This window comes from Adiantum capillus-veneris, chromosome 26 (genome assembly GCF_014529385.1).
Source record: "Adiantum capillus-veneris isolate H3 chromosome 26, ASM1452938v2, whole genome shotgun sequence".
Classification (NCBI taxonomy): domain Eukaryota; kingdom Viridiplantae; phylum Streptophyta; class Polypodiopsida; order Polypodiales; family Pteridaceae; genus Adiantum; species Adiantum capillus-veneris.
In genome coordinates, this window is record NC_140956.1 from 12,408,497 (window position 1) to 12,480,585 (window position 72,089).

At 41.5% G+C, this 72,089-nt stretch overlaps 1 pseudogene; it reads right to left on the reverse strand.

The window, feature by feature from the left end:
- Positions 1 to 10,765: 10,765 nt before the first annotated feature.
- On the reverse strand, positions 10,766 to 28,803 carry LOC147423009 (uncharacterized; annotated as a pseudogene).
- Between the last annotated feature and the right edge of the window lie 43,286 nt (positions 28,804 to 72,089).

Genomic DNA, 72,089 nt, shown 5'->3' on the forward strand with positions numbered 1-72,089 from the left:
GAGAGAGAGAGAGAGAGAGAGAGAGAGAGAGAATGTTGGGCTAAGGAACTTTCCTTAAGTTACTACCTTGTATATGCTGTGCCCATGCTCGTGTGCATCTTATGCATAGCGTGCAGCTTATCCTATAAGCATGCAACAATCTGGCTGTATAATGCTCTCATCGAGAGAGGCAACAGAAAACACAAGTCACATCTTGCTCCACCTACTATGTAGAGGATCGTGATTGTACGAAAATGACTTAAATATGGCACTTTGCCGGTGAATAAAATTCTTAGATTTAGGTTCCTTTTAGTGTTGTTGTGCGTTGACAGCAACCAAAAAATCATGTTAAACAATCCAAAACTTATCTTGTCTGTGACAAAGTGTCTGGTGTTATAGCGGAAGCATATTGCATGAGGCGATAGAATTGAATCTACCTAGCTAGCATGACGTGCATGCAAAATTTTAAGCCCTTGGCAAAAGTGACGGCCTCGAACGTGAGAGCCAAAACCATAAGTGCCTTGCACAATGTACTGGTAGGGATTCTGTGAGTGATATTCCCTATTTTACCAGTTCCCCAAACTTGTGTGCCACTGCCCTTGATGCCAAGTCATTGGGCAGTACCTTGGCACAAGGGAGAAGCCTTGCTTCATGTAAGATTGTCAAAGCACTTTGCTTTGCACAAAAGCAGTAGTTTCCAATGTAAATGTATAAACATGGAAAAATAACAATATTGGACATGGTCTAACCTGGTCATCCTGCTGTAACCAATCTTCTAGAGATGTCGAAGGAAAAGCTTGCTCAAATACAGATTATAACCATCTTTGTTGCGCGATAGAAAGTTGGCGTATGTATCATATACACACCCTCAAATATCCTGCAGGCATATGGAGAAATTCCCCAAGGGCGTGTGCTCATAGCATACCCCAAGCGGGAAAATTCCCAATGCAAGATTCCTAAATCGAAGCCTTGCTTCACATAAATATGTTTGTGCTGAGAGCCAACGGATGTGGCTGCAGATATCATGAAAAAAAGAATCAACCGTGTCGAGTAGTTTCAATTGAAATTAACCAGTATTGTGTGGTAAGCGTCCTCTGTCAGCTTGTAGAAACAATGACAAGGAGTTGGCCATGCCGAGCAACTTGCTGCCTTCAACAAGTCCTGTAATAGGCCATGCCTGTCTCCTTGAGATGCTAAAAAAATGGCCCTTCGCCTTGCCTTTGAAGCAAAATGTAACCTTTGAAGAGCGTGCTCTAGCAAGGTACTCAAGAGAAGCCATGCTGCGGGTCAAGACTGTGTGTACTCAAGTCGTGTTTGATTCAGGTTTGCAAGTAATCACTGGCCCTTGCCATCAATGTATGGAACAAAATTCTAGTGCTTATGATAATTGTCACAAGCCGTGCTTGTGCTTGGAGTGCTTAAAATGCACTCACCTATGTTGCATGATAGAAATATTGCCTGATTGCATGAATGGCAAACAACTGGCCTACAAGTCAAGCTTGAGCAACTTGCTTGACAGATCCTTGAAATTGCAGTTAATGATCGGCCCTGCCAAATACCCTGCTGAATACCTGTGCTGCCTTTGCCAGGCATGAGAAGAAGTCGTGCTTTGAAACGAGGTCCTTTCGCACTCGATCCTGGCGTGATGGTGAGTGGTGGTTGTGTAACATGTGTTCAAAAACCAAAATACCATGCTTTTGGGAATGCTCACAAGCTTTGGTAGCACGGAAAAATACATACTGGAGAAAGTGCTTCTGTCGCTCGGTATTATCGTCGGACAAATCGAAGGAAGAAGAAAATTGAGAAAACCTCGATGTCAGATGTTTCCCTTTGCTCGCATGCCTTGCATGTATTCAAAAAGAACTTTGCAATACTTTGCCTCCATGGTTCTTGAATCGGCTTCTCTCCAGAAGGCTGTGTCCGTGGTTTCCTGATCGATGATGACTATCCTGGACTGCACTTTCATGCATGAAAACATAAAAAAGATTTGATAACAGGAATAAATAGCTCAAGAGAATTCTGCAACTCATGGCCGTTGAGCAGGCATTGCTTGGGTTGCATGCTGCTCATCTGCCCTGGCGGGAGTCCCACTGTGGGAACAAAGCCTTCAAGGTAATAAAGCCCAAACCATTTGGCGCTTAGTGTGAAAAAAAGAAAAGGCTGCCCAAGCCTGGCGTGTGAAAAAAATAACGGGCTTGTCGATGGAGGCTCTGCGTCGGCGAGCAAAAGAGAACGACACACTCCGCATGAGGTGTTGAACACAGCGTGCTCCAAAGACGTGATGTTCGTGCCTGGCCAACGCGAGTACAACAAGCCTAACACCACAACTTGTCATGCATGTCGTCCTGCAACCGATTCCACGGACCCCCGTCTGCCTCTCGTACATAGCAGGGGATGTTTCCTGCGGCATAAGCCAATCGGCCACAACCAAGCCATTGCTCCCATATCCGTGTACTCGAAACCCTCTCCATGGCTTGTTTCTTGACGAGTTTAAGGGAGAAAACCCAGCCGAGCAGCCCATGCCTCTTCCATGCTTCATGAGAGAGAGAGAGAGAGAGAGAGAGAGAGAGAGAGAGAGAGAGAGAGAGAGAGAGAGAGAGAGAGAGAGAGAGAGAGATTCCAAGAGAGAAAGCTCATGCAGCCGAAGATGCCAAGAGAGAAAGCTCATGCAAGTTCATCCTCCCCCCTCCTCCATAGCTCCCTGCTTCTCCCTCCTCTCCGCCTTGCTCTGATACCAATGTTAGACAAGGGGAACTAGAACCTAGGAGTGCACCTCCCAACCACCCAATATATAGCATGGCTTCTAGCCCTTTTCTCTAGTTGGACTTCCTTTCCACATTGCCTAGCCCGGCCTTGCCCTTGTCTAGTCCGGCCTTGCCGTTGTCCTGACACCATGCAAGTTGTTTCTCTCTACATGTTGCTTACGTACAGAATTATGCCAGCTTTTGCCAAGCTATACTCGATGCATAGGGTATTTTAAGTTCTATATTTAGACTTTAGTAGCACAAGTAGTAGAATGCATTTATTTAAATATAAAGTAAGTATTGGTTTCCACTATGTGTCTGAGCTTAATATCGTGCCGTTTTCTATTTTTAAAAAGTCCAGTGAAGTTAAGGGGAAAGGGAGAAATTTCGCCCCAAAATAGTGCTTTACCTCCTAATTTACCAAAATTTCCTTTTGGTAAATTCAAGAAAAGGAACTTTGAATGTTTGTAAAAATGATACGAGGTTGCTAACCACAGAGGCCTTGCTAATTTATCTGATAAGCGGAGTTGAACTCTAGTCTTGTAGTTTATAGCGAGACCTTATATCCTCTGAAAAAAACTTTCTTTGTTATAAAAGGAAGTGTGTGTGTGTGTTTTTTTTTTTTTTTAAATTAGGTTTTTATCTTAGTTTCAATTTGAGTAAATCTCCTAAGAGAGGTAGTATCCTGTTAGGAAATATAGATGAATGAGTAGTTTACTTAATGGGGAGAGAGACAAATTATCACACACAAGAGATTAGAGAGAGAGAGAGAGAGAGAGAGAGAGAGAGAGAGAGAGAGAGAGAGAGAGAGAGAGAGAGAGAGAGAGAGAGCACACGATATACGTGGTTCACTCAATGTGGGCTACATCCACGGGAAATAATCCACTCAATGGCTTTAATACTTCAAACAAGAAGTAGGTTACAATGGGATTATACCCCTAATAGAGCTCCCACATTGCTTCACTCTCACCACCTCACACCCACCTTGTTGCATCAACTTCACACTCCAAAATGTGTGTAGAAATGGCCTCCTTTTATAGGCCAAAAGGGTTGCCCTCTCTCATGAGAGGCAGCCGTGTGTAGCCACCCAAGTCCAAATGGACCCTCTAATCCACCCATGTGTGGCCACCCTTGTGAAGACAAGTCCACCTTTGAAATCTCCACCAGCCATTAAATAGGACCACTAGCCACCGACCATTGACTATCGGCCACCGACTAGCCTGTCAAACAATCGACCGTTTTCCAACCACTTTTTGTCCGCTATCCAGCCATAATATTCCGGCAAAAAGGAATATTTTGGCGAGTGTTTTTTTTTCACGCACAATGGCTTCTCCTCATAATGGGGGCCTTACAAATGTGCGTTTTAAATACAAAAAATTACAAGGGGTAAATCAGGCTCCATACTTAACAATCTATCACTTGGAGACTGATCTCCAAACCAAACGTGTGACTGCTTTCCATCCTGGCTTCTTATCCTTGAATTCCAATTAAAGATGAGCAAAAGCTCAACTTCTCTTGCTTACCACCTTCTCTTGCTTACCACCTTTGTAAACATGTTTGCATGATTTTCACTTGTATGCACCTTTCCTAGCTTTAGATGTCCCTTTTCCAAAAGAGTGCATATGAAGTGATATCTCAATGTGCTTTGTCCTTGAATGAAAGGCTGAGTTCTTTGAAATATGGATAGTGCTTTGGCTATCATTGTACAAGACATGATTGTTTTGTTTGAATCCAAACTTATCTGTGAAGCCACAAAATTTCTTTGCTTCCTCTGTCATTGCTACATACTCTGCTTCCGTGGTAAAAAGTGAGACCACTTTTTACAGCTTTGAAGCCCAGCTTACTACTGTGCCTCCAACCGTGAAGACACAATAAGTAGTGCTCCTTCGAGTATCTTTGTTACCTGCCATATTTGCATTAGCATACCCTTGAAAAAAAAAATCAGTTCCTCCAAAATACAAAACATTTGTCGTTGTTCCTTCCAGATACCTAAGTATCCACTTCACAACTTTCCAGTTTTTCTTTACCTGGGTTGTCCATAAACCTACTTACAACTCCCACTGCATGTGCAATGTTTGGCCTTGTCCATACCATAGTATACATAAGAGAACCTATCGCTGCAACATATGGAATTTTAGATATGTATGCTATCTCCTCTTGTGTCTTTGGAAACATATCTTTGGTTAGTTTAAAGTGACCAGCTAAAGGTGTAGAAATTGTTTTTGCATTTTGCATTGCAAACCCTTCTAGTATCTTCTTGATTCAATCCTCTTGAGATGGCTTTGTTGTCTTCTTCATCCGGTCCCTTGATATCTTCATACCAAGTATCCTCTTTGCAACACCTAAATCTTTCATTGAACAAAGGTCTTTGATGTCCTGCATGTTAGCACTTGCAATCAATATGTCATCAACATACAACAATAGGATGATGAACTTCCCATCTCCTAAATTCATTGTGTAGATGCAGTGATCTGAGTTGTATCTTGTGAATCATGATCCAACATCCATCGATTGAACTTCAAGTACAATTGTCTTGATGCTTGCTTTAAACCATACAAGCTTTTCTTTAATCTGCAAACCATTTTCTCCTTACCCCTTTGGTTGAAGCATGTAAATTTTCTCAAGTCATCGTGAGAGAATTCCGTATTTACATCCATTTGCTCAAGATTTAAATCATGAGTAGCCACAATGCGTAAGACAAGCCTAATTGAGTTTATTTTTACAACAAGAGAAAATATTTCATTGAAGTCAATACCTTTCTTTTGAGAAAACCCTTCTACCACAAGCCTAGACCTGTACCTTTTCTTCCATATACTTTTTGGACTTTGCATCTAGCTTTGATCTTAGGCTTCTATCTATGTGTATGAAAGCCTCACACCCAAACACTTTTTAGACTTCATGCACATAGATAGAAGCCTAAGATCAAAGCTAGATGCAAAGTCCAAAAAGTGTATGAAAGCTTCTATCTATATGCATGAAAGCATCACACCCAAACACTTTGAGGAATAAATAATTCACCGGTTTATCTATCCATGCCTCCTCTGGAACTCCCTCATCCAATGTCGTTGAGGGTGACAGGTTGATCAAATACACACACGTACTTATTGCTTCTGCCCAAAGCTCAAGCGATAAGCTGCATGTAGCCGTATGATTTGTGCTCACTCCATGATTGTTCTGTTCATCCTTTCCAAAATCCCATTTTGTTGAGGTATCTTTGGGGTTGTCTTTTTCCTCCGAATGCCATTGCTATCACAAAAGCTTTCAAAAGCTTGGCTGCAATATTCACCTCATTGTCGAATATGAGACATTTAATCTTGCATTAGGAAGAGAATGGGGTCTAGGAGGGTCTCTTTATTTGGCAGTTTAAGGAAGTCAAATCTTTAGTATTAAGAAATTAATCAAAGGACAACTTTTGAATTCAAACAGGCAAAACGGTTAGTTTATTTGAATTCAAAGTTTCCCCCCAAAATAGAATTTAAAACCTAGCAGGTAAAACCATATTATGTAGCATATCTATGGAAAGAGCTCAATGTGTAGATTGCACATCTATGATCTCCACTAAAACCGGAGATCATACGTGGGAGTTATGGAAGAGCGAAAATTGCAAAATTATCCTCCTCCTTTTTTGGGAAAAAAAGTGTATCCTTTGGCCACTCTTACGCATCTCTTACACACCCACCACTCTTGCACACATGGCGTACACCTATTTGTCAAAATGTTAATCACCTCCATAAACTCATGGAAAATAAAGAGGCCCTCCTACACCCCATCCTCGTCCTAATGCTACATGTTTCATTCTCCACAAAGGCTTTCCACCTTTGAAATATGGAAAACACATCGGATTTATTATGCATTACATAATACTAGTCGCATTATCTATGAATGTTACGTAGTACAATGAGCCACCAAGTGATGGTGTACTTGCAGGACCTCAAACATCAGAATGAACCAACTCAAGTTTTTTATTTTTTCTTTCATTTCTTGATTTTTGAAATTTTACCCTCTTTTGTTTACCATAAACACAATCTTCACAGAAATCTAACTCCACTTATTTCAAACCTGGTAGAAGATTATTTTTTTGAAGGATTTGAATTCCTTTGGCACTCATATGCCCAAGCCGGTAGTGCCACACCGCACTATCGACTTCTATAGTTGTCACACAAGCTGAAAATTGTGAACTAACAGTATACAAGTAAAATGTACCAACCTTTTCTCCTTTGGCAACCACCAAAGATCCCTTTGAGATCTTCCACCGTTTGTTTCCGAATGCAATGTTGTGACCTTAATCATCCAATTGTCTTATAGAGATCAAATTCTTGCTAAGAGTAGGAACATGCCTAGCTTCCATTCATTTTCGTTAGCAGTTTTGACACAAACTGTACCTTTTCCAACAATTTCACAAGCTTCATCATCTCCCAAGTATACATACCCAAAATTACCTTTAGTGTAATCTTGGAAATGTTGCTTGTGTGGTGTTGCATGGAATGAAGCCCCGGAATCTACTATCCAAGAATTAGACACATTGTCTAACTAATGAGAGAATTAGAGCATCTTGCTCTACTTTACATGCCACATTGGCATCCGATGTTGGCTTGTTGTCTTGGGACTTCGACTCCTTCTTCTTCTTGGACCATCAATCCTTCTTGACGTGGCCCTTCTTACCACAGTTCCAACATTCAAGAACGGACTTTGTGTGTGACTCCGCCTTGAGCGATCACGATCCTTTTGGTTTTTGAACCTCTCCTTAGGCCTTCCTCTTGTTTCCACTGACAGTGCAGCACTTGATGATTCTCATGTGCTTCTTCTTTGCATTTCCTTGCTTAGGAGAACACTCACAACATCATCAAACTTATGAGTATTTGTGCCAGAGATAGAGTTACTTACAACCATCACAAGACTGTCCCAACTATCTGGTAGAGACGATAGTATAAGGAGAGCTTGCACTTCGTGATCGAATTTTTTTTTCACTGATCGAAGTTGACTTATGTTGGTGTTAAAGTTATTTAGGTGTTCTGCAACTGAACCATTCTCTATCATTTTTAGATTGAACAAGCGCTTCATGAGAAATACCTTATTGGATGTCGATGGTTTCTCGTAGAGGCCGTCAAGTGACTTCATCAAGTCCTCCATGGTCTTCATCTCAAAAACATTGAAGGCAACCATTGACGCCAAGCTTAACCGGATTGTTCCCAGTGCCTTTCGGTCAAGGACAATCCATGCTTCATCTGCCATTGTTGAGGGCTTCTTTGCAAGACCGCCTAGTGGCAAATAAAGGTCCTTCTGGTAGAGATAGTCTTCAATCTGCATCTTCCAATGTTGGTAGTTCTTGCCATTGAACTTGTCAATCTTGAGCTTCCCTTCCTCCGCCATTACTCCCACTCAATTCAAGGAATCCTTTCCTTGAGATACTTTAGCCACGAGCTAACCTTGCTTTGATACCAGTTGTTAGGAAATACGACATCGCTAAGTAAATGAATGAGTATTTTACTTAATGGAGAGAGACAAATTATCACACACAAGATATATATAGAGAGAGAGAGGGAGAAAGAGAGCACGATATATGTGGTTCACCCAATGTGGGCTACATCCACGGGAAAGCAGCCACTCAATGGCTTTAGTACTTCAAACAAAAAGTAGGTTACAAAGGGATTATACCCTTAATAGAGGTCCCGCCTTGCTTCACTCTCACCACCTCACACCCACCTTGTTGCATCAACTTCACACTCCAAAATGTGTGTAGAAATGGACTCCTTTTATAGGCCAAAAGGACTGCCTCTCATGAGAGAGGCAGCCGTGTGTAGCCGCCCTTGTGTAAACAAGTGCAAATGGACCCTCTAATCTTCTTGTATGTGGCTGCCCTTGAGAAGACAAGTCCGTCTTTGAAATCGGCCACCGGCCATCGGCCAAACGACCGGCCGTTTTCCGACCACTTTTTGGCCGCGGCCATAATATTCCGACAAAAAGGAATATTTTGGTGAGTGTTTTTCTTCATGCACGATGGCTTCTCCTCATAATGGGGGCCTTACAAATGTGCGTTTTTAATACAAAAAATTACAAGGGGTAAATCAAGCTCCATACTTAACATATCCTTCCTATTTGTTTATAAGTTCCATAAAAAAGCAATTTTGTCTCATTGTGTTGTGTGCATGTATGTCCATGTTCAAAGTTCATAGCTAAATATGGTCGTACTAATTATTTGTCATTGACTAATGTGTGTGTGTGTGTGTGTGAGAGAGAGAGAGAGAGAGAGAGAGAGAAAGAGAGAGAGAGAGATATTTATTCATTATTTAAACATATCAAAATTCATTATAATTTTTTTTTACATTGTTAGAGGGTGTGTATGCGCGCGCGCGCCAGAGAGAGAGAGAGAGAGAGAGAGAGAGAGAGAGAGAGAGAGAGAGAGTCCAAAGGATAACAAGCGCAAAGCCTTTTGCTCTTAACCTTCTTAGGCTAAAATTTGAAAAAAAACAAGTGATAAAATCACAAGGCTTGCCGTACTCACAAAAGTAAGATAAATTATGATCACAAAAAGAACTACATAGCCTATCATGCTAGACTCTAGCCAGTAGATGGATCCCATGTACCACCAAGCATGGGATCCATCTGTTGGCTACGAAGTGATCCACCCTATACACAGACCAATTGAAACCCACTACAAAGGGAGCCACCCTATCTTGTGAACCCTAGCAAACATGGAAGTCACCCAAATGAAGAGATTGGGGAGACAACGGATGCCACCACATCGGGTGGTCTGCCACCCCACCCGAGTATGTCCAAACTCATCAAGAAGAGAAGCACAAAGATGCAAAAGGCGAGCCACCTAAGAAGAGGATCAACAAAAACAGAATTAAATGGGGATGCCACCATGAGAGGGAAATCATCGCCTTACCCATTATGCCCACCAAGTTGAAACCTTCAACTGATGAGATTAGCCCTCGAAGCAGTGAACCAAACCACAAACATACTACCACAACTCTGAACCTAAAAACATAGAAGAACCAGGATGAGAACTCTGCGGCATTGATGAAGCTGCCATTGCACCACACATCCACCATGATGACCTACATACCCAAATCCCTACGGGCCCTACATCATGAGCATGCAGAGACTCATGGCAAGGGATCAGGGGATGATCTCACTGATCCCCAAGACCCCACGATAATTGCCCGCTATAGTAGAGAGGTCCCATCACCATCCTGCGAGTCCCCCCTGTTTGCTTGAACCCACTACCTCTTAGTCCAAGGTTCCATTTGCATCGACTAGCCCCCTCCACCCACATGTGCCACATGGAGTATCCATACTTGTGTTTACAGCCCCTATTCTAAGTAAACATGTGTTGCCCATGTGATTCAAGTTTTAATTCGTGCCAAGTTTAGTTTTATTAGAGCATCTACGACCACAATTGTCTTGTGTTCTACAAGTAGACTGCGACATCGTGGATCCCCCGCATCCCCCCTTCGTTAAATGTGCTATCCTATTTAATTCTCACATGTCAATGCCTGCCATTCATTAGAAGTCCGTGCACCCCTTTCTCCCTAAGCTCAAAAAGCATGCACTAGTTTGCATATCCCAGTCAAGCATCCCGCAATGGGGCAGCAAAGGTTACTCACGTGGCACCTGACCAAGTTCATTATATGGTCATAAATTGGTCATTGGTTCTAATGTTAGAACCAAAATATCCCCAAGTATTGAAAACATAAAAAATTCATGGATTCGTGTCCTACAAACTGGAGTCTCTTAGATCCTTCCTTGCAAAATATATCTCAAGATCAATGGCCTTTTAGCTTTCTTGTGTCAGTGAGAACAACCCACCACTATGGTTGCATCCTTAAAATAGAAGACAAATAGAGCTATGGAACTACAACCCCAAGCTTCGCTACAACACACGTTAAGAACACATAGAATTACACCGCTTTTGTAAAAGCTATTGTGTACACTTCTCTTTAATTCTGGGATGCCCCATCAACGTATATTCTCTTACCATTTCATTTTCAGTAGGATTATACCCACATAGCCTTCGGACAGCCTTTAACTATAAAGACTCAGCTTCTCTCCTGAAGTGTTTTCCAAAATGCTCGAGGCACAAGCCAGGGATGGCGTCTGAAATATGTATTTCTAAGAGGCCACCATGTACCTACTGCCATATTATTCTCGGTTAGCATTTACCCATGACTATGATCACCATCATAAGTTACAATGAGCATATTGGGGTCCTCCACATCCCGCTCCACATGTTTCTTAGATGGACAGCCTCGCACACTGCTGCATCTATATTAGCCCCCGAGCAGGAAAAAAAAAGACCCAATATGAGTGCACAGAAAGAAAAGGTTCAGTGTATGGGCCGGCAAAGACTTGCTAACAAACCTAGGATGAGGCGAGCCCTCAAGAGAAATCATATGGCGGCATGTCTGCCATTTTTGCACTAATAGCTGACACTCTAATTATTCTCTTGCTCCTGGACTTCCTCAGGACATAACCAAAACAAGTAATTTAGGAACCATGCAAATGACATACAATCGTTGCAATTACAAAAAACGCACACGCCTATATAAACTGTACGCAAAAACAAACATCCACATATGATCTACAAGAATGCTACACATCCTACCTTCAGATCAATAATTTGTGCAAGCATCATGCTAGCTTAGACAAAAACTTCGACCTTAAAACCAACAAGAGAGAAACTACTTGCCTTCACTTTGAGCAATGACATTTTCTAGATCTATGACATCTTCCGTCAGGTTCATCAGACTTTCCACTTGAGCAATTTTTCTTGCTGAGAGAGAGAGAGAGAGAGGGGGGGGGGGGGGGGGGGGGGGGGGGGGGGGGGGGGGGCGGGGGTTCGTCCACTTTCAAATACTTGCTAGAAGACAGAGTTCTTGTCCTTAAAGACACTGCCCTCGATACTAAGAGGTGACATGAATGACCTTGTGTAGGAGTGCAACTCATAGAGTGCTCTGACAAAGAATAGGTGGTACTACTCTTACCGTAAGACGGCTCCATGTGAAGACTATGTGATAGTTTCTCATTGGTTCACCACTGCTGATCCTTGAGGAGATAATTGTTGGGGATAGGCAAATAACAAAATATGGAGTTTTCCCTCTTTGAAATGAAGTGCCATCAATGTGTTGATGTTGTGATGCTTTCTTGCTAGCTATGGTTAAGATGTTTCCGTTAGAGCAGCTTTGCCTACAATGCAAGGTGTGTAAAGAGATGTGCTAAGAAACGGTGTAGTGCAAGAAGGGGTAACATTGGAGTTGAATGAAACATTGTGGGGTATGATAGACCATTGCTTCAAATTTCTATCTTGATGAGGAGCTTTGGGTTGTTGATTGCAGCTTGGATGGAGAGAGCTGCTTCAAGAAGAGCTTTATGTGCTTGTAAATCTTGGTAAAAATGTGCATTTGGAAGAGCCTCCTCAAACCCCTTCTCTACCTCCTCTCTCTTTCTCTCTCTCTCTCTCTCTAGACTCTCACGCACGCACGCGCGCACACACACACACACACACACACACTGCGTCTTGTCAATACTCTTCCTCTCGCCCTTGGAAATCCTAGCATATTTGTCTCATCAGGCGTTTCCCTATTAGAACGATCTGCTACTTTCCCTCATGTACTGGCAATTTTAGCACATTCTCGTCCCTTGAAGTTGGAGGGTCAGGAAATGCAAGCAAAAGGTTGAGCCATGTTTTCTTTGCTCCAAAACCAAACCGAGGGAAGCTTAACAAACCCCAGACGGAGACACACACACACACACACACACACACACACAGGGTTGAAAGCTTGGAAGCGCATCTCCATTGTGGTAAGACTGTAATAAGGTTTGTAGGGAGAAGGGGGGCAAGGTAGACAAAGCAAGAAAGGATGGCAAAATTCGCAGGAGCCGTAGGACCTGACGATATGCTGAGGCCCAAAACGGAGGAGGCCGACGACAAAGTCTTTGTTTGGAGCAGCTCGAGGAGCTTAATGGTTAGAACTTACCTTAATTTCATAGTCAATTAGTGACAAGCCGTGTCAGTAGCTTTTCACAAATTCTATCTCGACTCTCAAAATGGGGAAAGCCATCATGATACAACAACTCACTCCTGAGTAATCTTCAAAATGAGTGCCCACTATCTTATCTCAACCAATCAACATTTTCGGCCTATCAAAAAATGCTTGAAAATATAACTAAACTTTTTTCCTATTTTTTTTCAGCAAAAAGAGAGAGCATCTCTATAGCCTTTGCCCTTTGGGCAAGCCAAAACGGGGGGGGGGGGGTGGGGGGGGGAGTGAGGTTGGACCATACCACTAGCGCTAGAAGCCTTAAGCCTTTTGCCCTTATCCTTCTTAGGCTAAAATTTGAAATGAAAAAAAAAAGGTGGAGGTTGGACCATAGCACTAGGGCTTGTATGGTCCAGCCTCTATCTTTCTTTTTTTCTTTTGAATTTTGGCCTAAGAAGGTTAAGAGCAAAAGGCTTTGCTCTTTCTATCCTTTTGACTAAATCTCTCTCTCTCTCTCTCTCTCTCTCTCTCTCTCTCTCTCTCTCGCTCGCACACACACGCACAAACCCTCTTGAATCACAGGTCATGAGCTCAACTCACATCTGTGGATAAATCTTTGAGGTCTCTTGGGATAGTTTCCTGCGATGTTAAAATTTTCTTCTTCTTCTTCTTCTTCTTCTTCTTCTTCTTCTTCTCTCTTCTCTTCTTCTCTCTCTCTCTCTCTCTCTCTCTCTCTCTCGTTGGGATGTAGGCCATGTGACCGTAGGAAAACACCCTTACTCTTACTTTTTCCTAATCAATATAGAAAGATAAAGTGAGAGAGTTGACTTCTTTTACTTTCCTCTCCACTAACCCAAACTCTCTATGCTTCATCCCCTTCCCCCAATTCTCTTCTCCCCTCTCTTGCATCTACACACCCTCCATGTCTCAAATTTGCATTAGGAGAAAGTTGGACTCACTTTTGGGCCCTGTAAGAAGTTCCACATTGGTTTAGAGAGAGAAAATGAAAATGTTAAATTATGCATTTTATGTGATACTTTTTTGCGCCAACAAAAAGCCAAAATGACATTCTTTGGTAGGTAGCCGTCGTCTTTATCATTTTTATCCTTTGTTCTCTTGTCAGGAATCCAACTAACCGTATGACTAATGATTTGAAATGCCAACTTACAAGCGTTCCCTCCAGAAACATAAGCCACACGAACTCTATCAACTCTAAACATGAGAATATGGTCTTTCCTCCCAAAACCTGAAATATTTCATGAGTTTCGAGTGTCTATCTTTTTCTCTATCAACTCTAGGAATGGAGAATGCTTCTTTTTCTGATGAAAACACCAATTTGAACTTGCAATCCTCAACCCCTTCATCTTTAACACTTACCCAAAGAAAGAACACAGATCATCTTCATGTTGATGTATTGCAAGAGTACGCATCGTTGTAGAAACGTAGGCGGGGTCTTTCTTATCTCAATGGGAGTAAGAACTTAGAAGTACAAACAAGGAACATCATTTGGATTTGTGGACCGATGGGTCTATTTATCCAAAGGATCCTATGACAAATGCGCCACCTCCCTTTGCTAATATCACTAACCTCTTACATTTCACAGGCGATGGCAATGATGGGCTATTGAGATATACTGAACATTTGGAAATGAGAGGATTGAACGCGGAAAAGGCAAAGAAATTTCCTGGCGATGGAGAACATGCAGATGAAGAAACTTAATGAAGCATGCTCTCAAAAGATTTCATCAAACAAAGAGACGATCCAAGGCCTTGAGAAGAAGATCACAAGTTTGCAAGAGAAAGACACCGTGCTTGGTAGTCAGAAAAGAAAACGAGATCTGTACAACATTAAGAACATGAAGATTGGTAGTGGTGGCCTGAAAAAACGAATACAAGCTTTAAGGTAACTCGAAGTTTGTTTCTGCTTTTGTATCTTCAATGTGCTTCACTAAGAAATGGATACACTTTCCTATACATGATCATAACGCATGGTGCTTTTTTGGTAGGTTTTTACTGCACCCAAACTCGAACGGTGCAGGCTTCAATGCCGGAGTGCATTACAGCCTTCTAGTTCCAAAAGAAGTAGTTGAAGAGAAGATAACTCAGAAAAAATTTTGTAAGTTGAAAGGGAAGCTCCTTACCTCCTTCATGAATGAGAATCAGTTGGAACCAATGGAAGTGCACGCAATACTTGATGAGATTGGCAACTCGTAGATAGGATACATGGCACTCTTCAAAGCATTAGCTAAAAAGTCTCAAAATAAACTACAGAGAGGATCATTGCTCCCGAAGCCATCACATGTAAAGGCTGCTCTCCCGACACGTAAATGATGAGGTGTTTGAGAAACTTGGGTCACCATTCCATATTGAAGCAACGTTCTTAGGCAAGGGCGGTAGAGAGGTATAACTTAACGAGCACTACGACCTCTTCGTTGATCTTGAAGCATTGCAAAGGCATGCAGTTCACTTCTTTGACATTAGTCGAGAGGAGTGCAGTGGGGTTCTCAAGTTTGTTTGAAGCTCGACGAGTGCGAGGTCTTGAAGAACAAGAAGCTGGAGAGAGTCACCATTACCCTCATGAACAGAGCTATGGATCCATCAATAACAAAAGAGGATCCACGATACTTCAGTGTGCAATCCAAAAACAACATTCTAACTCTAGGATCGTTTCAGGTATACTTCGTTCACTCTATAATAACAAAATATTGATTATTTGGTTGTTGATTTTGTGTTTTCGTTTTTCACTGCAGGTTGATAAGGAATATTTTGAAATCCTCGATTAGGTTTTTAGTAAAACCCAAATTCTTCTATCATCAATGAACAAAGAAACGGAGTCGTTATTTCAGTGAAAGGATTTGGTGACTATCCAGTGGAATGGCACATGGCAGGTGACTTAAAGACTCTTAAGTGTATGTACAACATAACACACGGAGGCTGTGGCAAATCCATGCTTATATTGCATGGCTGATGCACAAGCTCTTGAGAGTGTGAAATGGAATAGAGCTCCCAAAAAACATCTTCAAGAGAAAACTTTTAGGCCAGTGCTTGATATTCCTATGAGTAGAGTTCACGTCTGTACACTTCATGCACTCTGTCAAATAATTGAAAAGGTGGTCCATTTGTACATATGTTTTGCATGGACATTGAAGCCAGAGAGTGAGTCGAAAAGAGTGATCAAAGAATTAGAGGGAGTGCTCTCAGACATTGGTTTGCATGGAGGCAATGTCAAAATTGAAGAGGGCCCTAATATGTCTCAAAGTCGTTACAAGGTACCTAGGAAAGCATCGATAGGTAGCGTGAAGTCCAGAAGGTTTCTTGGGTTTAGCCTCAAAGATTCAGATAGAGAAGAAAGGAGAAACCTATTCAACAAATGGAAACACTTACATAAAGTGGTTAAAGACAATGCTGGTGGTGGGGCAATCCAAAATTACAAGGCGAACGTGTGGAAATCACTAGATAAAATTTTCCACTACGTTGAGCAGCATTCTTGGGGCCAAAGTAAGCTCACATCATTTCAAGAAGCCTTGCTGGATTGGAAGAAGGCTTACCTTACAGGGTGAGGTGGGCAACATATCACACATTACATAGTGGTTTAGCATTCTACATATACAAAACAAAATTTTAAATTGTACTCTACTGACCATTTTGTTTTATTTCAATGCAACACATACTGTTCGACCATGGTCCATAGTTTGCCAAGACATACGGCTCACTATCAATATGGTCCACACAAGGCATGGAAAAAACCCACTACATAGCAAGAACATGTTATTTCAAGCACACTAAACATGGGGGAGGAAAGGATAATTCCAATAGCCTATTAGAGTTACACCAATGGACTTATAGACGACTAATTCATAGAGCAAGGCAGACGGAGCTTCTTAAGAGTTCAAAAATTACACGGTCTTTACAACACATCCGCAAAGAGAAGAAACAAATTGCTTGGGAAAATTCAAATGCGGGGGAGCGCCATGTGAGGTGGCGACAAATATGAGTCAGGAGCGGGAGAAGATGGACCTGAGCCCGTCGTTTTTATCCTCTTTGATGCACCTGCTTCTTCCTCACTTTGTACCTCTTCGATGTACAAGCTCTGTAGACGAGCTCGTTCCTCTGTTGATGGCAGCATCCCCACGAGCATCAAGCGTCTTCTTTCCCTCAAAGACAGCTGCTTGTTGTATGGATTTAAGATCTCTAGGTCTTCAACCCCTGCAGCTAGAGCCTGAGTTGTGTAGGACATGAAATAGGGGGCTCTGAGTGCTTGGCATCCATACCCAATGCCAAAGACGCGTAGAGCAAACTATTTCTCAATCATAATTAGTCTTTCTACGTTTAGTGGGAGGGGGTGTCAACCACACAATCTTGTAATAACTTTCATTGCAAACAGTGGGGACTTTGCATTGTCCTCGAAGTATTCCTTGTGGTATATTATGATCTACAAAAAAATAGTAAAGCATTTATGGGTCGTAAGTGAGATGAGTACAATTACCAAGTACTTGAATTGTTTCTACAAACCTTATTGTGGTTGAAACGCCCGATGTAGTGAGACAACGCCGCATCCTTGCCTTGTACTCCAGTGACAAGCCCTTGCCATGACCCTCCCGCTCTTCTAAGGAAACTATCGTCATACACTAGCACCTGTCAACAAAAATATTGATCATGATATTTTATCACTATGCCATCTCCAATACCATGTAAATGCCTTTAAAAATTACCATCTGATTCTCGTCCATTTCCAGCGTCGACCTTCCCCATAAGTGAATAGACTGACTATTCATTACTCGAGCTCTGGGTGCACGGGCCTACCCATGTTTTCCAAGCCGAGTTGTTTTGTTGTCAATTGAAACTGCTCATATGTTGGCAAATTGGCCTCTCGGGACTTTGCTTCATTGAATGTATCTTTGATCAGTTGCCATCCTGAAGTAAACTGAGTCGTGACAGCTGTGTCAGCAATAAGATGTTGGTCCACTCCATCATCATCCACAAATCCCATGTCTGCCTCACAAAAATTTGCAATTGCAGCTAGGCAGTAGTCCTCCCGTATATTCAGCTCATGCATGATATCTGTGAGCAGAACGTAGTGGGTGTCGCCCGCCATAGCAAAGCTGGGAGCACAATTCAGAGGCAAAGTCACTTCCTTATTTGGGCTTTCTTGCTTGCACCCTATTGGTGCATCCGCAAGAGAAGCAAGAGTTAAGCTCGCATCAAATGTTTCCTTTAATACCTCTACTGGCTCTTCTTCTGGGTCAGACTGCACCTCCACATCCTCTACCTCTTCCTCCAGCACCAATGGACAACTACCGAAAGTTGTTGAGTGGGAAGTCTCTGACTCACCATCTGTCTGCAAGTATAAGTAACAGATAAACCCGTGGTAGAAATCCACTAAGCGACACTTTTTGAAGTGCTTCATACACCTGTCTTGTACAAGCAGTGCATTGGAGGGACACTTTTCTAGACTGCGATTCAATCTCCTTGAAGCACTCTTGTCAGGGTCAAGGTCGGCTGAGTGCACATATCTCATGCCATCAACTGTCATGGAATTGTCACAAATGACTATCTCATACTATTGCAAATGGGTTTGTAGGTACTCAAATGAGAAATCTATAATCCTCTATATAGAAAACTCTACATTAAACATTCCTGATAGTTTTGGTGCACGGTGATGAGCACGGGCATTGTATAAGAACGTGAATAGTTTTTCTTCACATGTATCCTCACCCACAACGTCTGTCTCCAGGACTATGATCCCCATGGCTAAAAGAAAAAGCAAGCCAAAACTACTAATCAAAATTGGTCTGTATTTGGTGTCATAACCAAGCGAATAATGAGCCTCGAGTATCCCTCAAGGTCTCTATTCGCTTGGTTCTGTCCCATGCGCTAATGTCATAATAGGTGACATCACTTGAGTCAGAACCAGGAGAATAGGTGCCCCAAGAATCTCCGAAGGGCCCTATTCACTTGGTTCTGACCCAAGTTGAATTTTTGTTGTACCCACAACGTCTGTCTCCAGGACTATGATCCCCATGACTGAAAGAAAAAGCAAGCCAAAACTACTATTCAAAATTGGTCTGTATTTGGTGTCATAACCAAGGGAATATTGAGCCTCGAGTATCCCTCAAGGTCTATTCGCTTGGTTCTGTCTTGTGCGCTAATGTCATAGTAGGTGACGTCACTTCAGTCAGAACCAGGCGAATATGGGCCCCAAGAATCTCCGAAGGGCCCTATTCGCTTGGTTCTGACCCAAGTTGAATTTCCATTGTACCCAAGTCCATTCGGAACATGTGGATTAGAACAGAGCATTTAATGTTATCAGTAATAGATATATAGGCCTACTCACTCACTATGCCCAAACATAGCATTGAATAACAACTCAGGCACGGTCACATAAGGTATAATTATTCAAATCATGCGGTGCGAGACTTCTAATATTACCCTAAAGACCACTCTTTGGCCCTTGGAGTGTTGTTCCCATTGTTCTCTAACCTCGTAACACAGTGGATTTGGTGCGTACATAGTTAACAACACACGAGAGAGAGAGAGAGAGAGAGAGAGAGAGAGAGAGAGAGAGAGAGAGAGGGAGGGAGAAAGAACCTGTCTCTGCAATATCCAATGGCACCGAGTTGGATGGTGATGTCACAGGTCGCTGAGAGAAAGAACCAGAAGGTGGCCAGGAGGAAGAGGAACAAAAGGCGAAGGGGCGATGGCGACGCGGCAGCAAAGGACTCAAACCAGTGGAGGTCGCTCAACGCAGGATCATGAGAGGTGGCCAAGGGGAAGAGGTCAAAAAAGGCAAAGGCAACGGTGATCTGTTTGTTCTACTTGGAGATGATGACTGCAAGGGCGATCGACGTCTGACCCTAAAAGGTCACTTGAAAAAGGCACGTGGATTGTGCTCACAAGGACAACCAGTAATAAATGGGCTCAGATTCCCATGCAGTACGATCTACCAACCACAATCTCGGGTGTAATCATGCGCATAAGTGAAGTTGTCGCCCTTGCCGAGGTAAGTATTCTAAGTTTAAAGGCAGTACCCGTGCCAAACATTTTAACTATACCCTCGCCCTAGATGAGCGCTCTTCTGCCTCTTTTCGCATCCTCTACTATCCATCATTTTAACTCTACCCCCGTCGACGCTACGCGGTAAGCAAATCATCTCTTTTGTGCTCCCAACCTCCTCTTACTCCTGCTCTACAGTGCTTTAGTGACGCAGAACTCAACACACAGTGAAGAGGTATGCTACTACACTTTTGTGCACTTGTAGTTTGTGTGGTCAGTACCAAGCAAATAAGGGAAGGTAAACCCTGTTTGTTGCACCTGTTTGCTTGGTACTGACCATCGTCTTTATTAATGATGTTTGCTATTACACTTCTCTAAGGTCAGTACCAAGAGAATAAGGGAAGGAAAACTTTGTTTGATGCACCTGTTCGCTTGGTACTGACCTAAAAAAATATAAATGATGTTTGCTACTACACTTTCTGAGGTCAGTACTAAGCAAATAAGGGAAGGTAAACACTGTTTGTTGCACTTATTTTTTTGTTAATACCAAATACGCGTTTTGAATTTATAAGGGAGAAGCAAAATTACAACTTAACACCCATGGAGGGGGATGAGAGTTAGAAAATACTAGGGACAGGCCCAAATGCCAAGTTTCAGACTTTACAAAAAGTGGTCTACTAATTTCCGGGGGATACAACTGGCAATAAACAATTAGAAGTTAATCCTTTTTTTTCATAGCCAATCTATCTCTTCTTGAAGATTGTTGGCAAAGTTCAAGGCTTCCTCATATTTATTAGCTAGCTCAAGCACTTCATCCTTCATCTCCTGTACCCAATTATTTATAACATCTAGAGAGCCATTGTCATCGAGCAATCCCTGCAGGTCTTCAACCCTTCTTGCATCCAAAGAGTCTTTGAGGATTGAGACTTTGTGCCTATAGATCCTCATTTGTTCCAGCTTGAGGTTAGCATCCTGCACAGAGCATCCAACAAATAAGATCTTCAAACTAGGAGCTTGAAAATTGGGAACAAAAAGGAAAGAATTCCTGAGCTTCCAAATAATCCCTAAGAATTTTTCCCTAAACCTATTCCAAAAGTCAGAGAGGAGGCCAGGTGAGTCCCCTAAAAGTAGCTGTTTCCACCCTAATTGGTGGCCAAAGGTTTTGACTAAGGGAGAAAGGATGGGGGTGTTGGTTGGGCAGTTGAGGAAAAGGTGTGGGATATCTTCCACTGCTCTTTTGCACCTGAGGCAGGCAAAATTACCAGCGGCTTACCTCGAGGATTGACTCCCGTGTTGACATCATCCACTCCCCAGGCTGTCGGTGGAGAATGCTGAGGGTACCATCGGGGGAGGACCAAGGGGGGACCTCATGAGGAGGGCCCGGATGCGCGCCTGCTGGCGCTGCGGGATTGTCCCTTGCAAAGGCATCACCACTTTTCCAAGCTTCCTGTAGTTGCTCTACGAAACCTTGAGGGAGGTTCTGAAAAAGCTGTTGGTTAAATAGACTAGACGGACATGCCTGAAAACAGGGCCTAGGTTCTGGCTGATGAGTGGTCTGTGAGGCGGTGGGTTAGAGTACCACCATGCGTTTTCATGAGAGGTAGACGTGGGAGGGAGAAGCAGGGTACTACCGCCCCCAGATTAGGGGAGGTGATGGGAGGGCACGACATGACAGTTAGGTCAGTATGGACTCATCTTGAGTTCACTGGAGCTCTCGTTCGTCTACTTCACATTGGTATTTTGTTGCACATGTTCGCTTGGTACTGATCTCAGAAAATATAAATGATGTTTGCTATTACACTTTTTTGAGGTCAATACCAAGCGAATAAGGGAAGGTAAACTCTGTTTGATGCACCTGTTCGCTTGGTACCAACCTCAGAAAATGTAAATGATGTTTGCTATTACACTTTTCTGAGGTCAATACCAAGCGAATAAGGGAAGGGCAAACTATATATATATATATATATATATATATATATATATATATATATATATATATAGAGAGAGAGAGAGAGAGAGAGAGAGAGAGAGAGAGAGATTATCATCCTTGGAGGTCAGATATTACATATGGGACTAAAAAGGAAAACATACAAATAAATCCTCTTGATAAGAGGTTAGTGAAGCATGAAAATGCACCTGTTCGCTTGGTATTGACCTCAGAAAATATAAATGATATTTGCTATTACACTTTCCTGAGGTCAGTACCCAGCAAATAAGGGAAGGCAAACTCTGTTCGATGCACCTGTTCGCTTGGTACTGACCTCAGAAAATATAAATGATGTTTGCTATTACACTTTTCTGAGGTTAGTACCAAGCGAATACGAGAAGGCAAACTCTGTTCGATGCATCGTTCGCTTGGTACTGACCTCAAAAAATATAAATTATGTTTGCTATTACACTTTTCTGAGGTCAGTACCAAGCGAATAAGGGAAGGTAAACTCTGTTTGTTGCACCTGTTCGCTTGGTACTGACCTTTTTTGAAGTTAGTACCAAGTGAGTAGAGGCAATACAATCGTAATTGGTGCATTTCTTTGCTTCGTGTTGGCCCTAGAAATCTTAAGTCCCTTGTGCAACAAATGACATGTCGTTTTTTGTTATGCTATTTGTAGAGATACCTCGTGCAAAGGCCACGCCTAGAAGGGCAACATGTGACTCTTTGAATGCTCAAGCAAGAAGATGCCGATATGAGACGCACAGAGGTGTATTGCAAGAGCTACGAAGGATCGAACGACACGTGCAATCAGCCATTCCACGTCTTCCTTTCCAGTGAGTAGTGCGAGAGATTTACGAGCAGTGGAGAGTCGGCATGCGATGGGCTAGCAGTGCACTTCTGTGCCTGTAAGAAATTGCAGAAGACTACCTCGTTGAATTCTTCAGTGATGGATATATACTGGCTGCCCATGCACACCGCGTTGCTATCATGCCGCGGGATTTTGACTTTTCGGAGGCTGCGCTTCTGCTACAATGGGCTACTTCAGCCAGTACCTATCCGGGATATGAAAACAATGGATATTCTTAACATCCCCCCTCTCCATCCTCGTACACGACAAACGGAGCCTTCTATGGCTGCATTAAACAGCAGAAGGACGCGATCACGGGTCGAGAGGAATGACACAGATGGGCAGGCTGATGAGGGGCATGAGCAGGCCAGGGTGGACCCTGAGGCAGTCATTGAAGAAATAGGGACATTTATGGAGGAACCAATTATGAAGGAAAATAAGCAAGGCATGGAGGATCCGGAGCCTGTGCCTGTAAGGGAGGATCTTGTGCCTCTTAGGGAGAACCCTGTGCCTTTTAGAGAGGAGCCTGAGGCAGCCACCGATAAAGCTCAAGAAAGGCAAGGGAAAGGCTCTACTTCACAAGGGCCATCCAACGAGAAGCCTTTATCATATGAGTCGATTAATTTAGAGCAAATCAACGAAGAGAATGAAGAGGAGTTGCAAGTTTTGATCAAGTCAGCGCCTCTGCATGCACATATATTGCTGCTTGGAAGGTTAGAGGAGGCTTGCATTTTCAACCTTGATCAACAAGACTTCCTATGCATGCGCAATTTCTCCAACTCCAACGCAACGAATGCGGTTGTCAACATTTGCTTTGTGGTACTTCTCAAGCTCTTTATAAGTCACGGTTGGTTCATTAAATGGCTCATTACCAAGACATGCATCAATACCAAGCGAGTCAGTGGCTTATGGAATTGGATAGTGATACCACTCGCTCGGTATTGACCCATGTCTTTGCGACAGTCGTCAACGTTGTTGTGTTACGTCTCAAGTTTTTTTTATAAGTCACACTTGGTTCATTAGATGGCTCACTACCGTTAAGACATGGGTCAATACCAAGCGAGTATGTGGCTTATAGAATTTGATAGCTGTCCCAGTCGCTCGGTATTGACTCATGGGTTTGTGGCAGTGACAGCCCGCTGAAATATCTTAAGTCTAATCTCTACCATTGATTCATGTTAGGCACGCCCGCTGAGGTTCAAAACAAAATATACGTAATAGATCTGCTGATATTGCCTATGCTGCAAAACAGCGGAGTTTCCTTTTTGGCTATGATGGGCTGGTTTAGCAGAGTCAATTTGATCTAGCATACTTTCTGGTCACTGCATACAATCAATCGTGAGTTTCTTCTTGCGTTGTAAAAACCATGCTGGATTTGAGATCTTTCTCCTCATCTTTGATGGTTTTGGTGTAGTGATCATTGGAGTTTGTTGTTATTTGACATTGAAGATAAGATTTTCTACTACGCAAACTCCGAGCAAAGTAGGTTGTTTTACGATCGTGTAAAAACGTAAGGCACATCTGGGTACATTTGGAAGTAGTGTCTCTTTGTAATGTGTTACTGACTCAAGTGGTTACGTATGTAGTGCCGCGAAAAACCTTATATGTTGTGTAGAGCATGTTTTCTTAGAACATGATCTAGGGAATACCATTCGGCACGAACGGGTAACCGTGCCCACGCAGGTTGATGACTATAGTTGTGGCTGGCGAACTTGTTTGAATGCCTTGTTGCTCTTCAGTAAAATTTTGGATGTACTAAACATAAGTAATCGTGCCGTTGCATTGTTTGTTTGCTGCAACGTTTGTATTAAAAGAAGCAACATCTTTACTTACTTTTCTATTATCACGCTTATACAGGAACTTCAATTACATAACTACACCCCCAACGATGTGCGACATTTTTTTGTAATGGCCATCCATCATATTATAATCTCGGTAAATAGATGTACAAGAGAGGAAGGGACGAGAGCTGAGTTCGAACAGGCTTGCATTAACGAAATGACATAGCGGTACAATCAGACTCAAGAAGAGGTTTGAAATATGCAAGAAGCAATAAATCAATATTATGCGAACGCCATAGAAGTAGAGAAATGGGCTACACGTCAACGTCAAGAGCAAGAACAGAGGGAAGCTTCACAGGTGCAAGATGCATGGGAAGCCATGGAAGAGGCCCATGATTTTGAACGACGCAAAAGGATGCCCGAGACCAGCATCCCTAGAGGCAGAAGTAGCAGCAACCGGGGAAGAGTGCAGGGGAGCGATGGAAACAACCGGGGGAGAGGGCAGGGAACCAGTGGCAACAACTTGGGGAGAGGACAGGGGACCAGTGGCAGCAAAACCGGGGGAGAGGACAGGGGACCATTAGCAGGAAAAGGGAGCAATAACTTGTATACATCTTGACAGAAACAACACAATTTGTAAAGTTTTGAGACAATGAAAAGTGTACATTTTTTAAACATTGTTTGAGCGGCACAAAATGTCTCTGTATTAGTCATTTTGAAGAGTACATCATGGTTTGCATGGCATCAAAGCTCATTGTGTACACAAGGTATGTGACCTAGCTTCCGGTGGAAGCAATCAAGTGAAGTGTATTTGAGAGTGACTCCTTACACAATGTTGTTTTCTCCTGCGTCTTGGAATTTGAAAAGAAGAAAAAGTTAGATTCTATGTCTTAATGTATTAAAGACAATCAAAATTCATCCATTTAGTAAGCATCTTTCTGTTGTTGAGACTGAATGCATACAATTCCGACAAAAGTGGAAGTTCTTCACATGTAAGATCTAGCCTGAGCTATCCAAGAGTTGTGTTTGACATTGTCTCCATCACAGTAAGTAAGCTATCTTGAAAGTAGAGCTCCATTGATAAAGGTTTGTTTTCGAGGCTAGACTTTGTATCTTGGTTGAGTGGAATAAGCTGCCCACTAAGAAGATGATATCTAAAATAGTAAAACGACACTATGAAATTTTGAGAGCTTATAATGAACTTGCAAATTATGGACTTCTTTTGCAAAATACATATTTTGCCCTGTGGTTGTTTCCTATCCCAATTATCATCTAAAAAGTCCAAACAGCTCTCAGACTTGCAAATGAACATTGTTGCGGTAGTTCTTATTTTCTCATCAAAGAAGAAATCTACAAACACTTCAAGAGGCATAAATAGTGCGAGCCAAACTATTTTTGTGGCAATTGAATACTTGAGGGACTTTTGTATATCCTGAAACAACTTATTCCTAAAGCTTTCACTAGTTTGCGAAGCTGGCAAAGACCAATCCTTGCTATCAAAGGATGGAAGTGACAAAGGAGCTACACGACCCCAATCAAAGGAAGTTCTCGATTCCAAATATGACATATCATAAAATAATATTCCATTATTTGCAAGTTCCTTGTGTTATCTTCCTCGGTACATTTGCTCACCAATAAATGCATGGAAAGCATCAAAAGTCCCAACTATGCTCTCAATTGGTTACCAATCTGTCCTATTCGATGGATAAATATCTAAAACATACCAAAGATGATATCCACCACTTAATCTTCGAATATAATCATGCACTAAGTGAGATGCTCAAAATAACTTACAGTTGGGTCGATGCCGTGGAAAACTTGGAGGAGATGTTTGCAACCTTAAGTCTGCATGTTGGAAAGCATGTCGTATGAGGACCTCTTTCACTCGCTTGCTTTGTGCACACACTTTAAACTCTTTAACACTAGTTTGGTACCAAAACAGGACACGTAAGTGTCTTTTTTTTACAAATTTAAATTAAATGCTACTTGCATCAGACAGTTTATTTAAGAAAACCCTATTGATATTCTTAAATATGTTAGCTAGAGGGTCTTTTAAAAAATATAACCTTGCATTTTAGAATCCACCATGATCAAGAACTATACTCATCAAGTTGACCCTCGTAAGACTGCGATTGATGGTTTTAAGAAATCAACTTTATAAGCTCAAGAAAAAATTAAGCGACCTTATAACAAATTTTAGGTGTCTTTTCCACAATTTTGCTATAGCTAATTGAAAGTTTCATGTGCAAAACAATTGACTTGGGAGTATGTAAAATAATGGAAAGTTCTATGTGTTTGATATAGCCATTTCAAGCATATTGTTGTATACAAAGAAACATATGTTTTTGATGTATTTGTGATTTTTAGAAATTGATTCATTGCTTACCCTTTCCACCTAGGACTCAAGGTGGAAAATAGAAGGGCTTTGGTATGCAACAATTATTGGATTATTTTAAATATTCAAAACAACATAAGAGAGAGATTTGATATTTTATTCTTGAGACATAAGCATTCAAAACCTCAAATAATATCAAACTTTCTATGTAGATCAACTAAATGTATCAAAGTACATGGTACATACACAATTGGGGTGCCTAACACCTTGGTTTTAATGTTATTATGGAGAACTCAAGATTTTCAAGAGTTTTTCCATGATAAAAAATTCAAGATAGAGTTCAAGCAACGAGATTTAATTGAGTTAGGGAGCCCAAAAAATACGTAGTTTCTTGGTTTCAACATATAAAGTTATTTGTAGTTGTCAAATTGTACTAGAATAGCCCCAATTCCACGAGGGGAGCTTTGGAAGACCAAAATTATGCTCTAATTCAACACGTGCTCAAGTATGAAATTATGTCTATAACTTGCGTGTGACTTAGAAACTTGTCTTTAAAGTGCATTCCATTGTTTTTTAACACTAAGTGCTAACACTTGGCTTTTATAAACATAAAAAGGACCATCTCTACAAAAAGATATAAGAATTTTATGCTTTTTTTGGCAAAACAGCTTGAAATTTTACTAGAATTTATGGCTTAGAACATACCAGAATTCTATCCATACAGATTGTATTTTGACATGGAGAAAAATCAAGTGTTTTCTTTCCCTCATGACCAACCTATGGTAGAAGCAAGGTATAAAAAACTTCTTTTTAGCTTGACAAATAAATTGCCAAAACTTGGAAGGAAAACAGGACACTTTAGTGTCTCAGGATACTTAAGTGTCCAATTACAGAACTAGTGTTAACTTGTCCCTTGAAGCCTCCACGAAATCATTACGTTGCCTTCTCTTTCTCCTCCTAGTTTGCAGTAGAACCCAACTTTCGATAGTTATTTGAGATGGTATCCATGCTTGATCATCTGTAGTATAACTGTTAAAAATGCTAACAGAGTCAATGGTAGTGCTAGGCCTTCGAGAAGTAGTCATGGTGTGCACTAGAATACACGGAAAGGTTAGCACAAATATGAAAAAGGGAAGAAGTTTTGAGAGGAAAGTAGAGCTACTCAAAGTCATATTTGGGCGGGAACATAGATACTAGATAGAGCTTTCAATGAAAGTTCTGAAATTCGTCGATACAGAGTTAGTACGACTTATGGCATTTATGCCTTTAAAGCATGAAATTGTGCAATTTGATAAACAAAAATAATATTTTCTCCCTTTTTTCTAAAAGAGCTTGGCTCCAAAATGTCGATTCTCAATGTAACGTTAGTCTCTTCCTCATTGGTCGAGCGCCACTCTCTCTCTAGAACTGAAAGGCCCAAAAGTGAGTCCAACTTTCTCCTAATGTGACGTGCCATGGCCTAACTTCCAGATTCTGACCAGGAGATCCAAATGGGGTCATGGATAAAAACCTAACCCTACCCAACTAACAAAATCCAGCGCCAAGGGACCTAAACTCTTATAAAAATAAGGCAAGGACCCCAATCTGTGTAGAAATTGACATGTGGCACACTATACAGATTGGCTTGCATCTTGCAAAGACTACTGATGTGGGAATACGGACGGCATGTGATTTATGGAAACTTCCCAGAGGGTGCCTGCTTTTGGTATTGAAGCTTTTGAGGGCCATTTCTTTTCATAGTGAGTTGCTTTTGGCAGGGGGCTTTTAAATAAGTGCCAGGGCCTTTTCTCTTAGCAGATTAGTTTGGGAGCCGTCGGGGAGAGAGGACCCTCAAACATTATAACTTTGTGAAGAAATAACAAAGAAATACCAAAAGGGACGATAGTTTTTGGGCCAGTGCATCTAGAAGTGGAACTTCACCGCTTCGTGTCAAGCTATGTTAAAGTGAAAGGAAAATCGCTACTTTAGTTGCAATGAAATAGGGCACACCAAGATTGGAACTTGCTCACTGCTACTTATGTGCACCCTCGCCATCACTACTCCAATCCTCTCCTTGCCTGTCAGCTTGCCCTGCTCCCCCTCCTCGTTTTCCCCCATTACCCCTTGCCATTGCGCTCCCACTATCCTTGCCCGCTACCTCACACTTCCCACAACCTGCCAGCCCTCGTCGTTGTCCTTTACCCCCACACTGCCCCCTGCCATTTTCCATCGCTGCTCACATCTCCCCCTTCCATTGATTTCTTTTCATCTTGACCCCTCTGCCCTATCGATCCCGCACCCCCCTTCCCCTAGCCCACCTCCTTATCTCCCACTCAAGCCGCTCCTCCTCCCCCCCCCCCCCCCCCCCCCTTTCCCTTTTCTCTCACTTCACTGTGGGCAATGATTTTGGCTGTGGTGTTGTCTTTGTCAGCTTTGCCTTGCATCGTTCCATTTTCCTTCTTCGTCTTAGCAGCAGACACTAATGGAGGGCTCTGCTCCACCACAGAGGGACTCGACGGAAGCCCCCTCGCCCGACCTCGCAAAACCCACCATCCGACTTACTCTTTCATCAATAGAGCAAGCAAGCTTAAAGGCAGAGGTGGTGTGCCTTCATGCCACCTCTATTATTTGCAAGATTATCGGCATCAGACCTACCAGAGGGGAGGTGTGCCTTCAGGCCACCTCTATTATCTACAAGATTATCAGCATCAGACCTAGCAAAGGGGAGGTTCTAGATTTTCTCTAGGCCTCAGACGCGGCTACTATCAGATAGAGTTGGAGTCTTTTGAGATGGCATCCAAGGTCATTGCGATTAGCCCCCTGGACGTCAAAGCAGCTAGAACTCACTTTTGATAGTGGCACCATGGATTTGATCCGACTACCAATGTTCTAGTTGAGGAGGCATACCTTCCCAGGCCTGAGGAGAGAGTACCTCCCGCTCCTTTCTAGAATTGGTTGAGAGATTGGGACTATCTTGGAGACACCTGGCATGATAGCTTTTGTAGCTACCAAGGCAGTGGCATACCTACAGTACGCGTTCTGTTTTGTGACACCCATACCCTCTCGAAGGTCGTTCTACTACCTCTGATGAGTGGTGGTTGGCTCCGGAAGAGGGAGTACTCAGGCCTCTCAAATCAATGCTTTATTTGTCGACAGATTGGCCATCTAGCAAAGGTCTATCCACGAAGGAGGCCAAGACCTTCTGCACAAACCGTGACCCAGCCTCCTAGGGTTGGCTAGACATAGCAAACAGAGACACAAGGAGCTCAGGCAAGTTCCTCATCTGAGCCTGGTGCCCAAGTAGAGGAGGGATGGTAGCAGTTTCATGGCCATCATTGCTAGGGACCACCATGCCAGCTCGCCCCCCCAGGTGGTCCTTCTACACTAGGCTAGCAGCAATGGGTTCCAACAAGGAATAATGTTTTCCCCTTACAATAGGACGAGTCCACTGTTCCATCCTCCACCTTAGCTTCACCCATCAACAACTCCTCCTCCCCCTGTGCCACCCATCGCACTGCCCCTTGCCTCCATCTCCCCCCCATTCCCCCTGTTGTTTCCCCCTCCCCTCCTCCCAATCCACCCACTAGTCCTCCCTGCTTCCTCATCCTCTTCTGCTCTTGCCCCACAACCGGCTCAAGGGGCATGACCTTCATCATCTCCTAGGAGATCTCTTAGCAGTGCTTTTTCCATGAGCTGCCTAGACTTCTTCACATACGACTTCACACGATTCTGCAATTACTCTTAACCAGACTTTGATGCGGCTTGCTTCAAAGTCCATGTACTGTTTCTTGCAGCCAGAGGGATAGAGTCCTTGGACACAACAATTGTTTTCTCTTTCCCTCTGTGTGGTAGGGACCAGTCTAAGTGGACTCTGGACTCCGTGATGGACTGGCTTCATGCTCAGTCTCTCGAGTTCTCTCACCACATGGGATACTTGGGGGTTACATATTCCCTATAGACTTTGTGGCCGTTGGCCAAGTTCTTGGTGACACCTCCTGACACAGCAGGATGTAGACACATTGTGGTACACTTTTTTGCTGACACGCAGAGCCCGCCATGCTACATATATATACATGAGGACTCCTAAATAGAGGAGTAGCCTTATGGAAGGCACACACTTCTGGACAATCTTTACAATCACGCCTATCTTGGGGTCGCTCGGATACGGATTACTCCCCATGCAAGCCGGCGGCCTCGAAGATAGAGAGGTTAGCTTCTATTGCAACATTGGTTTTCTCTCACTTACTCCATAAGGATTGTCTCATGGAATGCGCAAGGATTAGGAGGATCCCGGTTTCAGCGCCAGCGGGGTTGGTTGCACCGAGAGCTTCAGTAATGCCTTATGGGTGGTGAGACTGATGTTTTTATGCTTTAAGAGCATCATCTTTGTGAGATCCGCATTAACCGATGTGTTCAAATTTTGTGCGGTCGTTATTTATGAGACATTTTGGTCAGCTGCATTTGGACATGGTGGTATCCAGGGAGGGGTATGTATGATTGTGGACCCATGGCAACAGGCCGTTGTGGGTAGAGGTATTATTGCACTAGGCAGGGCTCAATGTATTACTATGCAGGTTCAGGGTTGCCTCATGGGCTTCCTGAACATATATGCGCCCAATGTGGCAAGTACACAAGCAAAGTTTTGGTCTCATATTGTAGATTCTTTGCCGCATGCAGAGCAGTGGTGTGTTGGGGGAGACTTCAATATGCTGGAGGACCATTTGATAGGTTTGGAGGTAGCCATGCTAATGTACACGGGTCTGAGTTGGTAGCTTGGGAGAATCTATGTATGAGGGTTTTTGATGTTTGGCAGTAATTAGGCTATGTAAGTCCCCCAAGCAGCTTGTCTTTCTCTCGCTCTGACCACAGAGTAGGAGTGAATCTATCTTGGATAGATCACTTCTATGCCAGTGACCACTTTTGTGACATGGGTGGATCTGAGTTAGGATATGGAGCGAGCTTGTCAAAGAGAGCTTTCTTTTTTGGGAGGGGGAGCCACCGGTGCACTACCATTGCCGCCCTCATTGGCCACCAAAGCCACCAGCTCTTCTCCTCCACTCCCTCCTTGGTCACCACTACTACCGCCCTCCTTGGCTATTGAAGCCACCAACTACTCCTCCACCCTCTCCTCTTCCACCACCTCCATCTATCCCATCTCGTCCTCTCTATCCTCTACTCTTCACTTTCTTGCTCTCTCTTCCTCTCCCTACCTCCACTCTCTTGATCTCTCTTCCTCTCCCTACCTCCACACCCCTTTCTCACTACCTTCGACTCTCTCTCTCTCTCTCTCTCTCTCTCTCTCTCTCTCTCTCTCTCTCTCTCTCTCTCTCTCTCTCTCTCTCTCTTACCCACCCTTGATTTCATTCACTCCCTCGATTTTAATGCCATGTCCTCTTTCCATTACGTACCTTTGTTGCTCTCTCCTTCCCTTGGCCTCCCCATGTCATTTCAACCTACTTCTTTCTTCTCTCTCACCCATTCCCTATCTCCCTCTCTTGGGCTCCACATGTCATTTGAACCTACTTCTTTCCTCTCTCTCACCCATTTCCTCTCTCACTGCCACTGGTCCTCTTTTCTCTCTCACTGCCACTGGTCCTCTTTTCTCTCTCTCACCTATTCCCCGTCTCCCTCTCTTGGCCTCTACATATCATTTTAACCTACTTCTTTCCTCTCTCACTCATTACCTCTCTTTCCCTCCCTCTCGTACATACCCTCTCTCTCTCTCTCTCTCTCTCTCTCTCTCTTTTGTGTGTTGTCCATCTATTTTTATACTTTTCCTACACCCTAAAAATGTCCACATCTCTCTCTCTCTCTCTCTCTCTCTCTCTCTCTCTCCTTGCTTAAGTGCATCCCTCTCCTATCCCTCCCTCCCTCCACCACCCATATTTCCCCCAACTACAAAACCATGTCCTTTGTCAAAAGAGAAAAGCGTACTTACCCTTACGTGCTTGAGCCCTATCCCCTTGTCAATGATACACACTATCGCAGCCATTCGGCTTAGCTCCCACTCCCTTCTATGCGAGACAGGGTGTTGGGGCCATGAAGAAGAGTCAAATTGAGTGTGCACATTATGCTCACTGCATGTTTGAGAGTTCGAGTACCACACACTACTAGAGTGCTCAACTTTTGGTCACATCCGAACTTGCTTCCCTCACATTTTAACCCATGACTGAGACCTACACATTTTCCTCTCCCAACCACAGTGTGGGCTCTCCATTGCGACTCTCATCACCACAATTTTGTAGCAAATATATATGTGTGTGTGTGTGTGTGTGTGTGTGCACATATTTATATATTATATAAGTATTTTTAAGTATACATACATATGTATACATATACATGTGTGTGTGTGGGTATTCGCCACCACCTTCCCATTAGTATTATCGCTAATGGAGAAATTTGGTGAAGGGAGAGCGGGGGGAGGATATGTGGTGGAAGGGGGCCAAAGAGAGAGAGGGTAGTGAGCAAGAGGGGCCTTAAAGAGAGAGAGAGAGAGAGAGAGAGAGAGAGAGAGAGAGAGAGAGAGAGAGAGAGAGAGAGAGGCACACAGGGGGGGGGGGGGCAAAGTGCAAAAGAGATTGGTAGAGAGAGAGAGAGAGAGAGAGAGAGAGAGAGAGAGAGAGAGAGAGAGAGAGAGGACTGCATAACAATGTGTATATTTGCTTCTAGGCAAGCTCAAAATCTATCAAAGATTTTGTAATTTTACTCTATGTGGACTCTGTGTGTGTGTGTGTGTGTGTGTGTGTGTGAGAGAGAGAGAGAGAGAGAGAGAGAGAGAGAGAGAGAGAGAGAGAGAGATGTGTGTGGGTTGTCTTGGCGGAGTGTGCATGTTAGGAATGCATGTAAGACAGGGGAGAAGAGAATTGGAGAAAGGGAGCGCAAACAGTTTGGGTTAGTGGAGAGGAAAGTGAGAGAAGTCAACTCTCTCACTTTCTCTCCCTATATTGATTAGGGAAAAGTAAGAGTAAGGGTGGTTTCCCACGGCCACCTGGCCTACATTCCAACAACCTCCCACTTGAAGGTCATGGTGGCCAATACTGACATTAGTATAGTTAGTCTATACGAAGTTGATGAAACATCACCTAGGCTTCATCCTACACCCAAAAGTTCTATGCAATGTGTAAATCGCTCCGAGGCTAGGCTCTTTGTGAGAGCATCTGCGGGGTTGTCTTCAGTGTGAACCTTGACAAGCTCGATGCACTTGCGAGCCAATGCATCTCATATGACATGGTATCTGACCTCTATTTGTTTTGAGTTTGAGTGAAACACCGGATTCTTTGCCAAAGCAATGGCATTCTGACTATCACAATGCAATAATGGAACCTCGTGAATGCCCAAATCTCCCACTAGACGAACTAACCATATGGCTTCCTTGCTTGCGTCAAACGCAACAACATATTCTTCCTCAGTGGTAGATGATAATGTGCAATCTTGGAGACACGGTCTCCAAGCAATAGCTGCTCCAGCAAGGATCTTCTATGATCCACGCAACCCGCATAATCCACATCCGTGTAACCTACAATAGATGCATCGCTGTTTTCAAAGGGTAAACACTTGCTACCTGTACCCTTCAAGTATCTGAGGATTTTCGTCACTGCTTACCAATGCTTCTTGCCAAGGTTGCCATGTACCTACTAACCACTCCCACTGCATGTGCAATGTCTGATCTTGTGGCTACCATAGCATACATCAAACTGTCAACTGTTGAAGAATATGGCACTTTCGCCATTTCCTCTTTCTCAGCAAACTGTCTTGGGAGAATCTTCCTTGCTAAATTTGGAGTATGCTTGCATTGGGGTACTGAGTGACTTCCCCCATGCATACTAAAATGTTGTAAGACTTTGTAGATGTACATTTCTTGAGATTATTCCAGAATTTCACGTTGCCTGTCTCTCTTGATGCGCAGACCAAGAAAGTGATTGGCATTTCTCAAATCTTTCATGGAAAATTGAGTGTTTAACATATTTTTCAACTGATTGATCTCATCAATTGATTTGCATGCGATAAGGATATCATCTATAGACAAGATCAAGATTATTAAAGAACCATCATTCAACCTCTTTGTGTATAAGCAGTGATCCTCTTGACTTCTTGTGTAACCCGCATGAATTTGTCGAATTTTTGATACCACTACTTTGAACCTTGCTTGAGGCCATAGAGTGCCTTTTTAAGTCTACAAACCAATTCTACCCTTGTTGGCTTTTGGATTTCACATCCCTCTAGTTGTTTCATGTTGACATCTTCATCTAGATTCCTATGAAGAAATAATGTGTTCACGTCCATTTGGACAAGTTCCATGTCCTGGATAGCAACCAAGCCAAGCACAATGCGAAGTGTAGTCGTCTTGACTACGAAAGAGAAAATCTCATCGAAATACACATCTTTTTGCTGCTTATAACCTTTGGCAACTAGACGAGCCTTGTACCTAGGCTCGGGATCTTCCGCTCTATACTTCTTCTTGTATACCTATTTGCAAGGTAAAGCATTTTTTCCTTTTGGTAATTCAACCAAATCCCATGTCTCATTAGCCACATCAAATTGTATTCTGATTGCATAGCCTGCTCCCACTTAACACTATCGTCCATTTATATAGATTCTTTGTAGCAGGCTGGCTCTCCACTGTTAGTGACCAAAATGTGGTGTATACCCGGCTCAAAACCGCTCAGGAGTATGTGATACTCTTATAGAGTGTCTCAATGCCTGACTGCTAGACTCTACTCTCTCCGGAGCAATAGTAGTATCATGCACTTGAGGATTAGGTGCAACACTACTGAACTGAGTTGGTTCGGAGGATACATCCTCTAAACGAACGTGTATGTACTTAACTTCTTTAATGGGCTTCTTGTGCATTTACGATTCATTGAAAATCACGTGTGAGCTAGGAATGACTTTGTTGGATTCTGGGTGCCAGAGACGATAGTCGATCTCTCCATTTGCACCATAGCCAATAAAAATGCATTTGTGTGACCTGAGATCTAACTTGCAATGAAGTTCTTTGGGCACGTGCATATGCCTCACATCCAAATACACATAAATGCTCATAGCTTGGCATTTTTTCAGTCCATAATTCCTCTGGAATTTTGAAATTTAAAGGAGAACTAGGTGACCTGTTGATGATGTGCATTGCTATCAGAACAGCTTTCCCCAAAACTCTGGAGTAAGCTTCACCATAGACATCATAGAGATAACTCGCTCTTGACTCATGCGCTTCATTCTTTTAGCTATCCCATTTTGTGCAGGTGTGTATGGAGCAGTAAATTGTCCATGAATACCTTTTTGATTGCAAAAATCCTTGAACTTCGTGGAGACATATTATCCACCATTGTCCGTGCGAAAAGGTTTGAGATTTTTTCCGAATCGGTTCTCAACCATAGCGAAGAATTTTTGGAGTGTAGAAAAGTCCTCTTTCTTACACTTAAAGAGATACACCCACACCTTTCTGGTAGAATCATCTATGAACGTGAGAAAGTAGTTTTCCCTCCCCCTAGAGTTTTATGTGGCATTGGACCACACAAATCACTGAGCACTAAGTCGAGGGGTTCACCTAATTTCTTGTTCAATGGCGAAGATGTCAACCTAGTATGTTTTCCGTATAGACAATGCTCACACAATGGAAAGTCCATGTAGTCTAACATAGGTAAGTAGCCAAAACGCTGAAGTGTTTTCATTCCCTTTTGGCTAATATGTCCTAGCCGTCTATGCCACAACTCCGTAGACGGTAGCTCAGCTAAAACAAACATAGAGTACATGGATACGTTTTTACAACCTTTCATCATGACAAGGTTGTTCTTGCGGATCAGCAAGAACAATTACTAAAAATTGTAGTGTAGCGAAGATCATCCAATTGCCCTATAGAAAGCAAGCTCTTTGTAAGCTTGGACACATGTCTGGCATTCTGCAACACAAAAGTAGTGCCATTATGCATCTAAAGTTTCACGTCACCAATGCCAATAATGTCAAGCTCGTAGGAATCACCAAGCTTGACTATGCCATGCATGGATGCATAAGAGGAAAACCACTCTCTATGTGGTGTGACATGAAAACTTGCACCAGAATCAAAAATCCAATTTTGTGCATAACCCTCATCCTATGCCACCAAATCATCTGGAGGGAGATCTAAAGTGAAAATGAGAACATTTGAGGGATATGCTGTCACATCTACATAAATCTCTGTTGGCATAATGTTCATCAATGGAGGAGGAGCATCCTCTACCACTGTGGTAGGTATGGGAGACTGAACCACATTGAGCTCCTCAATCTTTATCATACTTTTTCTCTAGCCAGAATTATCTTTTTGCATGTGTTTTTGATCTCTTACGAAATTGTGACAATCCTTTTTGTAATGGCCCTTCTTATGGCAATAGTAACACTCGACATTTTTGGCATTGAGGTCCTGTGTCTTGTGTCTCTACTTGGGATCCTGTGTGTGCTAGGACTACAAGGATTTCACTCTCTACTTTTTCTTTTGTATTTGTTCCTATCGCGGCCTCTTGCCTTCATTGAACTGTCGGTCATATATGCATCTCCATGACTAGCAACCTCGAGAGATTTACGCCTAATTTCTTCAGTGAGCAACGCATTTGTGACATCATTGAACAGTAACTTGCCATTCAGAGCGAAATGCTAATGGTTGTGCAGAGGATGTCCCATGAACTAGGTAGAGAGCATAACAAGAATATACTCGAGTTTTTCGTCAAACTTTTTAAAGCCCTGAGATGTCAACTGACTCAACAAGAAGTTGAACTCATTTAAGTAACCAAAAACTGTGCTACCTTCTTTCATGTTGAGATTCATAAGATTTTTCATGAAAAAAAATTTGTTGGATGCACTTTTGCTCTCCCATGCTGAACATAAGCTATCCCAAAGTTCCTTGGTTGTTGTCTTTTCTATTATAGTAAAGAACACTGACTCGGCTAGATGTAGACGTATTGTAGCAATGGCTCAAAATCTCCCACTGAGCTTGCGTATAGTCATCATCCTTTGCACGCTCTTTCAAATGTTCTGATAGGACTTTGTTTGTGAAAACATCTTTCATGCGCTCTTTTCATATGGTGAAGTTGCTGACATCGAACTTGCGAATGAAATACTCCTCCTTTTTTGAAGTAGAAGCCATCGCTGACAAGAGGGTTTAAGAGGTGCCAAACTATGGCGAGAAGCTGTAGAAATTTGGTCAAAGTAACCTTTGTATCGGGAGTAAAATCTCAACCGAAATAGGCTCAAAGGTGCCAACAATGAAAGTCACGACTCGCGAGAAGGAAATCTGACAGAGTCTCCTTTGTATGAGGAGTCAAAACACAACTCAAAATATGCATAAATGTGCCAACTGCACTAACTGGGCATCAAAAACTGATACTTTCACCGCCAATGTGATCGCCAACTCGATGTCAAAAGCATATGAAACCGTCCAAAAACATTTCCTATGGCGAGGGTATCGAAAGTGGAGAACTCCAACTAGTTGTATCATCGAAGGTGTCTCAACATTTAAGCACACCCGAGCTCAAAGAAAACCCCACGCTATCCACTCTCCAAAGGCTATGTAGACACAAAATGGCCCCACACGTAGTACAATGGAGGCAGTGTCTGCAAACTCAACATACTCATATGAGTAAACCGTCCTCAAACAGGCACCAACAACTGCTGCATGAAGTAAAAGTGATCCCTGCGGGGATATCTGCTCTCAAAAGAGCTCAATAGCAGTGGGTGTGCTCACACAAAAATGCATCTGTCAACACATCTGTCCGCAGAGAATCTGCTGTCAAAATGACTGCCAAATCGCTTGTGAAAGCGTTGTGTCTGGAAACCTATAATCTGTGTGTAAATCAATTGAAAAGCCCCCTATAACTTGTAACCTGCATGTCGGTGTCGCTATGTGCCGATTTTTTCCATCGGGTGAAAATGCGCTAGTCAAATAGCCGCCAAAGGTGTCGTAGTCAAAAGTTGTGCCATAGAACGTGATTAGTGCACTTGGTGCCGATGCCGGGTGTCACTCCTCTATGATAGAGGCACCTCACCTGTGCATGTGACGAGTACAGATCACGGGAAAAAGTTGTCTGCGTGAAACCGGTATCGGGTCAGATGCTAAAGGGAGTAATGTCGAGCCGATGACGAAACGTGAGAGTCGGTGTTTAAACGGCTCTAATCGCCGATGTCACTGTTGTCTTTCACCACCGGGAGTGGCTAGCCAAATAGCTGTAGATCGGCGTCGAAACCAATGCGCCAAGCCGAGCCGTCAATGCTCGATGCTGAAGAGAAGGAATGCTTAGACACCGAGAAAAAATACCGAAATCGGTGTCGAAACCGTCTAGTTGCTGAAAATCGAAGTTGAGAAGAGGGAGGAAAATCGTTGAAAAAATTAGCAAAATCAAGTCGATCCGGGTGATGTCCAAGCTTACTCGCCACTACCTAGGGTAGAGGGGCCAATAACGGACCGGGGTCCAAAACAAGGCCACCTTTAAATTAAATGGAGAATATTACCTAAATAGATGGGAATTATAATTGGATGGCATTGGGAATGGCAAGACCTTGATATGATCTATCTTTCCATATCAATTTCATTAAAAGCTGTGAATCCTATCATTTAATCCATATCTTTCAAATTGAATGTCCCTCTATTGGCCCCCATGTTTTAAATGGCCTTATATTGGCCCCTTTACCCTACATATGCTTGCCTATGTGCGTGAGCGTGCACCAAAAGAGGCGGACTTAATCTCTACCTCTCACTTGCTCGCTATTTCTCTCTCTATCTCTAGAACCGGATCTTCACACTCTTTCTCAAGTGTGTGAACACACCCTTGTACACACTCTTCTTCTTTGAAAAAAAAAAGACTTCACTTCTCCGCTTACTGTAAAAAAAAACGTGTATGAATACTGTTGGAATTAGGGTTGCAGAGAAACACACACAGCTTGGAGAAGACGAAGGAAGCTCAAGGCACACAATAGAGAGTGTGTTACTTAGTGTGCAATGGAAAGATATATAGCCCTAGAGTGATGGGCGTATATACAATGCACGGGGGAAAAAACCTCCTAAAGAGGGAAAAAATGCCCCGGCGGTCCTAGTGTGTTCACACACATCACTACCACATGTATATGGTAACAAATCCCCCCTGGAGTGATGCGGTGAACGAGAGCTGGCACATGAGTAAAGGGAAGTGCCATGCCCTGAGGACAGGATCAGTCCACAAAGGGGAGTAAGCCCAAAGCTTTGCGGAAAGCTTCAAGCTTCTCACGAGACAATGCCTTTGTGAAAAGATCTGCAAGGTTGTCCTGTGTTGGCACATAAGCCAAGCTGATCTCTCCTGCTCAGAGCCTCTGCCTGACATAGTGGCAATGCACCTCAATGTGCTTTGTGCGAGCATGAAAAACTGGGTTCCTCGCAACTGCCAATGCGCTCTGACTGTCAGTGTAGATAGTGTTGGCAGTGTCCTGTCCAACACCCAAGTCAGCCATAAGGCGTCTGAGCCATACACACTCAACCGTAGCTGTGAAGACTGCCCTATACTCAGCCTCACAACTCGAAGTGGCCACAGTAGGTTGCTTCTTGCTCAACCATGATATACATGAACTGCCAAGCATGAAACAAAAACCACTTGTGGACACTCGCGTGTCAAAACAACCAGCCCAATCTGAGTCCGAAAAAGCATGTAAGTCTGGCGGCAATGATCCCCCCTTGGGATAAAACAAGCCAAGATGTAAAGTGCCACTAAGGTAGCGGAAAATCCTCTTGACAGCCTGCCAATGCTTAGACCCTGGGCTATGCATAAATCTGCTGACCTGCGAGACTGCAAACTGAATATCTGGCCTCGTGTTGCATACATAAATGAGGCAGCCAACAGCAGTTTGGTAAAGAGTGACATCAGCAGGATCGCCAGCATCATGTAGACTCAACTTCAAACCTGTTTCCATGGGAGTGGCAATAGGTTTGCAATCCTCAAGTCCAAACTTACATAGCAATGTCTCTATGTAACTTTTCTGACACAAGGCAATACCACCATCACACTGCTTAAATTGTATACCCAAGTAATGATGCAACAGCCCCAAATCTTTCATCTTGAAAGTAGCATTCAAATCAGCCTTAAATTCAGCAATATGTCTCTCATTTGGTCCAGTGATCAGCAAATCATCAACATAAAGAACCACAATGAGAAATACAACATCCTCACGCTTTACATACAATGTGCTTTCTGTTGGACTGTTACGAAAGCCTCGTTTAACCAAATGAGTGTCAGCTTTCTCATACCAAGCACGAGGAGATTGCTTCAACCCATACAAAGCCTTCTTACATTTGCACACTTTGTCCTCTTGTCCTTTTATGACAAAACCGCGAGGCTGCGTTACATAAACTTCCTCAAATATGTCACCATTCAAGAAAGCAGTAACAATGTCTGATTGATGTACATCCCAACCAAAATGAGCTGCCAATGCACATAGAAAACGTACAGTAGTCATACGACAAGTGGGAGCAAAAGTCTCTTCATAATCTATGCCTTTTTGTTGTGCATAACCCTTTGCAACAAGTCAAGCCTTATGGCGATCGATCTCACCATCCGGCTTGGGTTTCAACTTGTAAACCCACTTCGTACCAATGGCCTTTTTGCCAGGAGGCAAATCACATAAAGTCCATGTGTCATTCTCTATAAGTGCATCATATTCTGATTTCATGGCAGCAATCCAATTTTCTGAATTCTGTGCTTCATCAAAAGACAGAGGCTCCTCAACATCATGTAAACTAGACACAGCCAAAGCATAACAATCTGATGCATAAGATGCATGGCGAGAGCCTGAACGAGTACGACTAGATAAAGGTGCATCCAATTTACTGTCATGCAAAGTGTGCACCAGCCATTTTGGCATACCTCTAGCCTGCTCATTTTCAGCCCTTTCCTCATCAAGTACATCATGTACATCTGCATCAGTAATAGGCTGTTCTAAAACATTTTCAGAAACCCCCATAGGCTGTACATTTGCCTCATTGGAACTTACATTTGTATTTCCACCTCTGAAAAGAGGCAACAAAGTGTCATAAATGTCCTGTGAGCTTACATTACTGTCTCTAGTACATGATAGCAAGGGCTGAATAGAATCTTCCACAAACACTACATCCCGTGAAACCAGAATACGTTTTGTTTGCGGATGATACAACCTGTAACCTTTGCTTTCAGCACTATAACCAACAAAAATACATTTTACAGCCTTATCATCCAATTTTCTGTGCTGCACTTGTGGCACCAAAGCATATGCCAAACAGCCAAAAACATGCATGTGCTCAATAGAAGGCTTTCTATCATGCCATGCTTCATATGGAGTAATAAACTGCAAAGCTTTCGTAGGACACCTGTTAAGTACATAAGTGGCACACATGATGGCCTCAAGCCAAAAAGAATGCGGCAAAGCTTGACTTTTGACCATACATCGTGCCATTTCCGTTAGTGACCTGTTTTTCCTCTCAGCAACACCATTTTGCTGAGGTGTATAAGGCACTGTACATTGGTGTTTTATCCCACGACTAGCCAGAAATGCATTAAATTCATGAGACATATACTCCCCCCCTCGATCAGAACGGAGGGTGCCCATAATACATTTTGAGACATTTTCAGCCATAGCCAAAAATTGTTTGAAGCACATAAAAACTTCGGACTTCGCTTTAAGCGGAAATACCCATGCATGCCTGGAGTAATCATCAATGAAAGTCACGAAGTACAGGTAATTGCCCAAGGACGGAGTTTGCATGGGCCCACAAACATCACTATGCACAAGCTGCAACCTGCATGTGGCCCTAACTGAACCATCCTTTGGGAACTTAGAACGCTGCATTTTACCCAGAATACAGCCTTCACAAACATGTTTGACAGGTGCTTTAAGAGGCGGCAAAGAAGCAACCATATCAGATTTCTGCAAACGCAGCAAACTGGCAAAATTCAGATGACCAAAACGTGCATGCCAAAGTTTTGCATCTGAAATAGCCCTTGAATCTGCAACAGCATTTGCAAAATTTTGTCCACACTTGTCATACAAAGTGAGCTTATACAGCCCACGGCACAAAAGCCCAGATGCAACAATTTCATCACCAAAACTGAGATGATGAACCGTACATCTGTCATCCACAAATTTGACTACAAGTCCAAGTCTAGCAAGTGCGGATACAGACAAGAGATTCTTCTTGATCCCAGGTACATAAAGTGCATCAACAAGTGTGAAGGAACTGCCATTAGCAGCAGTGAGCACAATCTTTCCAACTCCCTGAACTGGATAAGAGGCGTTGTTGGCACAAGTGACTGAATTCCCATGAGGGACAGACTCGAGAGAGGTAAACAATTCACGATGTGAGGTAATGTGCTTTGTAGCACCACTATCGAAATACCACACATGTGAATCTGCAGCAACTGACAAGCATGCATCATGGACAGCAGGATTGTAAGTGCACTCTGCGCTAAAAGCCCATTCTGCATCAACATCAGCATCACAATCTCCTTTCACAGAAGACTCAACAATGGCTGCATTTGTAGTGGAACCACCCTCTTTCTTCTTAGCCTCTTTGGCCTTCAACTTAGGACACGACTTGATCAAGTGATCATTGGCTTTACAATAATGGCAACGCATGTTCTTTTTGCCCTTATCACCAGAATTGCCAGACGAAGTGTTGCTAGCAGAAGCATTAGGAACAGAATTTTTGCCACTCGCAGCAGAACCATAAGAAGTGGCTGCATTACTGTTACCACCCTTTCTTTGAGAAGCAATAAAAGCCTGTTCAACTGCACGCTGCCTAGTCCTGTTTTTTCTAGAAAGTGACTCTTGCAACAGCAATGTGCATAATGCATCAAACTTGACAACTTCAGGATTTCCTTGGGTCATCAGTCTCCAAGTACTAGCAAAAGTCTGGTAGGAATCTGGTAAGGCATCAAGAACAGTCTGCACAAGGGAACTGTCCGAAATGACTTCACCTGCAGAAATGAGTTGCTCATTGATATCCTTGACACTAGCAAGGAAAGTGTCCATATCATCTTCCTCATGCATAATCTTCGACTCTAGCTCTTTACGCAGCAAAGCAATTTTAGCCTCATTGCGGCTTGCATAAAGACCTGCTAGAATATCCCAAGCCTGTTTTGCAGATTTTGCTGAACGGATGTGAGGAATAATGGTGCGCTTCACAGACAACGCAATCAATGCATGAGCCTGCGCATCCTTAACATCCCAACGAGCTTGTTCTGCCGTAGGCAAAACAACTCTAACAGCTGCAATCCTTGCAGCAAGACCTGCAACATCCTCAACATCGCCTACATCTTCAGAACCAGGACGTACAGCAATGCCCTGCACAATGTTCCAGACACCTTTTGACACAAGAACATGTTGCATCATATAATCCCACATAGGGTAGTTGTCCCCATCCAACCTGTCCTCAGCAGCAAACATCTTGAACACATCTGTGTTGTTGTTGTCAGCCATGGTAAATGCTACACCTGATGTGAAAACTGCCCGAAAATAGGAGAAATGGAGCGGGAACAACTTGTGCTATATAGCACAAACCGTAGAAGACTATAAGGCACCTGTTATGCAGAAAACGGCACTGACAGAAAATCTGCACAAAATGACGAAATAGCCTGTGCAGTACTGCCCCTAGTGGAAACGGAGGCCGAAATGAGCCCAAATCAAAATTCTGAGCAGACCGAGCTCTTCGAGTCCGCCCAAAATATTTGTCGACCTGCAAACGCTCGCCAAAGCTCACTGAAATCGGAGAAAGTGAGCAGGCGTGTGCTGGAACAGCTGGCGACTAAGCCCGGGAGGACGTGACCTGCTCTGATACCAATTGTTGGAATTAGGGTTGCAGAGAAACACACACAGCTTGGAGAAGACGAAGGAAGCTCAAGGCACACAATAGAGAGTGTGTTACTTAGTGTGCAATGGAAAGATAGATAGCCCTAGAGTGATGGGCGTTTATACAATGCACGGGGGAAAAAACCTCCTAAAGAGGGAAAAAATGCCCCGGTGGTCCTAGTATGTTCACACACATCACTACCACATGTATATGGTAGTGATGTGTTCACACACATCACTACCACATGTATATGGTAACAAATACACTTTCTTTCTTGCTTGATTTGTTACTCTTTGAAACCTTTTATTTTGGTTAGGAAATGGCTTCCAAGCTTTTCAAAAGCCTAAAGTTAACTTCAAGGCAAAAAAAAAATCCAACTTCCATTTGTATCTACAGACTCCATGTCTTTAGACACAGACACACATTTCTTTAGACACAGATCTTGCAACGCAAAATATGGAATGTTTCCAACCTCAGGCAAGATTATCCAAGTATTCAAACACTCTTAGTGGAGAGGTAGTAAGCGTTGGTGGACCAAAATTGAATGCTCCATAAAAACAAATTCTCCAAATATACCTCTCAAACCATCCATAAACAAACTATACCTTTGATAAACAGCACGAGCAAATGGAGGACAGGGCAAAGGAAACGGCTTTTGTTTTTCTACTTGGTAAGCCTAATGTCGTTTTTAGGATCTTTGACCCCAAATTTGGCCACATATGGTGCATCTAAACCACTCGGTTCAATAGATCACATGGCCAACATTAAAAAAAAACTTAACACAAAATATGAAAATAAAGAGAGCCATGAAAAGCAGCATGATGAAAAGCTCCCTCCATGCTCTATAAAAACGCTCTGCAGCCAGACAACTTTGTGATCCTTGGCAAAGCCTAGCAAGCATGGCACTGACCTTGTCTATCACCTATAGATGTTATTGATCTAGGCTAGTGATGGCATTATCAACATTGAGGACATTCTTCTCGATGCTGACGATGATGGCAAGATAGAAGTAGGCAGAGTTGTAGGCAAAGAAGACTAGCCAAGAGGTGTAGAAATCGGAGGGGTTGGAGCCATTAATGCCCATGTTGAAGCCTTGCAAGGGCTACAGGTATCCCACATAGATGACGTTCGTGGAAAAAAAAAGAGAGTTATATCGTAGAGAAGCTACGATTACGCCATGGTAGCTCACTTTTCTATCCTAGAGTGAAAAACCAAAGAGAGAGGCGACATAAATAAGAGTGAAGAATCCGAAGAGAGAGGTGACGTTTATATACACTAGTGCATGTAGTTTCTTTTTGAGCAGCTTCAACACTTGTAGTAGGATCAAACTACCAATGCACACATTATTACTTGGCGGGCCATTGTGCCTATTAGGATGATGACTAGGTCGATGATGTGGATTATAATTCCCACATTGCGAACTTGCAATATCCCCTGGCAAGGCAAGCCCCCAACAACTTGGAAACTTCTTGCACTAGCAATTGCCCAAGCCTCTTGGATGATGACCTCCAACCATCTACGAACTGCCCCAACCCTAGTGCAAAATTGTCTCGAAAGAAGAAGATTGTCGTGCAACAAACCACATAACGCAATTTTTTTGTTTTAAATGCACTTCCTTATCAAATGTGGATGTTTAAATTTATAATACATTATCAAAGTAAATAATCATGCGCTTTTTAGTGTCCCAAATGACAGATGATAATCAAAGATCTGCAAATGGAGCTTGAGCATAAGGCTATGTTGATTGAAGAGGAAGAACACAGAAGCAGTGGTGATGGAAGACATGATAGCATAATTGAATGCAATAGTCGAGCAAAAGTTGTAGAAGAGATCATGAAAGAGATTGTAAGAGACATGATCGACACAATGATGGATATTGTGGTCGACAACATCATGGAAGCAGTGGTGATAATAGAAATGATACCAGAAGTGAACATGATAATTGACACAATGGCAAAATTCCTGGAAGAGATGATAATAGAGATTGCATTAGAAATGATTGACACCATGATGAAGATCGACAAGGTAGGAGAGACGAAGAGACCATGCAAAACAAGATGAATACAGAAGGGATTGTAGCCATAGGGATGTTGATTGAAGGATTCACAAAGAGCATGATGATTGCAAGGATAGATACAACGGATATGATGGCATTGACGATGATGATAAATGCAAAGACCAGAGTAGGAGGGTTTGGCATGATAGCTCTTCAAAAAGGCACCAATCACCCGAACTTGAGCAAGCTTTATTGATGGTTTAGTAAGTAGCAACGTTTATCCCCATTCCTACCCCAACAGGCTTAACCATGGGTGCACTGCTCACCTGTTGAGATGAATCCAGCTCGATAACATTGTAAGGTATGTCATCTGCATCCAATTTCCCATGCCTATGTATTTGCTTAGTCCAACACATAAAGCCTACAGGGTAAGGCACGGCTTCCATTTCTTATAATCTTTGGAAAGACCACACTGCCAACTCTTCACCATACTTTTGTATGGCACTTTTGCATGACGTGCAGTGTACAATTAGCATTTTCACTCTGTGATGCCTTATTGCAAGACGAAATGTTTAACTATTCACATTGGTTTTATGTAGCTTGACACAAACATTGTCCTCTAGCTTGGATAATTGGGCAACACCCATACACAAATTTAGGTCGGTAGTGTAGCAATTTTTATAGTCTGTTGATACTTTTTGCATTTTTTATGTTTGTCAATGCTTCCTTAACTTTATTTTAGCTACATGTTTTCCACACTAGTACATGCTCAATCGCGATCATCATATCTACATATCAAATAGATATACACTTCTTTTTCTCATATTTGGGCAATTCAACTTATGTATGGCAGTACTCGATGCACTCTGCACATGTTTACTTTACTCCTAGGTGGTTGATGTCAATGTACATATATCCTTGTTTGGTAATGTATTTTATATACTGCAGCCGAATGTTCTCCTCTACATAGCCATTCTTTAGCAGAGGACAACCCTTTATCCTAGAGTTTTCCTCCTCAGAAATGTTTTGCACCAGGTTCTATGGTCGATAGCCAAGACTCTCTCTCTCTCTCTCTCTCTCTCTCTCTCTCTCTCTCTCTCTCTCATTTTCCTCTTTCTGGAAGATCTTCATAGCAAGTGCAGTCACTTGCCATGGCTGACAACAACATAAATGTTTTAAAGATGCTACTATTAAGGATAAATTGGATGGGGATAACTACCCGATGGGTTTACATGATGACACATGTTCTTGTGTCAAAGGGTTTTCTTAATGTTGTGGAGGACATTGATGTACGTTCGGCTTCTATGGATACAGGCTTTGTTGAGGATGTTACAAGTTCTGGTAGGTCTGTTTTGCTACTAGAGTTGGTTTGCCTACGGTTGAGCACTCTTGTTGGGATGTTATAGATGCATAGACTCATGCATTGATTTCATTATCTGCGAAGCTCAGTATTGCTCCTCACATTCGCTCAACGATCAGTAAAACAGACTTGGGATACTCTGGCTGATCTTTATGCAAGTTGCATCGCAATGAGGCTAAAATTGCATTGTTGTGTAAAGAGTTGGAGTCTAAAATTATGCAAGAGGAAGATAACATGGACACTTTCTTGCTGGTATCAAGGATATCAATGAGCAACTCATTTTTGCAATGCAAAGTCAATTCACTTGTTTAGCATACGAAAAGGGTGAATAAAACCTTGGAACATAGCTCTTAAAGTGAAGGCCCCGCACTTCCAAAAGATGAACTGACTTCCTTAAAATCTTTGTTGTTTGAAACCCCACTTGAAGGACAAATGGTCAAACATAAGAATGAACGACATGATTTCCAAAAAATGAAATGATTTCCAAAAAATCTTTATTTTATGAAACTCGACGAGGAGGAAGCATGGTCAAACACTAAGAGATGAACGACTTTTCATGCTTCTTCTCTAGGGATTGTTTCAACAATACTTCTTTAAGCAATACTTCAACAAAGACATTGCAACGTCTGTTCAAAGCAATTTAGGAAGCTCTATAATGAAAAAGAGGTACGGATTCTTCACTTTGGCTTGCCAAATGTGGACAAAATCCACCATATTGATAGAAGGTTTTAAATATACAATACGATTCAACGCATATTGAAACAATTATTCAAGTCTACACCAAGTCAACTTGATGCTTTTGACTTGATTGAAGAGACCTCACAAACTTGCAAATAATTAATCAACTTGATGCTTTTGACTTTGATAATTGAATGAAGAAACCTCACGAGCTTGCAAATAACTATTGTCCGCCATGCTTTTTTTGGAGCTGTCAAAGGGTCGGTATAGGGCTGAATCACATCCTTGCCTTGGAATATTTTTTTCCGCATTAATCGGAGGAGGAAATGAAGATTGTGCTTTCTTCCATGGCAGACAATGGATTGGTATAATTTTTTACGCAAAACTTGAAAATTACTTCAGCAACTCTGATGTTGTATATACTATAGGTCATCTTCTAGTTAGGTGAATCTAGAATCGTTGCAACCTACAGTAAGTCTCTTGGTTCATTTTCCATGAGGTTCATGGAATCTAGGCCTATAATGAAGCCGAGAGAGAGAGAGAGAGAGAGAGAGAGAGAGAGAGAGAGAGATGCAAGGCAATGCATGAATCGAGGGTTAATGCCTCGGTTCTTGCTCGTGTTGGCTTGAATGTGCTGCAAGATTGATGAGGGCCAAGCCTATCTCTTTCACTCCTTTGCACGGGAACCCCTGCCTACCCAAAATCTCTTTCTCCTTTCTCATTCCTATGCATGAGATGTCCGGGGTGCAGCATGGTGGGCGGCGCAAGGAAGGAGGTTTGCATTGAGAGCTAAGGAGGAGATGTTGGTTATCATAGGGAGAGAGGCGATGAGAACACGAGGGGGTAGTGGAAGAGGGTGCAATGACACACTCAACCGAGGGGCGCAAGGCGCAGGGCTTTCGTCATTATTGCTGAAGAGGAATTATTGTCAGCAACATGTGGAACATAGCTTGCACTGCAGATCAGGGTGGAAGCACATTGCATCCCTACGCAGGACCAAAGGGGAAAGAGGACTCTATAGTTTTTCATAATAGAGAAAGAGAATCTCAACAACTATTTAATCGAGTTTTGGGAAAGTAACAGGAATCTTGAAAGATGCTTTGCGCTTAAGAGAAAGGGAAAAAGGAAACTTTTGCTTTGTGGAAATTTTCAAAATAGCATACCCTTGTATCTATTTTGGTGGATTTGTTCAAGATTTTCCAATCTTTATTCCTTTTTGACAATTGAGATCCGTTTTTGTGCGCTTAGCATGTAATTTGTCACAAATTACCTCGGAAAAAAAGACTAAGCCTACATAACTAACTCAATTTCTAGATTTAGCATCTTATATTGATAGACAATCAGTCTTCTTATGGAAAGCTACAAAATTATTTTGTCTGCGGAGAAATTTAACCTCACAACCAGGGGTATTTTGGAAAATTTGAAGGGTATTTTGGGAATGTATGCTGATTTGGGAAGGGAGAGAGATATTTTTTGGAGGGGGAACGTGGAGGAAAGAGAGAGAGAGAGAGAGAGAGAAGGGAGACAGAGCGATGCCAGCTGTGTTCGTGAAGGCATTGAAAGCAGATGTGGTCGTAGGAAACTATCCCAAGCGGGCGGAGAGAGAGAGAGAGAGAGAGAGAGAGAGATTTATCCTACCTCCTCACCCTTGAATGCAATGCACCTCTCGTGAGCAGAAGCAAGAAGCATGGCTGCGGCCAGAGGGAGGACCTGAGGAGTAGTGCAGGATGCGCAGGCATGTCATGGAGGATTCTCAATAGCAACCATCAGTAGCAGGCATTGCTTTTTTTATTTTGCAAATATTTGCGGGGGCCAAGGTAGATCCAAGGCACGCAACAAACCACATAACGCAATTTTTTTGTTTTAAATGCACTTCCTTATCAAATGTGGATGTTTAAATTTATAATACATTATCAAAGTAAATAATCATGCGCTTTTTAGTGTCCCAAATGACAGATGATAATCAAAGATCTGCAAATGGAGCTTGAGCATAAGGCTATGTTGATTGAAGAGGAAGAACACAGAAGCAGTGGTGATGGAAGACATGATAGCATAATTGAATGCAATAGTCGAGCAAAAGTTGTAGAAGAGATCATGAAAGAGATTGTAAGAGACATGATCGACACAATGATGGATATTGTGGTCGACAACATCATGGAAGCAGTGGTGATAATAGAAATGATACCAGAAGTGAACATGATAATTGACACAATGGCAAAATTCCTGGAAGAGATGATAATAGAGATTGCATTAGAAATGATTGACACCATGATGAAGATCGACAAGGTAGGAGAGACGAAGAGACCATGCAAAACAAGATGAATACAGAAGGGATTGTAGCCATAGGGATGTTGATTGAAGGATTCACAAAGAGCATGATGATTGCAAGGATAGATACAACGGATATGATGGCATTGACGATGATGATAAATGCAAAGACCAGAGTAGGAGGGTTTGGCATGATAGCTCTTCAAAAAGGCACCAATCACCCGAACTTGAGCAAGCTTTATTGATGGTTTAGTAAGTAGCAACGTTTATCCCCATTCCTACCCCAACAGGCTTAACCATGGGTGCACTGCTCACCTGTTGAGATGAATCCAGCTCGATAACATTGTAAGGTACGTCATCTGCATCCAATTTCCCATGCCTATGTATTTGCTTAGTCCAACACATAAAGCCTACAGGGTAAGGCACGGCTTCCATTTCTTATAATCTTTGGAAAGACCACACTGCCAACTCTTCACCATACTTTTGTATGGCACTTTTGCATGACGTGCAGTGTACAATTAGCATTTTCACTATGTGATGCCTTATTGCAAGACGAAATGTTTAACTATTCACATTGGTTTTATGTAGCTTGACACAAACATTGTCCTCTAGCTTGGATAATTGGTATTTTATAATTTCAAAATCTAACCGGTATTTTATAATTTCAGCCGGTTAACATACACTAGACCCCGGTTTTTTTCTAACACTGGGTGGAAGAATGTGTGGTGATGGGCTCTAACGACCTATGCGGTAAGGAGTTGAACCAAGGGAGCCTAGGGAGGGCAATGTCCTTCTGTGTATCAGCACACGAGGCAGGGGCAAAAGGGGTGTGTCACGTGTGTGCAAGAATAGGCGTCTGAGGAGAGCGAGGGGAAGTCGCAAGCGGAATGAGTGCGTGGGAACGACATGTACGAGAAAGAGTAGAGATCGGATCCTGTAAGATTCGCTTTTATAAGTGTGGGTAGACCGAGCAGGTGAGTAAGTAGTAATATAGCCAAGCCAAAAATTTATCTACTTTAAAGAGGTTGTGGCACATTCAAAAAATGTAAGATTATTTTCTTGGAGTCTTGGCAAGCTATTGCTAAACTAGAACAACCTAGAAAAACCTCGAATTGTGACTCTCTTTTTAAAAGTGGGGGTTGATGGACCCAAGTGGTAGTGTTGAGGTTGGATTAGACACAATCCTTAGAAACATTAACGATTGGAAAGTTTTATATGTGTTTCAACAAGGTTTTTCCCGACCAAAACAAGTGAAAAATGACCGAGGTATGTGTAAAAGTTATGGCATCTCAAGTGACCTGTCCAATGTCATCCCATTATTTATTTTGGCTTTAGGTATTTACTTTGCTTATTTTTTCTCTGGGTATGGGTAGGGCAATTTGTTAAGGTGACTATATAAGTACACCTAGCTCTCATTGTATAATCATCAATTTATTGCCAAGGTTGGTTGGTTCAAAGTCTCTCTCTTTCTCCCTCTCGTGTATTCTCCCCATTGCTCTATGTTTCCGCATCATCGACTTCAACATGGTATCAAAGGTGTGTCTTTGACAAGCTTGGGAGGCAGTGGCGTATAGAATAGAAATTTGATAGGAGAAGCATGATTGGTGTTTTACCTCCCTTGCATTTTTGGAGCATTCTAAAATGCATTTCAAACAGGTGCTATGTAATGGCGCTTCCATTCTTCCAGCAGCGTTTTGAGAGGTGCACTTTTCTCTCCTTGCCACGGTAGGGTGCCATACAATCTAATATCTGCCTATTCCAAAAACACTTTCTTATATTAAACTGATCATTTAATATAGGAGAGATGAATGGGAAAAAGAGGTAGAATATAGACATGCCCTATCAACTCAAGTTGCCCAACCATTGGGTCATTCACAATGCTTTTCATGTGATCCTACTCAAGCCTTATAAAGGCGAGTCACCAAAAGAACCAATAATTGAGGACCCGCCAGAGATCGAAGATCAAGAAGAGGTATTGTAGCCTGAATCGATTCTTCAACACGAAGACAAGGTACTAAGACATGGTAAGATTATCCGACGGTATCTTATTAAATTTAAAAACTATCCTTTTGAAGATGCTAGATGGATGCAAGGAACACAGCTTAAGGATAGTATGAACCTTGTCAATGCTTACAATGCTACACTAGAGTAAGCAAACGTAAATACTTTCTAAATGAACAATGTTTTAGTCTTATAAGACTAATTCTCTTTTGTGCACAAATTTAAATAGTATGCATGTTTAGAATCATGTTTGTGAGGACTACGTCACCCAAACATCAAGTATAATTTATCACTCTACCTGGGAGTATGATATGGACTAAAGAGCTGACATGCTTGCGCTAGCTAAGTCTACCAAGCACCAAATGGACTAGTCATCCATTGTGGAATGATGTCATCGTAGGGTAAAAAGAGATTCTCTACCCGATAAGAAACATAGACTAATGACTAAGACTTTATCTCTTCTACTTCATAGTCGAGGATGACTATGGTTTCAAGAAAGAGGTAATGTCATAAAATATAATACCTACCTATTCCAAAAAGACTTTCTCATATTGAACTGACCATTTAATATGGGGAGATGAATGGGAACAAGAGGTAGAATATAGATTTGGGCAGAGAGAAAAAGAGAGAGAGAGAGAGAGAGAGAGAGAGAGAGAGAGAGGGGTCAACCAAGCATGAGAGGGGGACTGATTTGGGCATCCTTATTCTCATTCTCTCTCTCTCTCACACACACACACACTTTGATGGTGTGAAGCAAATTAGAACTTCATCTCCTTCTCTAAGCTTGAGAAGTTGAGAGCCTACACCAACAACTCTTGGCTATGGAATGAAAATCCAACAAGAGCCAAGCTTCAATGGCATGCTCATCTTCTCTACCATCTATATTACTATGCTAAGCTAAGCTACAAGAGTAATCTATGGTGAGGAAGGTACTTCTTTCCCGTATGTTACTTCTTCTTCCTCTTCCCTACCCTCATTCCCTGCTAGCTCTCTCCACCCCTTGAAGGTGTTTGAGGTCTTGGGACTGAGGCCGGGAACAACTTAATGCTTTCATTGAGTTTATTAAGGGCATAATTTTGATGCATGAAGCAGCTCCAAGTAAATCCGATCCTCAATTGCTATCAAATTCTCTAATTCTCTCTCTTGCAAAGTATTGTTCATGCCAAGCTAATTATGTATAATGAATATGTTGCTATCTATCATCAAGTCTTCTCTTTATGCTCGTGATTCCTCTTAGAAATGATCCCTATAGTTATTTTAATTTCTATACTTTCCATGTTACAAGTCCAATTTCGTTACATAGGTGTTTTAAAACACCATTCTCTTTATGCTCTTGATTCCTCTTAGAAATGATCCCTATAGTTATTTTAATTTCTATACTTTCCATGTTACAAGTCCAATTTCGTTACATAGGGTGTTTTAGAACACCATCGTTGTCAGTGCTTTGAGATGCACGGCTTGGGAGGCCAAGATGGGCAGTGAATTTGGCTGCATTTTTTGATGCTATCTCGAGAAATTGTGGCACAAAGAGGAGCATTTTGAGATGCCATCAGCATAGAAGGTAGACTCCACGATGAAAAATTGGTGGAGAACCATAATTCTTGGCATGTAAGGAGTCTTCAAAGAGGGTGCACATTTCTTAGCGTTCTATCACTCAAGTTCAATGAAGGTTAAGTAGGTAAAAAACCATCATTTCTTGCTGTAAAAGTCAAAGAAAAACTAGGCCAAAACTATATTTGGCAACAAAAGACGATAAACTCTCAAAGTTTAAAGAATTGTTGGCAACAAATAGAGCAAACTAAATCCAAATCACAACAAATCAAGGGGGTAGCTTCGAAATGCCCTGAGGAACATTTCTGATTTGTTTGGTTGCATTCTATGAAAAATGATGGATAATGATCCACACACCGCAGAGCTCAAACTTTGAAATATTTGAAGACCTTAAATCCCCATCACTAGTTAACACAAATTGCAACAATTTGTGTTAGCTAGACCTTTGAAACCTTGCCAGAATCAAGAAATTGAAAAAAGCTTTGAAATCAGGTTCATGAAACCAAAAGGAAATTCTAAGTTTTGGTGTCCAATTTTATTCTTTTTAAGCCATTGACTTCCTGTATATATGGTACAAATATAACCATTACAAAGAGACGGCATGAAGAAACCTACCTAAGAGGTTTGATCATCAAAAAAGACCAAAAAATTAAGAAAAATTTACCAAAAATAGACAAATGAACAAAAACCATTGTACAAATAATAGAATTGAGATTTGACCAATCAAAAAAAGTCCAAACTGGAAAAGGTTGTGGTTGTAGACATAAGAGTGTGACAAGCTACCAAGAGATCAAGTCCATATGTTGAGGAACATGGATCGCAATACATGATTGACACCATTTTGAAAAAAGACCTATACAACGGGTAGTCACCTTCAAAAATTTCAAAAAGTGTCTACATACAATGGGTAGTCACCTTCCAAAATCTCATACAGTGTCTATATACAGTGGGTAGTCATACACTGTCTACATACAGTGGGTAGTCGTCATACACTGTCTACATACAGTGGGTAGTCGTCATACACTGTCTACATACAGTGGGTAGTCACCTTCCAAAATCTCAATTCCATCTCTTGTTATTGATGGATTGCGATCCATCTTTTTCATCCAACTGAGATAAGATTTATACCACAGATATCCCTAATGTCTAGGATCCTATTGGTGTTTTCCAATCTGAATTTGGACATGTAAAAGTATGTCATTCAAGCTGAGATGTACAATCAGATAGTCTCATACAGGATATTGGCATTTTGGTCAAGAAAAAGAGATCGACATTGAACAAAACGTTTCGAAGGGATATCACTGTGAACAAATTTGCGTAATCAAATTTCTCCCTAAAAAATGATGGATCACAATCCATGAAATCTTTCATAGTGGGTGTATTTGATTTGATAAGCCTATAGACATATGTGATTACATCCCATATTTCAAGTTTGGGCAAAAAGAACCATCTAGAATCAAGCTAAAAGCAAAACAAGTTCCTATTTTTGGTCTTGAAACTATTTTGAGTGTTGTTTCAAGTCCAGTTCACCAAAATTGCTCTAATTTTGTATACACAACTCCCAAATTGACTCAGGTTTATCTAGGACTAATTAGAATTCCAAATTCCAAACTTTTAAAGCCATCTTTAATTAGGATTCTCAATTCCAAACTCTTGGGATGTCTAGAATAGGTGTCCTAAGACCTAAAGACAACTAAGACCTGATTTTTTAGAGACTTAACAAGGGGCAAAACGGGAGTGTTAGCAATACGCCAAGGTGAGCTAGTCAAAGACTATCTTGAGAGCATTAAGTGAGACCCTATTATGTCAAATCATCCACTGTCAGGGTTTCCAACTCAACTTAGAGATATGTTATACATGCATACATCAAGAAATCTTGCAATACCTTTATTAGTCGACAAGTGGGGAATGATGAACACAAAGTCAAAAATTGATTAGGAACCAAAGGAGAAACATCCTTTGATTAATAAACCCAATGTGAGATTCCTAAAGATAAATAGAACAATGAGAGTTTTGATAGATTACGCTTCTGAGGGCATGTTTAGGTTCATAACAGGGATCACTATAACTTTTATAAGTGTGTAGAACCATTTGCTAGAGAGTTAATAGACACAAAAACCTCTATGTATTCACATATACAGTCACCCAAGGAGTGCAACGTTTGATGATGGTAGGTAAGTATGGACGAGAGTAAAAGTATGTCGATCCAATTGATTTGAAAAAATATTCATGTTTGGGTACTCCTATTTCTACTTACTACATACAGCCAAGTGTGAAGGCACCCTGGAATATTTGAAACTAATGCACAAAGATTTGAGACACAAACTGTGGGAAGAACGGAATTCAACAAATTTTGAGGATACATATGTCTTAGAGATTGAATGTATAGGATCAACAGATCTCAAACATTGAGGATTGTTGTTCAAAAGAGTGTAGTTTCTAATCCATTAAGCCAAATTGATCGACATACTATCGTAATGGTGTTAAGAGGACCATGATTTGGAAATAGAGTTCCAAAAACAAGGCCAAAGTGTATATCAAAGAAGATTCTACCAAGTTTTCCTCCAAGACAATAAGAAGTAGGGAGAGATGTATTTGCAAGACACTTAAAAATGATAAAATATGTGGCTAAACCACGACAAATGAGACCATCTCAAGTAGCAGAATGTGTTAAAAAAAGTTTGATGGATCAAAGGATCCTCATGCCCATGCATCACAATTTAAGTAAGCCTTGAGAGCAGAACAAGTGCATGATTTTCACACACAATATGAAGGATTCAGCTTGACCTTAGAAGGAACAGCTTTTACTTGATTCTAATTGCTAAATCAAGAAGGTTTTTCCATGATAGAGAATCTCGTGATGGTAAAATAATCTTTCAAACAAGGAATAAATCATAATACTGTTTATGATTTCAAACAAAAGGATAACGGGAAGACGAATGAAGCCTCACTAAGATTTGAACGATACCTTGGGAGATGCCCGTCACGAGAGGTACCACAACAAGAAAAATTAGTAATACTGCTTGATTAATGTCAAAAAAACAAAACACTCATAAAAGATCTTTAGTTAAAGGGTAATGCATCTCTAGAAGGAGCGATGAAGGAAGATTTGTATCTTATGGAAAATTGCAAAACTTATGGCTGCTAGGTAAAGGCAATGTGCCTACACCCTGAGTCCCGGCCAGTGTCCAACCGTCCATAGTGTACACAGTCACATTCATCTTATTCTTTATAGATAGAAGAATAAGGGGCTCACTTATAAGTTCATGACGATACCTCCACCTAAATCCTCTCTCTCTCTCTCTCTCTCTCTCTCTCTCTCTCTCTCTCTCTCTCTCTCTCTCTCTCTCTCTCTCTCTAGATATAGTGCAACTATTTTTTACCTAGTAGATAGCAGTTCACTTTTTTTATCATAACTTCTTCATCTGAAGTTCGATTTGGGTGATCTATAGATTCAATCAAAGAGCACAAAGCCCTTTACGTATTGATGTAAAGACAAAAAAATCAGAGCTATGGAAGGCATTTTTGGAGCATCATTTTTGAAGTGAACAACTTCAAGAAAGTTGACTCTCATCTCATCTCTTATTTTACATACAATATCTTTCAACACTCACAAGCACTCAACCAACGACAGTGAAAACCATGATCATGGCATACTTGGTATTGTTGCAAGACACCGTAAACAAACAAGGTGAAGACTTACGGGCACTTGCAATGGAGAATGGCACACTAAGGGTTCTTGTGGTTGAGAATGAGAATCTCAAGAGGACACTTGATATGCAAACAAGGTGAAGACTTACGGGCACTTGCAATGGAGAATGGCACACTAAGGGTTCTTGTGGTTGAGAATGAGAATCTCAAGAGGACACTTGATATGCAAACAACACGTTTGAAGCAACTTGAAGAGGAAGTCAAGGAATGTAAACGCTCTCTTGTGAACTTGAATGCTTTGAAGGAGCATATGAGCAAAGTAGAGCATGTGTATGTATTGAAAGAAGAGAAATCTGGCACCATGAGCCGGGATGTATGCATCATGAAAAATGTATGTACAAAAAAATCTTGGATTGATGTATTTCGTAGAAATGTGGTTCCTAAAATCTCCCTCATGCAAGCTATGGCTCAAACAAAGAATGTTGACAATGTGGATGTGGAGGAGTTGAAGGAAGGGGAGCGACCTTCCAAGAACATTGTTATTCGTGGAATTTCCAAAGAGAAATTAGAGACACCTCCTTCTCTTTCCATTGTTATCAAAGATTTCTTCAAAACCCACTTTGGCATGTCTGGAGTTATGGTATATGAAGCACATAGAGTGGGTAAGCAAGGAGCTCCTCGCTCAAGAGAACGGCCAATTGTATGCACCATGCTGGATGAGACCAAATGAAACATTATCCTTGACAATAGTTGGATCTATTTGAGAGATACAAAATATTTTGTATGTGAACATTGCACTATTAAGCAACAAAATATGTGTCGCAAGACATATGAGGAGAGGAATAAGAAAAACAAGGAGATCTCTCACAAAGAAAATGTGCCCAAGGAGGAGGCAAGTCCTTTGAGCAAATAGGAATGCGCGACCTATGAAGCCAAGTTACAATTAAAAATATCCTTTTTGAATTTCAATGGATACCGATGGAATGCAGGGATTGGCATTGATGAACTAGCAAGTAAAGCTGATGTTGTACTTCTTGTTGAAACTTGGAAGCATGATACACAAAGGATTAATGGCTTGGAGGATTACAATGTACATTCATTGATGTGGTCAAAGAATCTCAAGCAACAAAGAGGGCAAGAAGGAGTAGCATGTATGGTTAAGAAAGGATTGGAAGATTTTGTATCAATTGTGAAAGATGACAAGTACAAACGTTATGTATGGCTGAAAATTATGACACAAAAAAGAGCAACCATATTTGTAGCCACTTGGTACATTCCTCATCATGATTCCCCCTTTTATGCTTGCATGGATAAAGATCATTCATTTTTTGATTTAAAAGAGTACATTGCTTATTTCAAAGGTGAACGTGATGTTATTGTCTTTGGGGATATGAATGCTCGCACAAAAACATTCCAACATGATACTCAATAATTTGATATTCCATATATTTCAAGGGATTTGGACGAAGTTCACTTGTATGATCATACTTCAATGGATGAGAAAGAGCCGGATCACTATGGAAAGCTACTTTTACACATGTGTAATAGCACGCGTATGCTCATTGCCAATGGTGTATATTTGTGGAGTGGAACCAATGGATTTATATATAGAAAACATAATGGGGATAGTGTGATTAACTATATGCTACTCTCTGAAGCCATCATGTATCGCATAAAGAATTTTATGTTTTGTCAATGGACCTTGGAATCAGACCATCGGACCTTATGTATTGACCTTGCACGTGGAGAAGTAACGAAGCTTGATAGTCTCAGCCAAAGGGAAGAGAAGTTATCATTATGTATGGATTTCAAACGAGTACCAATGTACATTAATATGGTTGAGCAAAAGTTATGGATAACAAAGCTTTAATATACCGCACTATTGGAAACTAAATGGGAACCTTTCAAGAAAGTTATTTGTTCTTGTGTTGAAAATGCTTTGCCATAAAGCACGTCCATGGTATCAACAAAGATAGATCACTCAAAAGGTGGTTTGATAAAGAATGTCAAGATGCTCGCAAGTCCTTGATAAAACTTGATGAACTTATGGACAAAGACAACTATCAAAGGAATTTGCATACATAAAAGGCATTGATTCAAAAGAAGAGAAGAAGATGGGAAGTAAAGTAACAATTTTTTCAAGTCCAAGAAAAGGCACATGCATGTGGAAGATTTTGGAGAAACTTAAGGAGCAAGCACTTGAGAATTTTGGTAACTTGAGTCTTGTGCATATGTACACACATTGTAGGAAACTATATGAGCAACCAAATGCTAAAAAAATACCATTTTATGGTTCAATCCCATGTATGCCCTCTTTTTTGATTATTGAGGATGTATGTGGTGGGCTTGAAAAGTTAGCCACTCACAAAGCGAGAGATCTTCAAGATATCAAGCCGGAGATGATTAAATGGACGAGAGATTTTATTTACACATGAGTGGATGTGTGATATGTCCAACCTTGCACTTCACCATGGTATGCCTTATGATTGGAGTACTAATTGGGTCAAACCTTTGCATAAAGGAGGGGATGTAAAGAATGTAAACAACTACCGACTATAATGATTGAGTCTCTTATGGTAAAGTTGTTTAGGTGCATAATGGAGATGAAATTGAGTGATTGGGTTGAAGAGAATTACAAGCATGCAAAAAAACAAGCGGGTTTTCATTGACTCCATAGTACCATTGATCATCTTGTCACTCATCGTGTTCTCATGAAGGAAATTCGATTGCAAGGCAAGCAATTTTATTGTTGTTTTTTGGACTTTAAGAAAGCCTTTGATATGATTCCACAAAACAATTTGTGGAGAAGGATGAAAGAACTCTAAGTGCCAAGTGAGTGTATGCTTGCAGTTTCTCAAATCTATGAGAAGTTGATGTGTTAATTGCGCATGAAAAGAGGAATTTCAAAAAAAAAATGCATGTACTATTGGGGTAAAAGAAGGATGTCCGTTGTCACCAACTCTCTTTGGTCTATGCATTGATCAATTGGAACAAATTATACTTGACTTTATGCAAGAAGAAGGCATTAAAGAGGTCACTATTTGCAATGCGGTAATCATGCTTTTGTTGTATGCAAATGATGTAGTGTTTCTAGCACACACTTTAGAAGATGCACAAAAGCTTATGGTTGTCCTTGAGAATTTTTGCTCGCATAGTGGGTTGATTGTGAATGAATCCAAAACAAAGGTTATGCTTGTGAAAACCAACCATAAGGAGAAGCCATGCATTTTATACAGCAATGAGACACTTGAAGTTGTTGAGAGCTTTAAGTAACTTGGCCTTGAGGTTCCGGCCAATGACAAGTGGCATGAATGTGCTATGTGTTGTCCGGAAGCAGAAGCAAGATCTTGAGCACAAGATGGATGCAACACATATAGAAGTGGTTTGGGAGATGGGATGCACTACACTTGCTACATGATGCCTCAATTGACTCACAAGTGAATGAAGCTTTTCTACAACGCCAATGTATTACGGCCAGTGGGTCACGCTTCATACATTCCACCACCCACACTGCCCCCAACTACAAAACCATGTCCTTCGCTGAAAGGGAAAATTGTACTCGCACTGGCACGCTTGAGCCTATCCCCTTGTCAATGATACACACTATCAGAGCCATTTGGCTTAGCTCCCACTCCTTTTAATGTGATACAGGGCAATGGGGCACCCAATCTTGAACTTTATATTCCTGTTGATACAAGCTTGTCTTCTTTGTTGGATAACCTCTGCAATATACATACTTTGAATTCTATCCTCTTCCAGTTTCAGTAATGCTTCCTTTTTGCAGTTGACTAACTCTTCAGGAAATAGTTTATGCTGAACTACAACCCTGAGGCTTGGTACTAGAAACTCCATAAGAACTACTGTTTCCAATCCATACACCAACTTGAGTGGTGTCATGCATGTAGTCACCTTCAATGCTGTAGTCACCTTCAATGTTGTCCTAAAAGCCCAAAGTGTGGAATCCAACTTCTCATCCCAATCTATCCTGTTCTGATTCACCTATTTCTTGATTATCGTGATCAAGATCTTATTAGTACTCTTTGCTTGTCCATTTGTCTGAGGATAGTACACAGCTAATTTCTTGTGCAGTATCATGTGTAGTTCAGTCAGTTTACTGATCACTTTGTTAATAAAATGTCCTCCCTAATCAGAAACCAACTCAATAGGACATCCAAACCTGGTCATAATATTTTTATACAAAAATTTACCCACACTCCTTGCTTTGTTAGCTCTCAAAGCCATAGCTTCCACCCCTTTGTGCAATAATCGTTTGCAGCCAAGATGTAATTGTTCTATCTAAACCTTGCACGTGGCTTGATGGGACCAACAAAATCTAGTCCCCACTTTTGAAATGGTTCCAAAGGTATTATAAGTTGCAAAGGCATATTGTCTACATTCAATGGTTTGCCCTACCTTTGGCACAATAAACACTTTTTACTGAACTCCTGAGCATCCTTTATAACAATTGGCCACCAAAGTCCAGCTTGAAATATTTTTCTTACAATAACATCTCCTGAAAAATGTCCTCCTGAATTACCTGCATGAGCCTCGGTCAGTACTGCTCTTTGTTCAAACTTAGGAACACATCTCCTTATCACCTGATCAAATCCTCTTTTGTACAAAACTCCTATAATACTTGTAAACACTTCTAAATGCTAATCTTTTTCTCTGATCCTTAGTCATTGCTCATGTAACATCCCTTCAATCAAGAACTGAAGCATATCACCATATCAGTCTCCTGACTGGTCAATCACATGAACCAGAAATAGCTCTGCATCGGGCAACTAATCAGGCACTCCTCCAAAATATTCCTCTCCTATTTTCAATCTACTCAAATAATCGGCTAATACATGAAGTCTTCCTAGAGTGTGTATCACCATATAATCAAATTCTTGCAAAAGCAGTATCCACATGGCCAACCTCCCTGAAAGGTGGGGTTTATTCACTGAGTAGATCGATGCCTGGTGATCCACATGAAAAAACACCCTATTTGCCAATACGTAATGTCTAAAATTTTGTAGCACATAAACCATTCCCAAGTAACTATGTAATTCTTCTTTGTAGCTGTCAGTACCCTGCTTGCATAGTAAATGGGTCTGAACCAACCTCTATGGTTTTTTGCATCAGTGCTACACCCATTGCTACATGAGATGCATTCACAAAGATGTGCAATGGTAAGTTCCAATCAGAGATAATCAAAATTGGTGCTACAGTTAGCATGTTTCTTTAAAGTCTTGAATGCCTTGCTCTACTCTTCTCCCCATTCAAATACATCATCCTTCTTTGTAAGCTTTGTTAATGGTGTGCATACATGAGCCAAATACCTCAAAAATATGTTATGCCACTTCACTTGGCCCAAAAAAAATCTCAATTGTTTAATTGTTTTTGGTTCTTGTGCCTTATTGATAGCCTCCACCTTTCTGAGATCTATAGACACCCCTTCTTCCAAAATCACATGCCCTAAAAGAACTCCTCTTTTAACTGTAAATGCAAATTTGGCTGGGTTTAATGACAATGTAAATTCCCTGCATTTCTAAAAACACAACCTCAAGTGTTCAAGATGCTCCTGCTTCTTTCCAAAAACACTAAAATTGTCCAAGAAAACCCTCATAAATGTTGTAAAGAATTCAGCAAACACATGTTGTACTGCCTTCTAAAATGTTAGTGGAGCATCTTTCAAGCCAAATGTCATCACATTGTTAGCATAAACTCCCCATTCAGTCACAAAAGTTACTTTTTCCTTGTCTTCAAGTGCCATTGAAATTTGGTTGTAACCACTAAAACCATCCAAAAAACTATAAATATCATGTCCAGCTATTGCATCCAGTAGTGTATCACAAAAAGGTAAAGGAAATGGATCAGTTATTGTAGCAGCATTTAGTTTTTTGTAATCCACACACACCCTGATGGCAACCAAGTAACTTCCTCCAAAGGATAGATGAGACCTATAGCCAACAATTTGTCAATCTCTTCTTTAACTTGTTTGGCATAATTAGGATTCATCATGTACCTTTGTTGTAAAATTAAAACTGTATTTGCTTTCAAATTAATTTTGTGTTGACAAAAGCTAGCATCTACTCCTTTCATATCTGTGTATTTTCATGCAAAAATATCTTTGAATTCTAACAACAACTCTTTCAGTTTCAGTTTAAATTCCTCGTCTATATCTATTGATATCTTCACTGTCTGTGGTTCCTCCTGAGTGTTCATGTTCAATTCCTACAGTTCATCTTGAGTCACCCTATCGGTTTTTTCCATCTGATGTTCAAAGGCTCTCTCTGCTTGCTTCATTGCCTCAATGGCTTCCACCTCTTTTCTATTTTGAATCTACAGATTCTTCAACAGCTCATTACCCATCTTGTTAGTTGATTGCTTACTCCCCTGAGCAATCACTGGTTTCTAAGTTATTGACTATATCCCATCATCTTTTGGCTATAACACATACTTGGTTGTTATCTTTTGCACATCAACTTCAAAAATATGTACAACTGATGAATTAGTTCTAAGAAATTCCTCCTCTACATCCTCTCCAGTTTCTTCTACCATATTCAGTCATTCTGCATGCAGTGCCCTGAAACCAGGTGGTATCACCTTTTTTGCATTCATTTGTAGTTCTAAGAAATTCCTCCTCTACATCCTCTCTAGTTTCTTCTACCATATTCAGTCATTCTACATGCAGTGCCCTGAAACCAGGTGGTATCACCTTTTTTGCATCCCATTGCATTCTCACTTTCTTCTTTCCTCTTTTAATCATTATAGAGTCTGCTCCCCATAGATGCTTTACTCTTGCTGCTCTTAACCACCAAGGCCTTCCCCAACATCATTGAATAAGATTAGATTCTTCCAACCTGACAACTACAAAGTTGACTACAAACTACAGTCTTCCAACTGAGATCTGCAAATTCATCAAAATCCCCAAAAGTTGAACCCGTCTTTGGTCTGCCATTTTCACTTGAAAAGGTGTTGGATCCCATTTCAAGAGATCCAAACTGTTTGCAGGTTGACTCGGAGAGAATATGAACTCTTGACCCGCCATCCAAGAATACTCTTGGAACAAGCACCTTTTCAATAGATACCCCCACTATTGGTGCCTTGTAATCAACATCCATTGGTAGGACTTCCATGTTCTCCACAAAAAATTTCTTCAACTTCCCTACATATTGCCTCATTTGTACCTTCCACTTCATTAGTCAATCTTTTCAACAATTATTGGGAAAATGCAGGTACCAACCTCAACATTTGCTTTACAGTAATTGCTATTGGAGATGACAACAAAGCTTCATAAAATTCATCACCACTGCTCTACTCTTTTAGTCCAGTCTTGCTTTTCTCTAATGCACTTTTCCCTTGGTCAACCAAGGATCTTGTAGCAAACTTGGATTCTTCAGGTGGCATATTCTCTCCTTGGGACTCTCGTACTTCCTTGAGTGCTTTTGTTCTCACTCCTTTTTGCTCCTTCCAATTCATAGTGCCTTGATCTTCTTTTTCCTGCACAATTGTCTGTCTTGGCTTTGATTTTGATCTTGTTACAACCATGACTTCAGTGCATCCACTACTTTCAGGAATATTCTCAATTTGGATACATGTTGCACAGTCACAGTTGTAATGCTTACCCATTCCTTGAGTAGACTGACACTCCTGTACTTTCTGATCAGGTTTATGTTCCTCCTAATGAAACTTTATCCTATTCTAAATCCATTCTTCCTCGTTCCATTTTTCTTCAATCCATTCCTCCAACATCACTAAATTAGCCTGACCTGGAGGACTTTGTTGCTGCTTGGATGGGCGGTTGTTGATCCTATTCATGAGGCTTGTTATTATTGTTGTTATTTTTATTGTTTTACCTGATGATAGGAATGCCTCTATCATTTATGTGTCTACACCACAGTTCACAATCAGGACCTTGTCTACCCATGCATAGTGCTAGGTGCCAAAACTATCTACAAAGTGACCATGAGATGCACACATGCAATATCATGAAGATTTTGAAAGAAAAATCTACCTAAACTTCAAAGATTATCTCAACAAAAACATGGATCTAGCAATTGTTTTAGAGCTAGTAAAAAGTTACAGAGCTTAAATCGGTAATAGATGAAGTCAAAAATAGCAAGATCAAGCCACTAGCACCCTCATAGAGTTATCTACCCAAGGAGACTATGTATCAGCAAGATCAAGAATTGATGATGGAAATATTTACTTACAAAAAATACATAAAGTATTTGTTGTGGTAAAACATGCAAAAATATGGTCATATAGCAAAACTTGGGTCTAATTTATGTTCTTTTGATCTAAATGTGCATTGAACTTCACCAATAGGCTTAGAATAGCTTCTAGAAGTAGGTGTATAAGTCTCATCACTAAATGTGACCAATGATGGATCACAATCCATGTTTCTAAGCCTTTGCAAAATATAAACTAGCAACCTTGATCTAGAGTGTCAAGGCAAGCCAACCCTATGATCTTCGGAGCTAAAACCCCAATCAAAAGCCATATTTGGACTTAGAGCTTTCAACTTTGCAAAATATAGCATGAAATTCAAACCAATGATCCAAATTCAAAAGACTCATGCACCAATGACCTAATACTAGTGCTAACCCAAACCATATCATCAGAAGTGAATTTTTTCAAAATTGATGAATCACGATCCATGTACCACAAGCTAATTTTCATTTGCCAGTCCAAACACTTTTCCCTAGGGCTAGTCTAAGTCAACCGGTGAAGTTTGGATTGAAATTGCACTAGCTATGTCTAATTTTGTTTTATGGTCAAGTTATGGTCATCGATGCAAAAGAAGGATTTCACTCACTTGATTTGTGGACATTTTTGAACATGCGTTACAAGATTCATAGACAAAAGACGTCCATATCACCGTAAGGTTCATGTACATCATCAAGGGCATATGAACATCCAACTTATGTGGAGGACAGTGAAAATGTCTCAGGCTAACAAGAACACACCAAGACTAAAATCACTCAAGAAAGGGATGATAGATCCCAAAACATATCAATTGAAAAGGGGTTTTGAAGCTCCTCACCCAAAGATGGCCAACCTAAGGATGGTTGTGTCAAAGGATGACATGAGCTAGGAAGGGGAGAGTGTTTGGAGATGTCATAAAATCTAATATCTAACCAATCTAAATGATTTTCTAATATTAAATGATCATTTAATGTGAGAGAATAAACAGGAACAAGGGTTAGAATATAGAGATGTGCTTATGGATCTATCTCAACATGGGGCCAAGGTTAAAGGGGTATAAATGAGAGATGGTATGTTAAAGAGCAATGCTACCTAATGGAGCTTAAATACCTTACGGTTAGCTTCATTAAAGACCTCCAAAAGTTAGTGTTAAAAAGACCTTTAAGCTTAGACAAGGTAGGGCTGACCTTGAGGTGGGAATCCTACCCAAGTATAAGGTGCTTCTCATGCTTAAATGACTAAGGTTCTTGAAGTGTTCAATTCAAACATGATCTCTCAAGAGGCATAAACAATTTTCATGCTTAAATGACTAAGGTTCTTGAAGTGTTCAATTCAAACATGATATCTTAACAAGCGTAAAAGACACATGTCAAGATCTTCCCCATTTGGCCCTTATGATGTGCTTGAATCCTATTGGATAGGCTTTAGAGGGGTCCAATGAGAATTTAGATGCATAAAAATAAAAAATTAAGTTCTTTCTCTCAAAGAGGAAAAAGAGGACACATTTCCAAATGATATAATTAAATAATATGAGAGAGAGAGAGAGAGAGGGGGGGGGGGGGGGGAGGGGGAGGAGGGAGGGTTGAGTGGACCAAGCATGAGAGGGGGTATACTCTCCCACACCCACACACACACACTCTCACTGTGTGAAGTGCAAAGTGCAAGAGCTCCATCTCCTTCTCCAAGCCTGTTGAGAAGTTGAGAGACTCCTACACCAACACTCTTGGCTACGGAATGCAAATCCAACCAAGAGCCATGCTTCAATGCTTAAGATTTCCATCTTCTTCATCTTCATTACTATGTTATTATGCTATGCTAAGCAAGAAGAGTGATGATAAGTGAAGATGTAACATTTAATGGCCTAGTAACTTGTGTATGGCGGAAAATAGCATGAACATAGTGAGCATTTTGTTAGAATAGATTCTAATGAGAATAACAAGAGTGCTTGGGTGGAGAGAGCAACAAAAAGTATAACACCTAGTTAGATAGCATGAACATTAATTCAAAAGAGAGAGAAATTAAGCTATTGACAACAGTTGAGGACCGGATTTACATGGAGTCGGTCCCCCCTCCAAAAGGCTTTGTATTATGGTTTCTCCCATCAAGAGAGACATTTTACAATACAATTCTTTGTGTTCCTTCAATTCTAGCTAGTGCAATGAAGATGGAAACTTCAAGCACTAAGCAAAACACTTATTAAACACAACATCAATTCCCTCATGGTCTCAGACCCAAGACCTCACACACCTTCAAAGATGGTGAGAGCTAGCGGGGTATGAGAGTATATTGAGAGGAAGAAGGAGTAGTCTTACGAGAAAGATGTACATCTCCTCACATAATCACTCATATTAGCATCGCTTAGCTTAGTAATTAGCATGGTAGAGGAGATGAGCATGCATTGAAGCTTGGCTCTTGGTTGGATTTGCATCACAAAGCCAAGAGTTGTTGGTATAGGCTCCCTTCTCACAAGCTTGGAGTAGGTGATAAGCTTTCCATTAAAGCTTGAGAAGGAGAGAGAGAGTCTTCTTACTCCACACATGGACTAGTGTGAGTGAGTATGCAATAATTCCTTTGAAAAATCAGCCCCCTCTCTCTCTTGGTCGACCCCTCTTGCTATTTGCTCATGCTCACACCCTATTGGCCCATGCCAGGCTTAGCCAATGAAATTTAAGCAGCATAAATGATAGCCTTATGTGACATGTGTCACCCTTTCCCCTTTTGTGAGAGCTTTAGGTAATTAATTAATGCAACTAAACTCTCATTGGACCCCTTTGTCTCCTAGCCAATAGGAATCAGTCAAGCCATTAGGCTGTTGAATGCTCATTGGAACCCTTGGGAGACTGTCCAATAGTCTTTTAGAGAGCTTAATTCTTATTGGTTTTTTATTAAGTTTTTTTAAATTAATTAAACTAGATTTACTCTAGTCTAATTCTCATTGGTTCACCTCCATGTCCATCAAATAGGATTTGAGTACACCTTGTGGGCATCTGGGCTAGGGAGCTGATATGTGTCCCTCTTTCCCTTTGTGTAAAGGAGCTTGTGAGTGTGTGTGTGTGTGTGCGCGCGTGTGTGTGTGTGTGTGTGTGTGTGTGTGTGTGTGTGTTTCTCTCTCATCTCCTACTTCTAGGGCTCGCCTCCTTATATGTAGGGATGCATGAAGACTTTTTGAGCACACACAAAGCATCCAATTTTCCTAGGCTTTTGACCTTTGGACACAACCTTTGAATTTTGGAACCTTAGCATTTTGGAAGTCTTAATGAGCTGAACCTTAGGGTCTTTTAAGCCCATTGTTACACCTTGGTCTTTTGGAGATGGCCCTCCCTTTGGATCCCTATTGTGGCCGGTTTGCCAGCTTAACCAATATTCTAGATTTTTCTCCCCTGGCACTTCCCCATATTAAATGATGAGTTTAACATGAGAAATCATTTAGGAGAATTAGATATTAGTTATTATGACATTACCTGTCTCTTGAAATCATAGTCGTCCTCGACTATGGGGTAGAGAAGATAAAGCATATTTATTAGTCCTTTTTCTAGCGGGTAGAGGATCCCTATGTTACCCTACGACATCGTTCTAGAATGGATGACTAGTCCATTTGGCGCTTGAGAGCCTAAGCTACCGCAAGCATGTCTGCACATTAGTCCTATCAATCTTCCATAGTAGAGTAACAAGCTCTACTTGGTGTTTGGAAAACGCAAACTTTATCTAAGCATGCATACTACTTCACATTTGTGCACAATAAAGAAAAAGAGAGTCTTATAAGACAAAAACTTTGTTCATTTTAAACATTTGTACATTTGTTTAAAATGTAAGAAACAACTTCACGAACTTGCTAAATCCACGTTGGTCTTTGGATTCATTGGCAGGATGCCTGCTAGAACTGAGCTTATCAATTGGCTCCATAGTCCCTATGTCTTAAATCAGGAAGGTTCTATTCTTAATGCTAAATACTAAGCAAAAGGTTTTTTTATGTGTGATTTAGTGACAAAGCGGCCGTAGCGAAGGTCTTAACCAAGAGCTTGTTATTTCTCAATCAATCGCCAGTATGCATGCTTTCTTGAGATTCATCCTTTCAGTCCCCTAATGCTCTTCAAGATATGTGCCAACTATGGGTAGAGTTTGTTAACCTCTCGATGTGGCTAAGAAGCAATTTAAAAGACCTTGCAACAACCCTAGGTACCCCTCTCTGTGAACCATCTAATATAGCAATAAGCATTGCAGCCAATAAGGTGTGTATATGGTGGGATCTCAAAAAGGCTCAACCCAAGAATCTCGTAGTGAATGTGGGGGCTGGTCTAAAGGTCATTCTATTGAACATTGGCATCTTCTTTGGGGATTTTTTCAAGTGTGGACATTTTGCTAGGGCGTGTCCAGCCGCTACAACAGCAATCCCAAGCCATGTTGTGAGTGATAAAGTCAAATCTGCTACTTAGGAGACATATGGAAACTGGAGAGAAGAATCCACAGGAAGGTACAGTGAAGACACAAGAAAATAAGTAGCTGACCTCCGACCTAGCGACCAAAGGTAATGAAGAGAAACCCATCAAGTCCCAATCTAGCCACATTAAAGCCACCCCCAATTATCATTTCATGTCCACCGCACAGAGAAAACTGTCACCCCACAGGCAGAAGATTGTTTTGTCTCCCACATTCAATCAAGCCGCTCTATGTACCTGTACCTATACCTGTACCTGTATCTGTAGTCAAAGAGGAAAATGTCGTTAAACTCCCACTCTATGTGTGTGTATCTGTATGGACCACCCGAGTCCTGGATGGTCCTACTTGTGATTGGTGGCGCAACGGCTGCTCCCTATCGGACTCTGTTGTTTGCTGTCCCTCTTCCTCTCTCCAGCGCTGGGCACGTTGCTTCATTCTCCTTCTAGGTGTTATATCTTGAGGAGGTGGAGATTCAACAGTCCTCGATGACTCTCGTGCCCTACCACCATGCCCACTACCAGATGAGTTCCTGGAACGGCTAGGCGTTCGTGGCCGTTTTCTTATGCCTTTAAGCCATGACGGCTTCTCACATCCTTGGAGGGTGTTTTTGTTGGCAGGAGGATGCTCTTTCGTGGTTGTTTGGTGCACGCCATTTCGTTGGTAAGAGCTCACATGTTCTTAAGAAATCAGTGGTTTATGAGAGCATGCAATATTTATAAGGGCCCATTTAAAAAGGGCCCTGTTCACACTAATTTTTTTAAAAGAAGTATTATTTTTTAAATAAACATGTCTCTAAGAGTTGGACCCTGCGTTCACGTTTAGTGACTCGCGCAGTATCCACTTTGATCCTTGTCGCACTCTACATCGCCGCCATGCAGCATGCTTGGTGGGACCTTGCGACATTTGCCACTTGTTGCTATGCTCTTGACGACTCCATTTGCGCACTTCAATAGCAATCTTGGATTGTCGCGCACGCTCCATTGTGAGCTTACGAGCAAATGTTGTGCGAAAAAACCAGTTGAACATCTCCTCCAAATAATTGGATTGCACCATTCCACCACCATGTCGAGTATTTTTGAAGTACACTCCCCTTGCTCGATAATGGGACTTCTCCATGCCTTGAGTGCTAAAAATTTCAAGCGATCCATACTTGTGCATAAAAAATGCACCATGCGCAAACAAGATATGTTGTTCACATGAGTAAACTATCCACGTTATTAAATAAAAACAATCCTTTGTAATGAATACACCATGTAAAATGACTTACCATGTAATGTGTGATGTTATTTTCACCCCAAGAAAGGGTGAAGACCTTGGTAAAATCCGCCAAGGCTTCTTGAAATGATTGGCGTTGTTCTTCTGTTGTGCTATTAAGGCCCATAAGCTTGACCATTTTATCAAAATGTGCCCAAACTTGCTTGCGCTTGTTTGCAAGCTCGCCATTTGAATCATTGTCGGTAGTAGCTTTGCATAACTCCTTCCAAAGCTCCCAAAGGTTACCTGCCTGCTGGTTGGAGCTGTTTTGAGCATCATATTGACTTGGCTTTCCTTGGGAAACTTTCTTCAAAA